This window comes from Urocampus carinirostris, chromosome 6 (genome assembly GCF_059441175.1).
Source record: "Urocampus carinirostris isolate Australia breed hairy pipefish chromosome 6, RoL_Ucar_1.0, whole genome shotgun sequence".
Taxonomy (NCBI): domain Eukaryota; kingdom Metazoa; phylum Chordata; class Actinopteri; order Syngnathiformes; family Syngnathidae; genus Urocampus; species Urocampus carinirostris.
Genome location: NC_142354.1, coordinates 26,152,254 through 26,224,342, shown reverse-complemented (window position 1 = coordinate 26,224,342; position 72,089 = coordinate 26,152,254). Strand labels below are relative to the sequence as shown.

The window sequence follows — 72,089 nt, the reverse complement described above, 5'->3', positions numbered from 1 at the left end:
AGGAAGCATCGTGGAGGTTTCTGAACCAGATGCCTGAGCCACCTTAACTGGGTCCTATCAACTGTACTCCTCTCAACTGCAATCTCTCAGGATGACAGATAGAAATCCTTCTGAGAAAATAAATTTAAATTGCATGTGTTCATAATAAAAGACAGACATAAAGCTTAACTGATTTTGGGACAAAAATACTAGGTTAACATTTCTGTTAAATAACTTATAAAGACCATTGAGCAAAGAAGATGAGAGACGAATATTCCTTAATAGTGTAGACAACAACAAAATTTTCGTTTTAAAAAAAGAAACAATGCTAGTTTATGAAGCGCTCTACACCACAAGGTATACCAACACATTTGAGCAAAAATATATTGTTTCAGTTCTCGAGGACCACAATGAATGTGTTGAGGTTTTAAGTCTGGCCGACCAGGATTTCAATTGAGCTGCTTCATAAAAGCTTGGTATAAAACTGGATGTAAATAAAGTTAACAGTAATCAAGAAGATATAGTGGTTTACATTATAGTTTCTTATAAAAATGGGAAGAAATGCTTTATATTATCTAACACAAGTATGCGTAGAACCATCGTGTAGATTGACAAAATGCGGAATAAATGGCAGAATAGGTTCGGGTGTTGTAAAGCTCCTAATCGTAAAGGTGCCCTGAGCACAACATAGGAAGAGACGTCAACATGTGTCAGGGAAATTATATGTTGTGTTTTTAATGTAATGTCGGCGTGTATGACACCAACCTATGTTCCAAAACAGAAAATATTTGCGTGATGAGTGACATGAGTATACTTTTATTATTGATACAAAGTTATAAGCGAGGTTTCCCGTGCATCACGTTTTATATCTAGATTTTCCCCAAATTTCAGAAACCTCTCAATCGGAGTACTGCATGTAATGGTTTACTGTGGTAGAGGCAACTATGAGAAGGATAGGAAACAAGCACTGTTAAACAAAGTTAGGTTGGTGTTTTTCTTTTCTCCGTCGCTATTATCTGACGTGAGCTTCACTCCCAGATCGCACCTTATGCATCATGCTAGTGAACATACTTTGAGAATAGCACCTTGCACAATAATTATTCATTGCTTATGATTGATGGGATGCAAACAATAAAGACCAAACAGATCATTTCTTTTCCAGGAATACCTCCCCAGAGGTGGCGATCTTAAAAATGTTTTCAAGTTCCAAGTACCAATTTATAAAATAAGGACAACATCATTAATGCATTATTATCGGCAACAACAAGTTGCAGACAGGACCAAGACAGAACGACTGCTTTTAGTTAAGTGAGCCAAAAGCGACAGATAACACCACAAGGATGTTTAATGATGGATTTGATCAGGCCATGAGGTTGCCGCAAGGCTGCAATGGAGACGTGGTCGGGTGGGTTAAGAGTAAGGGGGGTAGGGGTGCATATTAAAGAGTAATGAATCACACACTCAGTCACAGGGTCGCCGGCTATGAATGTGCTCTCTGTTAGTTTTCCTGGAGCCTGGAGTTTACTAACTGATGACGCAGGCCCTACTTGATCAGAGACATGTGTTGCTGCAGAATCGTTGCCAGCAAGAAGTGGAGCGTTGGAAAAGGAGTGGGTGGGGAAGGGGGAGAAATGCATGGCGTCTGGACTCTGCTTTTCCTGTGTCCTTCGGGACGTTGCCTCACATTGCTTTTGATGGGGAAGAAGAGAACTGACAAGGGGGAAGAAAATAAACTCTGCCATTACTTCGCCGGGACAGGAAGCAAGACAAGTGTCAGAATGTCTTGACCGAGCTTTTCTTCACTGACAAAACTCCCCAATTCTTGAGCAGTATGTCAGCAAAAGAGTTGGGCAAGCGAACACGAAAATCTTGCCAAGAAATTTCTTCATCACAGCACATGATATGCGAATATTAGGCCAACAAGTCAGTGACCGAAACACTGCGGAATCAATAGTAGCATGGTCACGGAAACAACGTTTGAACCTCTTACATTTCAGGAAATCTCATTTACGTCACATCGGAATGCACCTGAAAATATTTTCCCAGACAAGGTGCAAGAGGACGTTGATCTGTGGCCACAGGCGTAACATGAGTACTACGAAAGAGGTGCCGCTCATTTCTGCGCACCTGCCACGACATGTCTGCGCATAACAGCATGTAAACATCATCCGGGGGTACGTGGAGGAAGACATTGTCTTCTCTCTTGTCTGGTCCTGCCAGTGTGTCCACAATTTAGGGCTGAGAGGAAGAGGGTTGTTTATCACGTGTCAAGCATTTAGGATTTTTTTCAACACCAAGTGGCCAAAATTGCTTGAAGGCGCTGTAACGGTGGCGCTGGTGGAGGCTCAAGTGTGGTGTCCCTTCCTTTTGTTTTTTCTAAATGTAAATTATTCTCACAGTGTTTGGATTCCATGAGACTCATGCCGTAATATGAAGCATGAACCATGTAATTGCTAATAGAAAAAGCTGAAAACAATAATCAAATTGGCAAATATATTTGGCAATAAAATAATTTGATTGAATTACCATCTGATTTAATCTGGTCTGGTAATGAATAAAACAGTGTTTCACTAAGTGGCATGGACAGAAAATAAAAATCTGCCGGAGAATGTGTGCTTTCTTCAATTATGATTGTTGAGTTTCAATGACGTAGTCATCACAGTTTCAAGGGGGTTTTGAGTACTAGTTCCCATCAAATGTTGGGGTAAAAAAGTTTAATGTTATCAAATTAGCAGGCCATATGATCCCTAGTACTCAACTGTAAGAATTGCATGACAGGCTAAGCAAACACAACCAAGGACTGACCATGTGAAAGAAGAACACTTTTAGCATGTTAGCATTAGCATATTGAATCTACTAATAGCTAGGATACACGCAACTAATGTTACAAGACGCCGCAACACTGTCACTATGTTAGGCTAATGCTAAACTGTACAACAAGGGTGCTCATTATGTCGATTGAGATCTACCCGTGGATCACTGAGGTAATACTAGTAGATCGCGGCAAAGTATTTAGTGCATTGAATTTGTTAAGACATGCTGCAATCTTGCAGTCAAATGCAGCACTTTAGGGTAGACATCAATGTGGCTTAGCACCAGTAGCAAATTGGAGAACTCCAAGTTTTATCGATGTAAAATGTAATTTATTACAGTTGTTTGTTTTTAAGTTTTTCTTATAATGTAATAAGTATTCGAATATAAGGAGTTCAAATGGAATGGAATATTTGCATTAACATTAATATATCGTAAAAGGTATGATTTTGGAGTTTATCAATATGCCTTACAACATGGCTGGGTTGGGCTCAATCACCCCCGCGACCCTACTGAGGATAAGCAGTGCAGATAATGGCTGGATGGATGTAACAAGTTTCCTAGTTTGAGTACAGGGTATTTATTTTTTTCAGATTACTCAAACTGCCCTAAATCAGTACTGTACAGTGATTCTTATTCCTTGGAAGATCATCAATGGACAAAAACGTTGGCATTTAAAAAACACTGACTTGAATTGAGTCATGGTGTTTACTATTCTATTAAATATTGGTATTTTGATTAGCTCTATTTAATTCATTCAAGACACTTTTTTGAATGTCATTTTTTGTGGTAGGTAGACTTGGTCATTTTGTAAGTAGCTCGCATGGTGAAAAAGTATGAGCAGCTTAAGAAATTAAAAACATAAGGAGTAATTTTGGGAGGCCGTATTCATTGAAAACGGGTGTGTGTTTTTCACAATGTTTTTATGGATTAATTATCGTTGTGGGGTAGCAGTCACTAATTCATTAGAACTTGGCTTTCGAAAGCACAAAAATTCAGAGCCAACTGTGATTAAAAAAAAACCTAGATCTGAACCATTGTTGAGCCTTGAGCAACACATTAAGTCTAAACATGTCTTAGGAGTGTAACATCACTAAACTGCTCTATTATTTTTTTATTTTAATGCAACAAGACAACTAAGAAAAAGTGACTATCCACTTAGAGGTTGGTTGGTTGAATCCCTTAACCACACAGTTCGAAGGGGCACCACTTCCTATGGTGTGTCTTGGGCAAGTACAATCTGGTGGCACCCATCCCTCTCTAGGCCAACATATGTTTCCACCCGGTTCAAGTAATATATATGACGGCATTTTTGTTACTGGAGATATTGTCCGGCACACATGCACAGATTATCACAAGTCAGCGTACTTTGTGGAGCATTGGTGTTCTGTGTGGGAGGCCCCGAGTTGCAGCTGGTTATGACGGAAAACACCCGGTTCTCCCACAGAAAAAAACACAGGGCTGTCCCTTTAGTTGTGACACACGGCTGCCATCAGCGCCACTCCCTCAAACCATCACCCCAACCTCTGACAGTTCCCCCCCAAACAAACTCATGAAAGCTCGAATGAAGTCAGCGGCCATGTGTTCATCGGTTTTCCAACTTTCAAACATCTCGCTCTAAACAATAGCCGCATACATACACATGAGAGTAAGCAAGTGTTGGCACCGGCCTGAATTCTCCCAGAGCCGCACATGTTGAAGCCATTATCCTGTTGCTTGTTAAGTCATTGCTCTATAGCTTGTTATTTTCTCAACCAAGAGAAAGCACTTTGTCCACAAAGGAGTGCTGAGAGATTTGCCACCCGATTCTGCCTTAGGAAATGGGAAGTTACACCGAATGTGGAGAATGTGTTGATGCCAGAAACTTTAGGGAGAAGGAGTAAAAAATGAATCCTTCGATTGGCACAAGGAAAATGTCGCTCCTTTGCCAAGACGTCTGCTGGGAGGGTTAATTCTCCGCGTTTGTTCCTGATGACACTGCAGAAAATTTCTGTGCTCCAAAGGGACGTAGGGGATTTGACATAGTCCAGGAGCTTTGACATATTCATGGTGGATCTCAGACATCTGGTTTCCATTTCCCCCCTTTCCCAAGACAGTGATTGCAGGCAGCAAAGCCTTTCAATGAAATTGTCTATCTCACTTCCTGTGTGATGATTTTAGCATAAGTTTGTACACTGCAAAATGTAACGAATCCCCGAACCAGGTATTAACCATAACACTTTCCTCTTTCAGTGTTTTACGTTTTAAAGGGGTGGGGGTGTGCTTGGTGCCCATCCTCCAACCTTGACAACAACTTCAGAGTTTATTAGCAGCCGCTTTCACAACATCCTCCACACGAGGGGAACCTGCGAGTAGCCACACTCTCGCCACCCTGCTAATGGGTGACACATGCCCCTTAGCTGCACCGCTCGCACCTAAGATCAAAGAGGCGGAATAAATGGGAAGTGATTCGGAGATTGTCTTTCACCCCCTCTAGTCCCTGACACCCACGCGACATGTCTGAGTGCGGCCAAATGGCCGACGGGCAGACACCTGTCCTCACTGCATTCGACAGCGGTGGGAAATTTTTTTTCGTTGGCGGGGCCCTCATCATTACAGGCAATGCCTACTCCAGCTGCGGACGCTATGAGATCAGATAGTCCAAATATGTTGCATGACACTGTGAGAGCCAAGAGTGTGAAAACCTGACTGAGTCAGTTCCTTTGCTCTGACCTTGTGGGTGGACACCATAAAAAGAGGACATAGAATTTATGGAAACCTAACAGCATTCGCTGGCCGGATCAAGTTTGTGTCTCTCACCCTCATTAAACGTGTTGGAGCTTCACATCGGCCCTTTGCACATTGGGAAAAGAGGGGACAGTCAACAGGAGGGGGGCGAACCGGGGCAAAGGCAGGAAATCCCAGTGCAACACGAACTATTTTTCTCGGGCGTTCCACCAGAACAGCTCTTTGTGCCATTGCCCACCCCCTTTCTATCAGGCCTCTGTCTCTGATAACCATCCACTGCTGTTCTACAAGGCAACCGAACTGCTGCCGCCTTGTTGCAAACCTCTGTCACACACATATGCAGTCAGTTCACTTGTGGGCCATTACTCAGCAATGCTGGGGTTTGTGGATTGGCGATCAAACGTTTGGGGTTCCCCTAAATCTCAATACAATGTCTCTATGTGGTCAGACCATAGACAGAAAGGCACCTTTGTGCAAATGGACCCCCCCAAACTGCAAAAACACTCAAATGGAAACAAGAAAAGTGGTAGTACTCTAAAAATATTCATCTTTTTTTATCTTGTTGCACAAAACAATGTCTTGCATCTGCTTCACTGACTCATTCGACAAACATTCCGCCGCGTTTATCCGAAAATCTCCTCTGTATCACTTGATAACTGAGGATCCACATGCTCTTCATGTGATTCCAATGAAGAGCTGAATTTTGTACGCCTCGCTCCTTTCACTGTGACAGACATTCCTTTTCATTAAAACGAGACTGCTCGAGGAATGACTAAAACATTTAGGTGAATGGAAACCCGCCAAGGACCAGGAGGGGCAAATATCAACAGATATGACTCTGAAAATGTGTGCTCCTTAATTTCTACGGTAACCAAGAGTAGAGCCTATGTTTGGCCTCAATCTGATTGTTTCATTGGTGAAATCTCAAGGAAATGTCTTACAAATAGCAGGAATTAATCTGAAGTAGAAAGTTACTCTAAAATTGAAGGACAGCCCAATCACAATGCATTACATTGCAAAGATTCTTCTGGGTATTTTGGGTGATCATACATCCTATTTTGCCCTGGAGACTCCTTGTCAACAACAATAAAAGGGAATTCACCTTGTAAATCCCATCATATGTACATCCAATTTTTCACTTTGCATTTTAATTCACACCTGCATCTGGAAACTAGACCATGTGTCAAACTCATGGCCTGGGGAGGCAAAAGTGGCACGCTGCATCATTTTATGTGGTCCTTGAGAACTTAAAATGGCTGAGTGTCTGAGCTTGCTCTGTCCACTCCACGCATCGGCCCGGTATTGCAGTACCTCCGGGAACGGTGCATTCGCAATGATCGCAGCAAGGCTTTAGGGATAGGACCTTAGCTTGGCCTTTTGGCTGAGAGTAAGTGTCCCGGCTCCTAGGCTTTGTAGCGTATTATGAACTGACCGATAACGGATAATGGATAATGAATAACGAAGATAGAACAATAACCCTTAAACCCCCCCCCCAAGAAATTGTTTGACCAAAAACTTCAACTCCAACAATGCCGGTCAACTAGTATAAACTCAAAATGACTGCTCATTTCCATATCAATGGCAATGAGTGGAATTTAGAAATAAAATGTTCCTAAAACATGCAAGAATATTTTGTTATATTTAGTTTAAAACATATTAAATATGTGTGGCATCATTTTCAATGCAACTGTAATGTTGGAGACAAAATAATTAACATATTCTGAGTTACTTTACGTTAGGGAGTAGTTACATTTCGTGTACATACCAATTACATTTAGAAGTTAGATCGGGCCCTTTGAGGGCAGCCATCAAGCTGATTTCGCCCTTGTGAAAATAAGTTGGATACCTCTGCTTTTCCATCTAGGGGAAATATAGTCATACTAGCCAGCAGAGTTGCCACTTGATGGTCAAAGAAAACCATGTCAATCTCTTTTTGTTTTTTTGGGGGGGTTTTAATTGTTCCATTTCTGACTGGCATGAAGTAAACATCAAGATTTAAAATAGATTACAATAGAATAGTGTGGAGTTATCAACACAGCTGGCCATTAGCGAACGTGTCGCTCGAATGACCATTCCCTTTTTGTCTTCACTTATTAAAATCTAAAGGCATGTACACATGATTTGCAGCACCCAGATTGAGGAAAAAATAATAACAAAGATACCGTCTGGCTATGAGTTGTGAACTAATAATGCTGATTTTGATACTTTAACTACAGTATCTTTTTTCAAGAGATATTTGTGAAGCATGTTTACATTGCAAATGGCTCCTTCCATCACTGGGATCAGGCACCTTGCAACAGCTGGCTTGAATTATCCGCTGGCTGGGGGGGAGTTGGCGAGGGGAGGTGTGGAGACTCCTGGCGCCAGGATCGGGCCAGCAGGTCAGGGAGGATGACGATTACCAAAATACTAGCAGGCAACATTCGGCCCCGCGAAGAGGGGGTGTTCCTGGCTAGCGCGGCTCTCGGCTACAGGATGGGCCGGCGGGCAAGCGAGTGGCCGAGCGCCGGGGGCTTTTGTGACTGTGAGAGGGACGCTCCTACTTCCACTTCCTATGCGATAGCCCCTTCCTGTCATTGAGAAACGACTATTTCAATCGCTCTTTGTTCAAATCAGTAACGTTCTCTATGATATACAAGCAGGCGAGGTCCTATTTGAAGCTGGCATGGACTTTTTGAAACACATTGTCACATGGGAATTACTTTATGCATTCAAATCATCAAAACAGCTTTTATTGTGGTTTGTTCACTCATAAAAGACTTCTGGACCACATGTGAATGTGCAAGGCTCAGTAAAACCTCAGAATATTTTAGGCTAGCAGCAGAAGGTGCAGTTTGCCGACACGGAACATTTATGGTGGGATGAGCAGTCTCCAACTTAGTACGCGGAAGGCGGAGTCATTGGGGAAGTTGACAAACAATGTACTAAAGAACAGAAAAATACAAAGCAGGATCACCCAAGGAGAAGCCAGCAATCCAAATTCAAGAGTAAACCGCATGAAAACAAATAAGCAATTGCAGTGCAATGTTCAGATGAGGCCACATGTGTTCAAATATGGCCCGCAAGACAATGGTAAAAGAAGCTCAAGAGAATAATTTTTTGCATCGCGTGAAACAATGGCTTGTAGTTTTAACTATGTCCACTGGGTTTGACCAAAGTCAGTCGCAACTCGCAAAGCACATTTTGTAGCTGTATTTACTCTACCATTTATCAACAAGAGAACATTGAGGAAACCCAACCAATGTTATTTCACCCAAATAAAAGTCACAGACGCGCTCCTGTGGCAAAATGAAAAATACAAAATTTTAAAAATACGCCCTTGGTGTCTTTTCAGAAGTTCACAGCTCCTTTTTATAATATATATGAAATCTAACAGCAAAGTTCCCATTTTCAGGTAGTGATTTTCATAAAAATAACGAGTTTTAAATCATAAAATCAATCCTTTAAATTGGTGTTTGTATGCTATTTTTGTCAGTTTCCAGTCTGCGTGAGCTTCCCCAAGTTAAATAAACTACTAGAAATTAATTCAATTCTTATTTTAATTTTTTTGACAGATGTGTAATTGATGAACTAAAATACATTTAATATTGGTGAAGTAAAAAAAATATTGAGGAAAAAAAACCAACAATAATCATTTTGTCATTTTACAGCCTTAAGTCATAATTTAATTGTGAGCCTCCAAAAAGACATCCAGCCCTTTAGCTAAGGCACACTATTTATGCCATTAATTTACTCGTTTGCTCCCCATGAGCATCATTTTTTTCTATCAAGTGGCCCCTGAGTTAAAATGAGTTTGACACCCCGGGATTAGGCCTGCCGTTCTTACAGGTCGATGACTTTCACATGCTGCAAAACCTATAGAAACACACCTAAAATTGAAGTTTTTTACTTCACTCTCATGACTTGTTTAAGGCCACTAGCTAGATTTTTGAGTAACTATAACAAAACTTCCCACCATTCAAGCTTTTTTACTGTGTATGTTTCCCACAGTCATATCAGTGTTCAGGACCAGAACACTTGTGCCCAAAACAGCTTTGGTAACAACTACGACACATTTAATAACCCACATTTTGTGTTTTCATTGGTGTTGTTATCTGCAATAATATAGAGCAGTGTATTTGAGTAGGAACTTCTCAGTCGGTTGCTTTCAAATTTTGCTGCAGGCCCTTTAAGAATTTCTCTGTTGCTCAACTCCACCCATGACTCCACCTTCAGAATGCACACTGACCACAAAATATGACTGTGGGACATTTTTTTCCTGATTTATGTGTCAATGGGAAGGAAGACACTCGCGCCCCCTGCTAAACCAATGATGTACTACCACGGCCTGATGGTTCTCATTAGGTTTTTGGTGGACCTAAAAGAGACTGTGAAAAAAGTGAGTATGTTGCCCTCTTGTGGTTAGTATGCCATTACCCCTATCGACTAAGCACGAGAAAACCCAAGTTCACGATTTGAAGCTAAGTAAGACCCTTTTCTGTCAGGTTAAGTGGCCAGTCCAAATTTGAATGAACGAGCAAGTTGGCAGTCTCTGTGTGCCCTGTGACTGGCTGGCAACCAGTTCAGTCTGTCACCAGCCCACTGCCCGATAATGGCTAGGATGGGATTCAGCACCCCCACGACCCTAATGAGGATAACCCTACTGCGGAGAAGCGGGGCAGATAATGAATGAATGAATGAATGAATACACACACACACACACACACACACACACACACACAAATATACAAGGTTGGGTAGGGTTACTTTAACTTGATTACTTTCAATTACTTTTAGATTACTCCAATACCAAATATGTTAATAAAAGACAAAATAAACTAAATATGAATAATTATGACTCACAACACGTGGTAAGCTTTCTCTCCTGGCTTTGATCTCTTTGATTGCCGGCAAAACTAACATTAAATGCGACAGAAGCAAAATGAAAATAAATCCTAACATCTTGCCAACATCATTTTTGCCGTTCCATGTATTCCGTTACTCCCCAAGCCTGCACAAAATGCAGTAATTTTATTCATATTTAGTTTTTTTTTGTCTTTTATTAGCATATTTGGTAGTGGAGTAATCCAAAAGTAATTGAAAGTAATCAAGTTAAAGTAACCCTACCCAACCCTGCAAATATATACAGACGAGTGTGTTGAGTTGAACATGTAATTCTTATTAATTTATTTATTTTTCAATGAATTTCTGCAGTACTTTTTGTTCCGTTGAAAATGGATATAATGTTCAATAAAAAGCCTTTTAAAATACAATGGTTGGAGCATTTTATTCACGCACAAGGACTTCATCTCGGTTCAAAATAAAGCAGCTGTAGACTAAAAATACCTGTCTCGGGACAACATTTTATTGTTGTTGAATCTGAAAAAGTGTCAGATTCAAAAAACAAAACATCTGTATGTGTTTTTAAGGGGAGCAAAGCGGTAGTATAATGCGTATAGGTAGTGTTGGTGAGTATGCCCATACGTGCCTAGAGGGATGTGGTTTTAGTCTTATTTATTTGTATTCAAGTATGTAATCAAGAAATTAATCAGATTCACTCTCATTTTAATTGCATTGCTTTGATCAAGTTGTATGATTCCAATTTCCAAGCTTTGTGAACGCACCAAATTTCACAGTATCTACACATTCTTTGCAACTTCTATTCGCATTCTATGTCACAGCAAGACAAAGAACGAATTGAAAAGATAATGCAAATACTGTTCTGACTTGTTTTCTTGTCACTTGCCCCGTGAGGGGGTCGCCGCATGACCTTCGGAAATTGACTTGTACTTAACACTTATAGGCTGTAGGGGGCGGCATTACTCAATATCATTCTGAAGTACAGTACAAGTTGGTGGTTATGAGAAATAATATGTTGCTAGTGGGGAAAATCCCGTAAAGAAGGGGCGAAAAACATATGCATTACACTTCGTAAGTTTAAAACTTCGTAAGGCGACCACGCCATACAACAAGAATGTACTGTAATCTGAAATAATTACAATGTTCTGCTCGTGCAAAAAAGTTGTTAGGTTAACCATAAATTAGGCCCTGCAGGGGTGGAGTTCACATAGTTTTCTGCATGATTGTGTCTTCTCACGTTCCATAAAATGTAAATGGCCCAAAGGTGTGAACGTGAGCGTTTTTACCAAACAGTATGTACCCTGTGGTTTACTATAGGGACCTGTAAACCAATATATTCATGACCCAAAAATAGAATTCTGTCTCTTACCTGAAATGACACATTACAGTAAATCAGGTTAAATATTTTTAAGGTGTGTATTTATGAGGCATTTTATGCAATAAATGTTACAAGTCAGAGACGTGTTCTGCAGGTTAGCTCCTAGACTTTATTGCCACATTTGTGCACACGATAAGACTTGAACCACCGATGTATTTCGACTTAAAAACATTTGCTGCTTTTATTTTCCTGCCTTTGTGTTTCAGCAGTTGCCAAGAATAGCAAGCACATGTGTATAAAGGACACATACAAGACCTTCACACTGAGCAACATGTGAGGTATAACTGCAATTATCTTAAATACGGAGCACCGCCGTTTGTGGATAACCACTTATATGAGAAGAGATTTTGTGTAATGGAAAAATATAATGAAAATAAAATAAAACCAAAAATCACAAGAAACCTATCTTTTGAGCATGTGTAAGATTTACTTTCCAAATTCATCTTGAACTGTAAAAAATGTCCTGGTTTTTTAGATACAGATGTGGCATGGCTACCGTGAAATAATTGGAATTATGAATGTGTTTAAAATTAAATGAAATAAAACAAAAGTTATGTAGGTTCTCCTTCACATAATTCAAAAACACAACTTGACAACTATGCAGGGATAATAAAATACAGGGGTGGGCAAAAATTTTGACCCGTGGCTCCCAATCGGCTCTAAAAATGTGTAGGGGGCCAATCCAAGGATGAAAACAACAGACTTCTATGGGTTATATTTCATTTTATAGTTCTTTCATCTGCTTGGCTATAATAAACTCAGAATGAAAGTAAAATCAGGTCTAGTCATATTTATTTGATTATTGCAAACTACAAACTATTGTCACACCATCCCTTGATCTAAAACCTACATGAGGGCAAGTAAAAACTCAAAAACCTCAACATGAGGAAAATGAAGAAACCTTGAAAAGGGACCGCACATGAGGTACTCCCCCTTTGAGGATGACAAGACTGCAATGGAGGTTGCATTAACAAAGAATTAAACTAAAGAAAAACATATAATGATTAACGTATAATGTAAAATAAAATAAAAAATAAAAAGGATGACCAGCTAAATAATATATTCAAACATATATACAGTACATATTATCGCTAAATGTAATTGATATACATCGAAAAAAAAACAAAAGGCACGATTGGTTCTATGCAAAAGTGCTCGCGGTTGTAAAATTTGTGCATGTCTAAAATGAATCGTGCAGCTGGAAAGTTGTGGGAACGGATGTTTTACTGGCTATCGTGTACTCCCACAATGTTCATGTGGTTTGAGTCTGCTTCCCAACGGGGAAACAAAGATACTGATGGAAATCGTACTTAATTTCAGAAACAAAATATCTTAAATTAAGAAAATATATACTTAAAATGTGCAACGTTTTCTGCTAATGGGCTAAGAATGTATTTTTATTGAATGTACCATATCGAATCGAAATAAGCCACTGAGTCAAACCGAATCTATGAAAAACAATTTTGAACAATTCAGTGTGGTGGAGGGGTTTAAACGCTATGCATATTTATTTAGGGATAGCCTCTTGATATGCAGTATTAGAATTTCAAATGCATTCCTCAATACCAAACACGAAGGCAACGGTACGACTTCTATAACACTTTGGTATGACTCAGTCAGGAATTGAACTCCTGACTGCTCCCGTTTAATGTAGACAGACTACCACCAGACTACCAAGCAGGTCCCTAGACATATTTAAAAATAAATTAATTTGTAGATAATTTGTACAAACTAAAATATACCCAAGAAACGCATTTATGAGACTTGCTAGTCTTTTGCTAAAAGATGAATCCAATTCTTTTTGCCAAAACTCAAACAACTTTACTTGAAGCTATGTGACTGTAAAATTCTTATTGATGTATTGCACTGACACGACGCCTTTTCAACACAACAACATAGAGTGGAGTGCGATCATAGTGCTTGTGTGCAGTGTGCTTAGTCTTGTTAACCCTTTCAGTCAGTTTTATTGGACCGGTGAGGCCGTGAGGCTCTCGCCGGGATCCTGGAGTGCGTCGGATTGTCTGAGGGCCTATGTTTGGATAAGGCGGCATGTCCATTGTCTCTGATGACCCAGCTGGGTGGAGGTATGCCTGCACGCTCCCGAAATAGAAAGACAGCTGAGAGCTGCCATGCATAGCCAGGGCAGGGCTGGCAGCCCTCGCCGGGCCTATGGACTCAGACGACAATGAGAGACGTGACTATTGTCTGGAGCCACTGGCTAATAGCTACTAGTGATTGGAATTACGGCTTTTTTTTGAAGAACTGGCTCATTCGGCTCGGCTCACTAAAAAGAGCCATCTGTTTCGGCTCCCAAAGCAGTTCTTGAGATTTTAAAAAAAAATTATATATTATCAATGATAATCAAGCATTATGAACCAAATGAATCCATTTTGTATTCTGCATGAGTGCATGCAATGTTTTATCATGTATTATAATACACTATACTGTTTCAATAAACAGTGAACTTTCACCTCCTATAAACTCTTAAATTTTTATAAGCAAACAACACGAAGAGGATGCCATTCATATTGACCAGGCAAAAGAGGCCTTAAAGAGAAAAGTAGAGAGATATAGATAAACAGAGAAAAAGAGAGTAGAAAAAAGATGATAATAAAGAGAGTAAGTAAAAGTAAAGGAGAAAGAGAGCAAGAGAGTGAAAGAGAGATAAAGAAAGAAAGATAGAAAAAGACAGAGAGGGGAAAAAGAAAGAGCAGGAGAGAAATAAAATAACAAGAGTAAGAGAAAGAGAGAAAGAGGGAGAAAAAGAGAAAGAGAGTGACAGAAAGAGAGGAGAAAGAGAGAGAGAAAGAAAAAGCATAAAAGAAAAAGAGAACAAGAGAGACAGTAGGTAAAAGAGAAAGAAAGACAGAAAAAGACACAGAGAAAAGCGATAGAAAAGAGATAGAGAGTGAGAAAAGGAACAAAAAAGAGGGAGAAAGCAAGAACGTGAAAGAGAGAGGGTGAGAGAGTCAGTGGGTAAAAGAGAAACAAATACAGAGATAAAGAGATAGAGAAAGAGTGAGGAAGAGAAAGAAAGAGTAAGAGGAGAGAAATAGAAAGAAAAGAAAGAGCAAGAGAGTGAAAAAAGAATGAGAAAAAGTGAGAGAAAAGGAAAAAGGGAAAGAGAGTAAGAGGAGAGAAAGAGAGAGGATGAAAGACAGAGAGAGAATGAGAGAGAGAGAGAGAGAGAGAGAGAGAGAGAGAGAGAGACATTGAGTAAAAGAAAAAGACAGAGAAATAGACAGAAATAAAAAGTGAGAAAGAGAAATAGGGAAAGAAAACGAACATGAGAGAAAGAGAATGAGAGAGAAACATAGAAAGGTGAAAGTGGAGAACGAGAGAGAAAGAGCGTGACTGAAATAAAAAGAAAGAGGGAAAGAGTGAGAGAGAGAAAGACAGAGAGAGAGAGAGAGAGAGAGAGAGAGAGAGAAAGAGATAGCGCTTCCAAGGGAGCTGGCTCATGATTGATGGGAAGACGGCGCTCGTCGTTCACTTCAAAGAGCCAGCTTATAGAGGCGTTTCATTCAGGAAACACACATCCTTCATAGCTATGAGACTGATCAGCTCTTCTGTATCCTTGTGTATGTGTGTGGTAGTGGAATTAGTGAATGCCAGTGGATGTCATGGGGTCCAGTCAGTGTGGAAGAATAATTGGGGCTTTAGGGTACTTGTGCCACGCGCCAGCCCGTCTCCAATGCGATGACCCGATGGCTGGGAGCTGAGCCTACAGCAGGGCTGCAATGCATTGTGGTCATCGGCGAGCCGTTTACAGAAATATCCACCGCCGACGAATGCTTTGATGCGAACACCGCCTCGCCGACCTTTTTATTGTATGGGCTGTTGTGATGTTTGCCGTCTCAGGCGAAGCTTTTTATAAACGCAACATTTAATACAGGAGCAGGGCGAAATATGACCGATTACGATATCATAACACGCTGATAAAAAGCTATTCGAATTTATCAGCGTGGTTCTCCATCGGTTAAACATCAACGATAACAAAATACATAACTTGAGCTACAGTTACCATTGATCAGCAGAATCAAATACGTAAAAATGGTATCAGATTCTGAACAAATAAAAGTCATATGAATTACTTTTGTTTATCTTAATGGTGAACGCTATACAGAAATGCACGTTTTTACAAGGATACTGTGTAATAATTGACCACAAGATGTTGCTGTAGACCGTAGTGCAACCGAAAACAAGTGTTACAAAGTACAAAGATGTGACAAACTACAGAGACTCAAAATGACCTAACAGCACCGTTTTAATTCTCATGTACTTGCACAACCTTGTCAGACTTAGCAGTTAAATGCTGGCAATCATGTAAGCTTCCTCTAAGTGAGCCTCATGTTACGTAACATCAATACATATTTCTTGACCTATGACTATTTTTTTTAAATGTATGCTTATGTGATGGATCAAGTGTTTTTGCTTATTATTCAAATCAATGTTGGGTTGGTCTTCAATGAATCAAGGAAGCGCTAAATGATACAGACGTGGGAGTTCTATTTTCTTTTAATTTGGAAAAAATCGAGCACAGGATGACAATGAAACAACCAAAAGGATTGTTTCCTCTTGTCTTCACACTTATCAAGATACATATTATAACATCTTCTATTGAAGCAATATATCTTAGAACATGTTCAACAAAACTAAGTATCTACGGTAATCATCTCCTATTGGAGCAATAGATCTTAGAACATTAATAACAAAATGTTTTTGTATTATACCTATTTAAACTGCAGATGGATAAAAAGAGATAGAGAGATGGGGAAAAACATAGGGAGAGGGGGAGACAGAGAGAGACTAAAACAAAGAGAGAGACAGAGAGACCGAGACAGACAAAGAGAGAGACAGAGAGACACAGACAGTGAGACAAAGAAACAGAGACAGAGAGAGACAGACACACACATGTTCTAAAGTTTGGGGTTACCCAGACAATTTTGTGTTTTCCATGGAAAAAGTCACACTTTCATTTATCAAATGAGTTGCCAAATGTCTGTGTTCTTTTGCCCATATTAATCTCTGGCTTTTTCTTTGTTGCTATGCCTTAAAGGCCAGTATCTCGGAATGACCTCTGCACCCTAGATGATGACACTGGTGTTATGCGTATACTATTTAACCAAGCTGCTAGTTGAACATCTGTAGTGTCAATTACTTGAACTAGAGACTCTAATGAACTTGTCCTCCTGCTTGGTTGTGCAGCGTGGCGTCCCACTTTTTCTACTCTGGCTAGCGCCTGTTTGTGCTGTTCCCTAAAGGGAGTAGTCCACACCATTGTAGAAGATCTTCAGTTTATTGTCAATTTCTCGCATGGAATGGCTTTCATTTTTAAGAACAAAAATAGACTGTCAGGTTTCACGAGAAAGTTCTCTTTTCTGGCCATGCTCAAAATGTAATCACCTCCGCAATTGTGATGCTCCAGATCAACGAATAGCTCAAAGGAAGGTGAGTTTTATAGCTTCTCTAACCAGCTACACTGTTTTCAGCTGTGCTAACATTATTTCACAAGGTTTTTTTTTTAATTAACCATTAGCCTTCTAACGCAATAAACAAACACAATGTGCTTTTAGAACACTGCAATGCTGGTTGCTGGAAATGGGCCCCTATAGATAGATAGATAGATAGATAGATAGATAGATAGATAGATAGATAGATAGATAGATAGATAGATAGATAGATAGATAGATAGATAGATAGATAGATAGATAGATAGATAGATAGATAGATAGATAGATAGATAGATAGATAGATAGATAGATAGATAGATAGATAGATAGATAGATAGATAGATAGATAGATAGATAGATAGATAGATAGATACTTTATTCATCCCCGAAGGGAAATTCACATTTCCAGCAGCATCCCTGAGCTGAGAACAGTACAATAATAAAGCCAAAAGAATACAATATACAAATACCCAGTGTGACGTGCAAATGCCCACTGTAGCGTGTTATATAGAGTAACTAAATAGTGCTACACAGAATACATATTGCAGTAAGATTCGGTAATATCCAATGTAGGTGGTGTGGTTTAATGTGGGCCTTTACTCTGCCGGGTGGAGTTAAAGAGCCTCATGGCATGAGGAAGAAAAGATCTCTTCAGTCTGTATAACTATGTACATTATTTATTAAAAGAACAAACAATTGCAGCTAAAATAGTCATTTACCACGTCAACAATGGAAGGGGTGTATTTCTGATGAGTTGAATATCATTTTCATTGCTTGCCGTCAAATGTATATCAGAAGCCGTTTCAAAAGGCGGCAGAGCAGTTGCTTTTGCATTTTGGTATTTCACTTGTGATTAACGGCGGCACCTGTGCAAAGGTCCAACACAGAGCCGGGGTTGGGCTGCGTCAAGTACGATTAAGCGCTGATGAAAACGACTGCGGCCGTAATTCCCAATTTCACCCCATCCCGCCGCTTAATCCCTGCCGGCATTCGGAGCGTGGTGATCTAAAACAACTGTCAGCAACCCCGCAGAGCGAGTCCCCGCTGCCCCAAAATTTCGACCCCCCCGCTCGTATATCACCAACATGACAGCCGGTCGGGTCCTGATAAGCACCCGTGAAGTTCGGAGTTAGCGTTTTAGAGGCTGGGCCTACGACTGGACAAGAGTTTAGTTCTTTTTTGCGAGATGGTAATTGAAACCTAAGCAAATGTCCAATCCGGCCACATTAGTCTAAATGATTTTGGAGAACACTAGGGACGTAAGGAGATCTTTGACCCACACGTCAGCTGTTGTTGAAGACGGCAGTTTAGCAGTGCGGAGAGATGTGCTAGGTTGCGTGGCAGTGTAATTGTGACGGTATTTTCATGTTTTATTACTATTTGAATGTGTTTTTAGTAATCAAGAAGATGTTTTTAAAGCTATTTAATTACTGAAGCCATGGCAGGAAATCAACTTTGTTTCGAAGAGAGAAAGTTTGTCCTGAAATGCTATTGGAAGACCGAAAACGCCACTGAAGTGCAACGCTGGTTCACAAGTGAATTCGCAAAACCGCCACCCACGCCATTGCGCGCATCAGAGACAAATTTGAAGCAGATGGAACGGTACAGAATATAAACACTAAACGTTCAGGACGACCACGGACATCTACGTCCCCTGGAAAAGAACTGCAGATGCATTGAAATTGGAAATTGAAAGACAATGTCGTGATATTCCTAATGACATGTTTCGCGACGTTAGCAAATCCCTTGGTGCGCGTTATCAGCGTTGTCTGGACAATAATGGTCATCACTTTGAACATTTGCGAACATGATTCTTCAATTACATTTGTCTCATGTATTCGATGCTATTTCACTTCACTCTATGTTCATAAATAAAGGTTTTCTCGTCATTCTAAGAGTGAGTACATTTTTTTGAGACACCCTGTATATCTATCTCTATATATATATAACATCTATCTATCTATCTAGCTATCTACCCTGGTCATATCCCTCGAGAGGGGTGACCGACAGCAAGATAAAAACACACAAAAAGAAAGCAAATGAAAAAAGGTAGCAAAAAAATACACACAATAACTTTTGGACCATGACCAACCCAAATGCCCAAACACCCAAACAACTTAAGCACCTCCTATATATATATATATATATATATATATATATATATATATATGCATACATAGATGTTTGTGGGTGTGCGACTGTTTACAGGCTTATTTAAAGCCAGCAACTCCAGAGACTTCTGAATTCATCTCCTCCTCGTGTGTTATCAGCATGCCAGCTTTTTCAAGTGCCGTAGCGAGTGACATAGTACATAAAGCAGCCCCGGCTACTCTAAAAAGCCCCCGCTTGTCCCAGAATAGCTCCGGCCAGCACTATCTCACTGATGCCCGGCAATGTTTGAGCCATCACGGCGACACCTTAAAGTCGGCCAGCGCCGAAGATAACGGCCTCTGCAAAAAATGGCCACCGCAAGAAAGCCAATTTGAAAGCGATGCATAAGAACGGACGGAGCTTTTGTTTGTCCGCACGTGACTTCACCTTTCAAATATCGGACGTGAGGAATTCCGGACATTGGCTTTGTCTATTCTGAGGGTCTATATTGCGGTGTTCCTCCCCCGCCCAAAACCACTACGCAACCTTCCCCCTTGCTTTTAAGGTCATATTTGGCCAAGCTTGAGCATGCCAGTGGACAAGATGACACATAAAACAGAAGTTGGGAAATGGAAGTCATTCCCAACCTGATAGTTTGCAACTTTAAAACAAATTACTTTATCAAAGAATTAAGTTTATTCCTCTAAACCATGGGTTTCCAACCTTTTTGAAGCTGAGAGCTACTGTTTGTTTCCAAAGGACTAGTAGTTTAATGTGCATTTCCAAAATAACAACTTTTATTCCTTTGTTGTTACTATTTGTTAAGTCAATCATTGGGAGTAGTGTTAAATAGATTCAGTCAACCACACCCCAAAAAAATCTTACTAGAAAATCACAATGGCCAAGCACCGGTGAGCTATTTTCGGGCCTACTCGCAGGCACCAGGTTTGATACTCTTGCTGTAAACTTTGTAAGACTCCAATAAATTATTATTTTAATATTACATTTATCTGGTAATCATTGTCATCAGATCAATGAAACTGAACAATTGAATTCCTTATTCTAACATACAATAAAGTTCAGAAATATCAATTGTTAAATCTTGATTGTGAAATGTTGTTGATGTATTTCGTTTATTTTTCATTTCAGTTACATTGCACAAAATGAACAAATCACCTGAAAAGAAAAAGGGATGACAGGTTAAACCCGAAGGCCGATGAGAGACCCGTTCCCCAAAAAGCTTCTTTAATCAATTATATAAACAAATAATCATATCTTACATTAGTATAACAATCATTTGTTGAAGTGCTTACTCATTCGCCATAGAGTGCGTAAAATTTGTACTAAATCATTTTCAACGGTAAAACAAAAACAAACAAAAAATGTGCTCCCCCTGCCTAAACCCTTTAAATAAGTGTGTAATAATAATATTACCACAATTACTAGTAGTATTAACAATGATAGAAAAATAACATTTCCTGTGACCCCAAAATGACTTTTTTTACACTTCCAATTTGTCAATGATTTAAAAAAACATACAATTTACTAAATGATAACTGGAGATTTTGCTTCTAAATGTACTTTTTTTGACTCAAGAAAAAGTCCACTCCAAAATGTATCTGAACGTTTAGATCATTAGAAAATTTCATCACCACCCTAAATAAGTGCAGAGAACAATGAAAAATATACATCTTACGACTTATTTGAGAACTCTTATTCCTGCTGAATAATTGCTCTACTTCTCTTTAGACTATTGTTACAATGCCCCGTTTTTTTCATTGCCTTGTTTTCAGAACATAGGCCAGTCTTTAGGCACGATGTTAAAATATGTTTGCCAAAGTATGCTGACAGTGTTTTCCTTTTCTTTTATAATTTACCCTTTTTTTGAGTTTTTAACAGTTTTCCATAACAAAAAATATAAATAAATAAATAAAAAAGGGCACTTAGTTTTCCATCCATTATCTGCACCGCTTATCCACAGTAGCGTCGCGGGTGTACTGGAGCCCATCGCAGCTATCTTCGGGCAGTAGGCAGGGGACACCCTGAACTGGTTGCCAGCCATTCACAGGGCACACAGCTACAATTTGGAGCGGCCAATTAACCTGACTCGCATGTTTTTGGGAAAGAAACCAGAGTTCCCGTAGGAAACCCACACAGGCACGGGGAGAACATGCAAACTCCACACAGGGAGGCTGCAGTAGCTGGACTTGAACCCTGAACCTCCGCACTGTGGGGTTGCGTACTAACCACCCAGCCACGCTAAATTATTTGCATAATTTCTTCTGGTTTTAAACTTTTTTTTTCATCACATCTCACATTTTAAAGCTCCTTAATTATGCGAACTCCAAAATCATTCAAAGCTAACAAGAATATGCATTGTTTCAGTAAGAATTAAAATGCTTTTTTTACTTTGTGTGAACAATTATTTTTGAGAAATAAAACACAATAATATTAAAATTTCAAGTAAAATATTAAACAACCATATTAATTGCAGGGAAAAAGTCATTTTTATTTCCTAGTTAGTTTGCCAAGACCGTGTGCCACACCATCACGCCCCTCTATTTATAAAAACTTTATTTATAGTAACTTGTATAATGCTGCACAGCACACCAAATAATCCCCAGAGGTTAAGAAAGGCCAATCAAAAGCTAACATCACAGTTGACCTTTCATAATGCAAAAATGAAATCTCTCAATTCTAACATTGGACTCGCTTGTGTTGCTTTTTTAATGCTAAATTCAAAAAGTGAATGGGGGCAATTTTAGTGTAGCCCTTTCCTGCCAAACGTCAAAAATGGTCAAAATGAAGAAATGAAGCATTCTCTCCCCGGTGGTCCCGATAAGCAAGCAACCAAAATAGCCAAAAACGCAGCTTTCCTTTTGTGTCAATTGAGACAGGTGCCGAGCACCAATGGGATCCGGAGGAGGCGGCATATGTTAATGAGGGACAAATGTCCGCAGGCCGTGACCTTGGCAACAAGCTATAAAGCAGCCGGGGCACTTCTCGCCCTGCTGTTGTTTCCTCGTCTGCGACTTGCCAAGTCACCGGACCTTTCTTTGCATCCTAGGTGGGTTGCAATTTTTTTTTTTTTTCTGCAACCCGTGGCCTCTTCAACTCAATTCACTTTTTTGTATTTTAATTTACTCTCCTCATCTCCAATTTCTGTCATCTCTTACAGCCTTGTTGTTAATCTTAGAAGAACAAGCAACAAAGCTTAACGTCATTCGTTGTGTTTTGTTCAGAGGGACCACGCACGTTGGCGGTTGAGCGGGCTTAGTGAAGCAGAACCATGTCCCGTTACGACTTGAAAGAGTTCGGGGAGGCGGCGCCCTTTTTACGCAAATCAGATTTGGAGCAGCTCTCCATGCAAACGGTTGCCTTTGACGGTAGGCCTGCCAACAACGTGTGACACGTTTCTGGTTCTTGGATAATTCTAAATCAATTATTTTGTAGAGAAGGTATTCAGATCCCATGTATGAAACATGAGATGCATTTTTAAATGTTTACAAAGATGTTTTAAATGAACTCAGAGGTTTTGCAAATTTTCGTTGCTGTTGTATTATTTATATGCCCATATTTAACCCTCGTGATTAGAAATAACTTTATTTTGATAATGGAATGTCCATGCCTTTGCGGTCTTTTATTTTCATTTTGTTACTTTCAACCACTCAAAATGTTGAGGGGGACCTTAGCTATGCTTTTCTTTTTATGCCTTCCGTAGTGTTTTTTTCTATGCCTTTCTTTGATAACACATCAAAGCCATCAAAAAGACAAAATATGTAAGAACCCCTCCAAAAGGTTAAATTACTCAATCCAATTGTTACTTTAGAAATCACAGAATACAACTGAGAAATGTGTTCCGAATGCATTTTGCCAGCCACTGAAAAAACATGTTTTTATAAATTTGTATCAACCTAAGGCCCAAAAAAAACGTATTAATAAATACCTATTGTATTGAAACACCATTTCTTTGAAACATATTCAAATAACAAAAATGTTGGCTGATTTAGGTCAGTTTAAATTGTGTGAATTTTAACCTAACATTCATAAGATGTAAAAAATCATTTTCATACTTTGTGCGTAACAGTACCACTAATCTCTGAATTATTTATTTTTTGTTAATTATCTATATTATACCTCAATTAGCAGCACGACAGTGCAGTGGTTAGCACGTTTGCGGCAGAGTTCTGAGGTCCTGAGATCGAACCTTCCTGTGTGGAGTTTGCATGTTCTCCCTGTGCTTGCGTGGGTTTCCTCCGCCCACATTTCAAAAACATGCGCTTCAGGTTAATTGGCCTGTCCAAATTGTCCCTGAGTGTGAATGAGCAAGTGAGTTGTCTGTGTCTATGTGTCCTTCGACTGGCTGGCAACCAGTTCAGGGTGTCCCCTGCCCACTGCCCGGAGATAGCTGTGATGGGCTCCAACACCGCCGCGACCCTACTAAGGATAAGCGGTGCAGATAAGGAATGAATGGATACCTCAATTATTTATCAGTTATTTGAAAATATATTGTTTTCCAATCGGTGTTGTTTTGGTTAATTCCAGACATCGCGGCTGATGGAATATGAGCTTGCTCTGTCCACTCCACGCATCGGCCCGGTATTGCAGTACCTCCGGGAACGGTGCATTCGCAATGATCGCAGCAAGGCTTTAGGGCTAGGACCTTAGCTTGGCCTTTTGGCTGAGAGTAAGTGTCCCGGCTCCTAGGCTTTGTAGCGTATTATGAACTGACCGATAACGGATAATGGATAATGAATAACGAAGATAGATCAATAACCCTTAAAAACCCCCCATCTTAAGAAATGCATCCTTGTTTATATGTAAAAAAAAATATGTATGTAATTTATTTCCACCCGACAGTGACAGAATAAAGAAAATTAATGTCTATAATATTAATCAAGACAAAGACAAGAGTGGGATCATTGATGTGTACTTCCATTTCATTATTTAGTCCATTTTACATTTTCAGACATTAAAATTCTAAAATTATTTATTACCTATCTCTGTAATTGAAGTTTGCTTGACTATTGTAACTCACAGAGAAGTTGAATAATTAGTTTGTTTTTTATATAGAAAAAAAACATTATACTGGAAATATTTAACGAGCCCGTTTTGTGTCTAGGCAAGAAGCGAGCATGGATCCCCGACGAAAAAGAGGCATACATCGAGATCGAGATCAAAGAGCACAGCGGTGACAAAGTCACTGTTCAGACAAAAGGTGGAAAGGTGAGTCAAAAGCCCAAAATGTTATTTTTTTCTTCCTAACCAGGCCTAAAAATGACCTTTTCATCACCTGATAGACTCTTACTGTGAAAGAGGGCGACATCCAGCAGATGAACCCCCCCAAGTACGACATGATCGAGGACATGGCTATGTTGACCCATCTCAACGAAGCCTCCGTGCTCTATAACTTGCGCCGACGCTACGCGGCCTGGATGATCTACGTAAGTGGGTTAGAGGAATGTTTATCAACTGGTGGGTCAGACCCAAAAGTGGGTCATGCATCGGTTTTAAGTGGGTCGGGGGCCTTTGCCTTGGCAAAATAATGTTAAGAAAAGAAAAGAGATTCAATTACACTCCTTAAAAGTAGTAGGTGATAATGCCCTGGAAATGCAATCCGCCATTTTACACCACCGAAAAAAATGATAACGTATGTTTACAAATGTTGAGCATGGCCAAACGCAGATACAGCTGAGAATATAGGACATGTGGATTTTATCATATAGAAGACAAATCTACAGAAGTGAAGCATTGTGGATTTCATGAAAACTGCAGCTAATTGAGCGTTACAGGGAGAGTGTGTATTACTTGACCACTCGAGTGCTACAGAGTACAAAGAAGAATACAAATTACAGAAAATCAAAGTGACCAAACAGCAAAACTAAATTATTCTAATTTCTTTGCCTATACTTTTACAATGTACCCTTAGCAGCAAGATGACCGACCATTATGGTGAGGCTCATGTTAAGTCAAATTAATTCAAATTTCTGGACCTGCAAGTAATGCATGTTTATGTGAAGGTTTGTGTATTTTTGTTTATTATTTGGAGTATGAATTAGGTTTGTTTTACGACTAGGAGGTGGAAAATAATACACACTGTCCTTTTAATAATAATAAAAGTTGCACCATTAACTCTTGTTCTAAAAAGCTACATTTTCGGGAGTTATTTTTAAAATCGAATCAAATGTATTTGTAAAGCACTTTTCAGGCAATACATTGCTACTCAAAGTGCTGTATAAAACTGTGTATAGAAGACAATAAAACAAAAAAACTCCCTCATTTATCCCCTCCCAACAACCCAAAACACAGACATACACAGTGGTTAAAATACAATGAAAATAAAACAAATAGTATTAAAAATAAAACACATTTACGGTAAGGCACAAACTAACCAAATGAGGAATGGGATGAGAGGGAGGCATATCCACACTGATTATGACAACAACAACAAAAAACTACAGAGCTAATATCTCCCAACATATTAAAATACGCTTTTGTGTTAAACTTTTTTTTAAACTGCTGTAGAAGGGACTATAATTTATCAAAGACACAACAAGAGATACTTACAATTTTTGTAGCATTGACTCCAATTGTAAATCCTAAATTGTGATTCGTTGATGTGTGTTATTTTGGAAAAAAAAAATCAAAAATATTTTATATGTACTACATGTATTTTTGTATTTTATTCCAAACTAATTTTAATACATAATGTGTTTTACCACTAGGAGTCGTTAAAAATGCACTCTGACTCTTTAAAGGGAATATTTTTACTTCAAGTTGTTTTGGTTTTGCTGGGTAGGTTTTTTTTTTTTTAAGGTGAATATCCCATCTCTGGTTTAAACTGTTAATCTTTTCATGACTTAGAGGTGGGGTGATTTCTTTTCTTAATTTAGGTCGCAGCTTCTAATTAGGGTTGGATGGTGGGTCCTCCTGAACTACACCAGTTGAGAACCACTGGACTAGAATGCAGCTCGGGCATTTCACCACTTGTCTGAATAATTAGTGTTGACCCCTGTTTGACTTTCAGACCTATTCGGGCCTCTTCTGCGTGACGGTGAACCCTTACAAATGGTTGCCGGTCTACACAGCCCCCGTGGTCGCCGCCTACAAAGGAAAGCGGCGGTCCGAGGCGCCTCCGCACATCTATTCCATCGCTGATAACGCCTACAATGCCATGTTGCAAAGTAAGAGAATGGCTCACCCACGTACACTCACTGAGAAAGAAATATAACATAAGTGAGCCAAATGTACTAGTATGTATACCGGTTTGAGTAAAATCTGGGGTCGCGCTGACATTACCTCATATTTGAGTGCACAGCTTTGTGAAAAGTTTAGACCATATACAGTATTTATTTATGCAATAGTGTAACACGGATCCCTATTTTATAATTAAAACCATGACCTATGTATTTATTTATTGTCTTTTGAAGTCATATTCATCATCAGATACACCAGAGTTGTCTTCTTCGTTTTTCCTGTTTGCGTTTTTTTATATCTTTCAAGACGACTATCTGTTTTCCCCATTATCTAACATTCGTCTCTGGAACCGTGGAAAAAATTTGTGTGATAATGAGATGAAATCTAATGCCTTTTCATGACACCTATATCACTGGTTAGGATTCAGCACTCTCACCGCTGCGACGCAGGTGTGATTCCCGTTGCATTAAATCTTGCAATCGCGGTCAGCAATATTTAAGACTAAATAATCCTTGCACAAATACGCTAATTTAATACTGTAAAACATTGTGTATAACTCGCACCCAAAGTTTGAGGTTTTTATAGGTTTGAAAAATACGCGCCTTATACATGAATAAATATGGTATGTCCTCGTCAAGGCCCTCAGGCTAAATAAGGCCCCTAAGAATGTTTTCTTTGGCCTTTGAGATGATCTTGATTTATTTATCATACACAAGGAATTGTTGCGTATTAGTTACTTCAACTTGCACTTTATTTTATTGTAGATAGGTGAATGATAGAAAACTGCTTTTATTTTTTTAAGGGATTTTACCCCACGTTTGCTAAAATATAGGTTAGTTATGGTGCCTGAATAAAACCGGCTTCATTATATAATGAATTGGGAATTTTTGCACCAAGGAGATTTGTCTTTTGTGCGCGTTTAAAATGAAAGATTACTCACAAACCCATAAGAAATGATTGCTTTATTCGTCTGATCATATTGCAATATATATATATATAGATGTGTGGCATAAAACAAGTTGAACAGTAAATACTTGAATCACTCAACTCGATTTTCATTATAAATAATTTGATTAAAAGAGAATAATTACGTATTTATTTATTCTGGTTTTATTCTTTAATATACTTGTAATTTTTGCCATTTATTTTTTAGATTTTCCCCTAACTGTATAAAATATAAATAAAATCTTGAAGAAAAATATATTTACTATTTGTCAGCCCACACGAGACGGTGTTATCTTTACAAATATTTGACCATTGTTGGGTTGGATCAAAACATTTGGGCCTGCTTTCAGTGATTTGCTTCTACTTTGGGAAATCATAATAATGTTTTTCCTTTTTTTGACACGGTATGGTCAAAACAGTTTACTCAATTATCATGATTTATTTTGATAGTATGACACTAAATAATAAATCTCAAAGAGATGGAACACAAAAGTAAAGTTTGCAAATATTTCTTTTTCAGATAGGGAGAATCAGTCCATGCTTATCACGTAAGTATTTCTCATTCGTTTTTTTTTTAATGTAAACTGTTCAGATTATTAATCCCTGAATTGACAACATTTTTTTACAAAAAATAATTAAAATAGAAACATATTTTCAATGAAAGATTTTTCCCTTTTTTTCCCTTTTGAAAAAGTTTTCCTTGCTTCACTTTGACTGGTTTTCTGCCGTCTGTTCACGTGTCATTTTTCGCACTCCTAGCGGAGAATCCGGTGCTGGCAAAACTGTCAACACGAAACGTGTCATTCAGTATTTTGCCATTGTGGCAGCTCTTGGGGATACATCTGCTAAGAAAGCAGTAAGGCAAATGTGGCAACTGTACTTTTTTCTTTTCTCCTCCCTTTTTCAATCCTTTTTATTTTTGGGCTGAATTTGGTTTTGACTTTTTTTTTGTATATTTTTACCCATACCAGGAATCCTTACTTGTATTTCCATACATTTGCATTCCCCAGAATGTCAGAAGTCATCATGTCTTTCCCCGTGTTTGCTTTGCAGCCCCTTTTGCAATGCTGCTTTTATTGAATTTTGGATGATTTTTCCTCTCCTTTTTTTCATCCAAGTATCTTCTTGAATTTTTGACTTTTATGTTGTTTCATTTTTCATTTCCCTCCCATTCTTCATCATTGTAAAACATGGACGCTTTTTTTCCCTTTTTGATTTTCAATCTTTTTTTTACCATTGCTTTTAACAACCAGCTTCAATTCAATCACGATGTTCCCCGTAGTGAAAGTCTTACCAAGTGATGACAAGATGTTAATCTAAAACATTGTTTTTGGCTTTTCTACCTACAGCAAGGCCCTGCCACAAAGACAGGGGTGAGTTTTTTTTTTTTTTTTAAACTACAATACATGGCAGTTTCTGATTGACCACAAAACGGCTCTTTTTCTCAGGGGACTCTCGAGGATCAAATCATCGAGGCCAACCCTGCCATGGAGGCCTTTGGGAATGCCAAAACATTGAGGAATGACAATTCATCTCGTTTTGTAAGTTTTCTTCAAAACACACTGGCTCCGGGAATTTACATTCATATTCTGTTCTTTTTAAATTATGTATTATGCATTTCATGGAAAAATAGAGCTCCTCTTACCCCACAGGGAAAGTTCATCAGGATCCATTTTGGCCCTACTGGCAAACTGGCTTCTTCTGACATTGATATATGTAAGTTGGCCTACCAACCTTAAGCAGATTGAGCTATGTTTATCGTTTCCATTTGTTTGTTTGCGTACCCCTAGGCGTGGGCCAAATATTTTTGGGTGTTTTAATGACTAACATAGCTGTTGTCATCACTTATGAATGCTCGGAGTTGAGTAAACAATCCACTTTTTTACATTTAATAGCTTCCGATAACCTTTTTCTAAATATAAGTTGTAATTAAGTAGAGGAAAGAGCTAAGTAATGCACATAGGGAAAAAAACTTGCCAGTTGGTCATAGTTAGACAAAGGACAGCATGAGTAGCCCATAGGTCTATTCTTAAATAGCTCACTAGTGATAAGACACTGTGACTCACTAAGAAGTTGAGGTGCAGCGAACGCAATTCTTAGCCGATTAACAATCCCAGGTCTTTTAAAAAGTCAAACATGCCCATCTAAATTTTTGACATTCCAGAATTTTTCAAATAACCTCCACTTCTTGCTCCCACAATACAAAATAATGTCTTGTTTGTTTTTCCTATTTTAGTGATATTGTCAACGTTGCAATATCCAAGAAAAATCCATAAATATTTGCAGAGTAACAAAGTACTTCAGAGCTTTTTTGTTATCTCATGGCATCTCTTCTTCAGACCTTCTGGAAAAATCGCGAGTGATTTTCCAGCAACCGGGCGAAAGGAGCTACCACATTTACTACCAGATCATGTCACAGAAGAAACCCGAACTATTAGGTGGGAACTTTATTGCTGCCTATATAGGTTTTACTACTTCGACGTAAAAATGTAAAAGGTAGTCGTTTCAAACCTCTTCTATTGCAGACATGCTGCTGGTGTCCTCCAACCCGTACGACTATCACTTCTGCTCCCAGGGGGTGACAACTGTGGAGAACTTGGATGACGGACAGGAGCTGATGGCCACCGATGTAAGCGATCAGATCTTGTTGTCGAGCTTCATCAAATAACCAAGCTGCTTTCTCAGCACGCCATGGACATCCTTGGATTCCTGCCGGACGAGAAGTACGGTTGCTACAAAATTGTAGGAGCCATCATGCACTTCGGCAACATGAAGTTCAAGCAAAAGCAGCGCGAGGAGCAGGCGGAGGCCGACGGCACTGAAAGTAAGAAGCTGCCATGGTAACAGAATATGGCACAAAAAACAGTTGGTCATTTCTAACACATCCTTCTTTTGTAAAGGTGCCGACAAGGCCTCATATCTGATGGGAGTCAGTTCAGCTGACCTCATCAAAGGCCTCCTCCACCCAAGGGTGAAAGTGGGGAACGAGTATGTGGTCAAGGGACAGAATGTGGAACAGGTAACACTAAATAATGTAACGTGGTTTATGGAATGAAAACTAGGGTTGGAATCGTTTAATCGGAATTCTGTTTTGTTTTATGATTTTTCTTCTCAAATTTATTTCAATATTTTTGTTTTCTTGATCTATTTTCTATAATAACTGTTATGTTATTTTTAAAAATATTTGTTGTATAAGTATTATTCTTTCAGTAGCTATGTGGAATATGGGGACAGGAAATTGTGAAAAAGGTCATGTAAAAATACAATTGCCAAATGTCGTCTAATCTTCTTTTGCCTGTATGGACATGCAGTAATAACAAAATAATAGAATAGTCATTATTGTCATTGCCGTAATGTACAATGCTGGCAAGATTAGACATGGCACTCAATGAGAAACACATAATAAGACTTAAAACGAAAAATATGATTACTTAAAGAACATAAAAAAATATCACATAGGCGATATTCATACTTTCACAGACTGCACTAAGCATTAGTTACTCAAAATGTCTTAAAATATTCTCCAAATGTAATCCAAAATTGAATAAATTCTTATTATCTTTAATTTCCACAATATTTAAAAATAAAAACAAATAATGACTAACATTGTTATACCAATTTGTAATACCTCATTACATTTTCTATATTTGACTTTTTGTGAATTTAAATACTGTATGATTAGTATTAAATGTTAAAGTTGTGGCAAATCTTTTTTGTAGATTTATTTACTGTAAAATCAACCCTTTAAAGAAATCATCAAAGTAAGTCCATCTACTTGATTAGAAATGCTCTCCTACAAATACCTCTGTCATATGATAAATATTAAATAATATTGTTTGGAAATATAAGATGTCTCAGGAAATGTATGCCCACTTTCACTTGAGATTTAATTTTGGAGTAAGGATGGCAGATAATGGGCTTACTCTTGTGCAAAAAACATTGTCTAAAACAGTTTGGAAATTTGAAAATAAAGCTGATATGTAAAGACATGTTAGGGCATCTGTGTGTGAAACTCTTTGCACTTCAGCTTTATTTTCACATTTCCAGAATGCTTTCAGAACATTTTTTTCCTGTACGAACGTAAGCCCGATATCCGCCATTCTCTTTCCAAAATAAAACCTGAAATAGAACAAAAATGTACTGGCTTTTTTCATGTTAGAGCGTGTATACCTTTTTTGGGAAACCCAGTATATATTTTACCATTTCAGTTATTAAATGTTTAAGAAAATTGTATATTATAGGGTTCCCCAAAAAATTTTCTGACTATCACAATGTTTTCATTAGTTTAAATATAAAAGGCACTAGCGAAACTGCACACACACAAGAAACTGGAGCTACCGTATGTGCATAGATGACAGCTGCATATACAATATTTGCGCATGTGTTGTAGGTTAACTATGCCGTCGGTGCTTTGGCCAAAGCGACATACGACCGCATGTTCAAGTGGCTGGTGGGCCGGATTAACAAGACCCTCTACACATCACTGCCCCGCCAGTTCTTTATAGGAGTGCTGGACATCGCCGGATTTGAAATATTTGAGGTAAGCGGACTTATTATGCATTCAAACTCTTGTTTGTAAATAACCACCGACCTCAGGGATGCTTCCAGGCAACGAACAATGCTTTCAATGCTTTTAACCCGGCGGTCTCTCTTTGTAGCTCAACAGCTTCGAGCAGCTGTGCATCAACTTTACCAATGAGAAACTGCAACAGTTTTTCAACCACCACATGTTCATCCTGGAGCAGGAGGAATATAAGCGGGAAGGCATCGAATGGACCTTTATCGACTTCGGCCTGGATCTCCAGGCGTGCATTGATCTCATTGAGAAGGTAGCAAAGTCAAATTCTGTACATTTTTTAGCTCCACAAGAGTAAAACCTTGCTGTCCTGCAGCCTCTCGGCATCATGTCCATCCTCGAAGAGGAGTGCATGTTTCCCAAAGCGTCGGACAGCAGCTTTAAAGCCAAGATGTTTGATAATCACATCGGCAAGTCTCCAAATTTCCAAAAGCCGCGCCCGGACAAGAAGCGCAAGTACGAAGCACACTTTGAGCTTGTTCACTATGCCGGAGTGGTGAGTACTGCCTTCTATATTTTGCTTACTTATTGGGTAGTCATAATAATTTCATGTTTGCTGCGTTCGACAGGTGCCGTATAATATCATTGGCTGGCTGGACAAAAACAAGGACCCGCTGAATGAGACAGTGGTGGGCGTTTTCCAGAAATCCTCTAACAAGCTGCTTGCTTGCCTGTACGAGAACTACGTCGGGTCTGACTCGACAGTTAGAGGTAATGTTCCGCGTGTAATATAGCCAGAGAAGAAAAGAGATCAACAGGCTAATGTAAGCCCGACTGCAGATCCCAAGCCCGGGGCCAAAGAGAAGAGGAAAAAGGCTGCTTCCTTCCAGACCGTGTCTCAGTTGCACAAGGTGAGCCCGATGCGTATCAAGCGTTTAATTCTGGATGCGGAGTGGGTTGGAGAAACTCTGGGACGGAGGCAGTTAAGACTTGCAGTGATGTTTAGGGCAATGATCACATGAACATCACTTTAAGTCTGTGCTGGCTTCTCCCTCTTTTCAACATCTACAAAAGAGGGACAAAAAAGTACAGGTGCAAGTAGATGATATACATTTTTCTTGCTGCTTCTTTTGTAATAGGATAAAATGGCAAAGCGGGGTTCCTTGTGCATATGTATTAAAAATATCAATTGCACAATTCATACTTTAGAATTCAATTATTGAATAATTCAATTCAACACTACAATATTAGTCAATCCACCTCATTATGTCTGCAATAAAAATTGATTACTCTGTAGGGTGATTAACTTACAACTGTATTTGATTCACTTTGACTCAAAATGTACAGCAAAGCTTAATAGAACCCATTCACGCAAAATACTTTTGGGGTTTTTTCCCTCCATACACGGCAATTCAAGTTCTTAACTAAAATCAACACCCCATTGTAAAAAAATCGAAGGAAATCGACCATCATCACTTTACAGACCTTTTCATAAATATATAATTGTAAGTATCATTATTGCTTATATTAAATTTCTAGCAAAATTCCACAATGTAATTTCACGCAAACGCAAAAATTCTCTACATTTTGATCACCAACTAGTCAGCAACTATTCATCCAGAGCCCAAAAAGACATAACAGCACATAAACTAAATGGCCATGATTTAATTTTTTCCCTCTTATGTGATCCAAAATTTCCAAAGGAGGTACTAAAAAGGAGTAGGTAAAAGTAAAAAAACCTATAGCCAAGCTATAAATTCCCCTACTTGAAGCTGTTTTTTTTAAATTATGAATTATCACTGATTTCAGTTTCCTCTGCTCCCTTTATTTTCTCTAGGAAAATCTCAATAAGCTGATGACTAACCTCCGCAGTACTCAACCTCACTTTGTGCGCTGCATCATCCCCAATGAGACAAAGACTCCCGGTATTTAAAACCTCAGGTCAAACGTGTCGCGCACAGCCACAAATTGTGGGTCAAACTAAAGTTTTTTTTGTGCAGGTGTCATCGACTCATTTATGGTGCTACATCAGCTCCGTTGCAACGGGGTACTGGAGGGCATTAGGATTTGCAGAAAGGGATTTCCTAATCGCATCCTCTATGCAGAGTTCAAGCAGCGGTGAGTTAAAGCAGACCTTGAGAACAAGGAGTTCGACTACCTTTCTGTAAATTTTTAAATAAAAAAACTAATCTTAACATTTACACAAAGCAAAACGCCATAACAACCAACTTGCCTAGCTATGTAGACAAAATACTCAAAGTAAAACAACAACAAAAAATTCAACAATTAAAAATCCAGAAGATATATATATCACTTTTCCTTATTTTTTTCCTCTGTGTGTATCCAGCTACCGGATCCTGAACCCACAAGCCATCCCAGATGACAAGTTTGTGGATAGCAGGAAAGGTGCAGAGAAGCTTCTGGCTTCTTTGGAAGTCGACCACAACCAATATCGATTCGGACACACAAAGGTTTCATTCCCTGTTTTGAGGGATGCTGTGATGTCATTTTCGACATATTCATAATACAGTTGTGTTACTCTGCTTTACAGGTGTTCTTTAAGGCAGGCCTGCTGGGTCATCTGGAGGAAATGAGAGACGAGCGTTTAGCCAAAATTCTGACGCTGCTGCAGGCGGTGGCAAGAGGTCATCTGATGAGGGAACAGCTAAGGCTGATGAATCGAAAGAGGTAAACCTAGAACTCCTATTGCAACAGTAAAGGTATTCTCATAGTTTTTTTTTTCAACTAGGCACAGAACGTGTAGTGTTCCTCCCCACATTATTCAAGTATGTTGCAAAATATTCCACAGGCCGGGGTACTTGAGAAATTTAGTCCCAAATTTGACCCATCTGGCTAGTTTGCTGAAGAGCTGTATCATTGAGGTTACACAACACTTTCAAAATGGCATAGCCAATTAAGAAAAAAATGTGAGGCGAGCTCTGAAACAGACAGCGATTGTAGTGAACGGCGGTTGCATACCGCTCATTTTGGCTTGGAGGTAGGCAATTGTGGCTTTTCATTTGTTTTTCACGCGTGTGTCGAGGTTGGTATAAGTTTATCCAGCTAGCTTCCTGCTAGCGTCTTGGCAGCCAACGGCTTTTCTGTTTAGTTTGCTCATGGTTGCCGCTTATTGGCTTCCCATTGTGCGTTGTTTGGCCGGCTAGTCTGCCGTTAGAGTCAGTTTTGCCGTTTATATTGGTTTATTGCCTTAGCCATTGCCCCAGTTTGCTATTGGTTCCCGGCTAGCCTGGATGCTCACCATGTGTTTTTTGATTAGCTAGTCTGGCTTTAGCGCCTGTTTTGCTGTGTTCCTTCGTTTATTTATTTAGCCGTTGCTGCTTTTCGTTGTTGGTAAGCGTGGCTGCTCACTGCATGTTTTTTAGAACCCAGCTTAATGTTTTTCTGCCAAGGCTACAAACGCCTATCATTGACCGTTAACCCCAGTCAACGGCTTTTTATTTTTGCCAGTTAGCCATTTTTGCTGCTCGCCCTTTCTTTGCCAGCTGCAACACAACACCTAGGCATTCTCCAAAAAAACGACCAAAACTTCGCTTAAAACACTCGTAATGATTTGACTAATTAACACGTAAAACAATATGGCGACTAGCTTGCTAGAGTGCTAGTGTTCCTCCGATGACTTCACATCTCAGGAAGACAAAGACAAGACACGTTGTCTTCAAAATTGATTGTTTAGGAAAATAATTTAAATATGCAGCTGAAATATACAGTATAAGATTTTTTGCAAAAAACATTTACTATTTCCTCACATTTTGCATGTTTAGAAATTTAGGATTACCTTTACCCCTAAAGCATTGTTGCCAGAGTAAGCGAGGCGTGTGGGTACCCTTGTACAGTTGCCTGCCCCGCAAGTGTGGCATTTCTGTTAATAAACTTCAACGCGCCCGCCCTCAAGTCTGCATCCATTCTCTCCATTAGCGCTCCGTAAAACAAACAATGCTGACAGCGCCCTCAGAGCCACATGGCGACATGTGTCAAGTGGCAGCTGCTCCAGGCAAAAAGGGGGCCTCCCTAAAAATACAACCCCCTTCTTGGATGCCCAATGGCCCCTGGCCCCTTTTGTCCGCGGCGCCTGTGCTTCCAAGCAAGTGCATTGATAGGATGTGTGGCGGGTGACGAGAGGATTAAAGCCTGCCGCCTAACAGAAGGTTTCGGTTGCTAAAAAAACACGGAGCTCACCTTTGAGGGGCGCCCGGCGTGGAGTTATGGCAAGAATGCGATGGGTTCCTCCCTGCCCACCCTCATTCAGTCACGCTGGTCGTGCGCACACCCACTAAAAATTCACCCTCTAAACACTGACGGCAAGTCCTTGAGCGGCAGGTTGTGGCTCCATATTTAGGCCTGTAAGAAGCCATCCCGCAGAGACTAAATCAATCCGCTAACACAGTCGGGTCACTCGTGAAACATCAAAGGCGGCACTGGGCGTATCAGTTCACACTATCACATCCCCACCCTCGTGTGTGATTAGTGCAACTGAGCATCAAGGGCAAGTCACTAAATAAAGAAAAGCATACCTCTAGAATTACACTATGGAACCTGCTTCGTTTGACTACTCAATCAAAGACCGAATGTGACATCATTAGTCACATTTCAATGCAAAATAAAATATCCTTTATCCAAAACGTTCAATTAAACTATGAAAAATTATCCCAAAACATGATCACAAGTGTAGATTGAATTGAAATTAAACAAAGTTACCGTATAAGTGCAATCTTTTAGTTCTCGCACAATAAAATAAGGAAAAATGTATCTTAAAAAAACTTAATGTCAAAGTCAGAGAATATTTTGGCTGTTTTGTTTTAATCTCATCTTTTGAGCAAAACCATTTCAAACTAACTTTAATTATAAGCACATTTTGAAAAGAGGCTAACTAATTTACACACATATCCAAGTGAAACATTGTGAAATTGTGGATTGGCACTCGCCCATACTATTTACAATATTTTCAGACAATATGTTATTGACAGTACAACAACTAAAGTTTAGAAGGATATAATTTACTACCATACCTTATTACTATATTTGAACTAAACTCACTTGTCCCACATAATTGCTACCAGTCAGAATTTTATCCCCAAATCCATCTGCTTTTTGGAGACAGCATTGTGCCTGGTAGAGTGTAGTAGGACATTATAGGATAGCTACTTTTAGCTATTTAGATAACTTCAGTAGATTAAAAATGCAACAATATAAATACAATATAAATAAAAATGAAAACACATTTTAAATAGGTTTGAACATAACAACGACAGCTGAGGTATTTAATTCCACATGTTATATTTTGGTTGCAGGGAAGCCCTAATGATTATCCAGTGGAACATCCGAGCCTTCAACACTGTAAAGCACTGGCCTTGGATGAAGCTCTTCTTCAAGATCAAGCCCCTTCTAAAGAGCGCTGCCACCGAGAAAGAGCTAGCCACTCTGAAGGAGGAGATGGTGCAGCTCAAGGACGCAATGGAGAAAACCGACGTCAAGCGCAAAGAGCTGGAGGAAAAGCAGGTCAGCCTGATCCAAGAGAAGAACGACCTCTCGCTGCAGCTGCAGGCGGTACGTGTACTTATTCCTAACCGATTCACACATTACTCTTTTATACCAGGAATGTCATTGGATCTTTTTTCCCCTCATTCTCACCGACAGGAGCAAGACAATCTTGCAGATGCCGAGGAACGCTGCGACCAGCTCATCAAAACAAAAATCCAGCTGGAAGCCAGAGCCAAAGAAATGCAAGAGAGGCTAGAAGATGAAGAAGAGACAAACGTTAATCTTATGGCTAAAAAACGAAAGTTGGAGGACGAATCCGGCGAGCTCAAGAAAGACATTGATGACTTGGAGCTGACATTGGCAAAAGTAGAGAAGGAGAAACACGCCCTTGAAAACAAGGTGAATGATTTGCGGAATAAAGGACCCCAACACAATTAAACGTAAGCAACATCCGTCTGTGATGGTAGTTCACCCTAAAAAAATGTTTGTTGTAGGTAAAAAATCTTGTTGAGGAGATGTCAGCTTTGGACGAAACCATACTGAAGCTGACCAAGGAGAAGAAGGCTCTCCAAGAGGCCCACCAGCAAACTCTGGATGATCTTCAGGCGGAAGAAGACAAGGTCAACACTCTGACCAAAGCCAAATCAAAGCTTGAGCAACAAGTAGATGATGTAAGTCGTGTGCAACAGCAAAACATTTGAGAACCCACACATTAGAAACATTAAGTATATTTGGTAACAGTAATCTTTGTGTAAACTAGCTTGAGGGCTCCTTAGAGCAAGAAAAGAAGCTACGTCTGGATCTGGAACGGAACAAACGCAAACTGGAAGGAGACCTTAAACTTTCTTTAGAGTCTGTTATGGATCTTGAGAACGACAAACAGCAGATGGAAGAACGCCTCAAGAAGTAAGAATGGCTGAAATTTTCACAAGATATGTTGCCTCAAAACGTATCACGAGCTTGTGTTTTAAGATGATTTTGTTGTCAACCAGGAAAGACTTTGAAATGAACGAGATGAGCTCCAAAATAGAAGATGAGCAGTTGTTGGTCAGCCAGCTCCAAAAGAAAATCAAGGAGCTTCTGGTAAGCATCACCCAAGGGTCAATTTGAGTTTTTCTAGTGCGCAAAAAAGCCATAGGTCGACCCCGTTTGTCCAGGCCCGCAATGAGGAGCTTGAGGAAGAGCTAGAGGCTGACAGAGCCTGTCGAGCTAAAGTGGAAAAGCAGCGCGGCGATGTGGCCCGTGAACTAGAGGAGCTAAGCGAGCGCTTAGAAGAGGCCGGCGGAGCAACCTCTGTCCAGGTCGAGATAAACAAGAAGAGGGAAGCAGATTTCCTGAAGCTGCGGCGCGACCTGGAGGAATCCATGCTTCACCATGAGGCTACAACTGCCAACTTAAGGAAGAAGCACGCCGACACCATCGCCGAGCTGAGCGAGCAGATCGACAGCCTGCAGCGGGTCAAGCAGAAGCTGGAGAAAGAAAGGAGCGAGGCCAAGATGGAGGTCGACGACCTGGCCTCCACTGTAGAGCAACTCTCCAAGGGCAAGGTCAGTAGAAACAGAACAAAAGATTACTATTTAGAAAGGAACAGCATTGATCATCTCTCGCCTGCAGGCAACTGTGGAAAAGACATGTCGACTGTACGAAGATCAGCTCAGCGAAGCCAAAGCCAAAGCTGAGGAACTTCAGAGGCAGCTCAATGACAGCACCGCCCTTAAGGCCCGAGCCCAGGCTGAGAGTGGTAAGTAATGTTTGTTCTTATCACAAAATGTGGGCAAGTACAATCTATTCACTTTCAACTCTTTAGGAAGTTGACCTTCTCTAAATTCTTAATCCAGTTAGCAAACCACTTGGACATACATTTTTTGTGTCAGATGACTTGCAAAGACTAAAAGACTTAAGCAATATCAAATATCCAGAAAAAGACTGGAAGACTTATGTGATTAGGGAGCAAACTCTGATCTTTGTCAAACTCTAAAACGTCTTCCTAACTTGTCAAGTCAAGTATTGGTAACATGCTCCTGTTCCCACACAGCCGAGCAGGGCAGGAAACTGGAGGAACGAGACTCCATGGTCTCCCAGCTTCAACGCGCAAAGATGTCCTATGGTCAAAACGTTGAAGATCTCAAGAAGCAGCTAGATGAAGAGACTAAAGTCAGTTCCTGATTCTCATAAGTTTGTTGACTTGGTAGATCCTCTCAAACATCATTCATTCTCTCCAGGCAAAGAACGCCTTGGCACACGCTGTTCAATCAGCTCGTCATGACTGCGATCTCCTGAGAGAGCAGTATGACGAGGACCAGGAGGCCAAGGCAGAGATGCAGAGGGCATTGTCCAAAGCCAATGCTGAGGTGGCTCAGTGGAGGACTAAGTACGAAACTGACGCCATACAAAAGACGGAAGAACTGGAGGAAGCTAAGTGAGTGAACAATTGAAAAAAATCATAAAAATCACAGATTTTACCAAAGCGGGTGTCATACTTTTTGGTACCAGGAAGAAACTGGTGACACGACTTCAAGACGCTGAGGAGACAATGGAGGCCACCAATGCCAAGTGCTCTTCTCTAGAGAAGACAAAGCATAGACTCCAGACAGAGATCGAAGACCTGATGATCGACTTGGAGCGTTCCAATGCGGCAGCTGCTGCCCTGGACAAGAAGCAACGCAATTTTGACAAGGTAAAGCCAATACATTTAAAGCAGCTCAATTTGCTTAAAACTAAACTTAATTTCTCCACCAGGTGTTAGCCGAGTGGAAACAAAAGCATGAAGAGTGTCAAACTGACCTGGAAGCATCTCAGAAAGAGTCCCGTTGCCTGAGCACTGAGCTCTTCAAACTGAAAAATTCCTACGAGGAGACCCTTGATCATCTGGAGACTGTCAAGCGGGAGAATAAAAACCTGCAGGGTAAGCAAGAAAGGGCACAGTGACTCTTTAGTTATTTGATACATAACTCGAATCTTGATTTTTCTTCTTCTCTGCCGATTAGAGGAGATATCCGACTTGACCGATCAAATCAGTCAGGGAGCTAAGACCATCCAGGAGTTAGAGAAAATCAAGAAAGGTCTCGACATGGAAAAAAGCGAAATTCAAGCTGCACTGGAAGAAGCAGAAGTAAATATGTGTTGGGCTAACATTAAGACAGAAATAGTTTACAAATTAAGATGACATTACATGAATACATTTGTGTTTCAGGGTGCACTTGAGCACGAAGAAAGCAAAACCTTGAGGATCCAGCTGGAGCTTAACCAAATCAAAGCCGATATTGACAGAAAGCTGGCAGAGAAAGACGAAGAAATTGACAACCTCCGGTTAGTTTTCCTTTCCTTTGTTTCCAAATCCTACATCATTAATTGACCGAGACATAGTGATTAACAAAATATGGGCATTCTTTTCTACTGCTGCACTTGAAAATGTGTAAGGTGACAGCTATTCTGAAACATGCTCTTTTCACCTACCTTTAGCCGGAACCACCAGAGAGCACTGGAGTCCATGCAGGCTACCTTGGATGCGGAGGCCAGGTCCCGCTGCGAAGCAGTGCGTCTCAAAAAGAAAATGGAGGGAGACCTGAATGAGATGGAGGTGCAGTTGAACCATGCCAACAGGCAGGCTGCTGAGTCCCAGAGACTCTTGAGAACCGTCCAGATTCAGCTTAAGGTGATTTTTGACAGACGATATCGATTGATACAAATTCAGAAACTTTCAAAGTTCTTTTTAAAATGGCCCGAAGATAAAGTTGGAGGACTTGAGTCACATGACTGGATAGACTAGCTTGATAGGCAGCCGTTTTAAGACCTGCTTAGCCAACTTTGATTTTAATATACTCAACATGAAAGGGCAAGACTTGCTTGTTTGAATTTGACACAGTTCCCGGTATTTGTATGTAGTGTTCCCTCACGTTTTGCTGATGATATGTTACAAGATCCTCAGGTTTTTTTTATCTTCATTCTTGTTTATGACCAATAAAACACTGTTTGGCAAATTAAAGTACAATGAACTCTCATTTATTGAGAGGGATATGTTTCAAAAATAACTCTGGATTAGGTGGGATCAGATAAGTACAACCTTTTTTTTTTTTTTACAATATATTATACAATTTAAAAAATCTATTATACTTTATAACAAGGGCTGTTTCAGCATGGGTGGAAGAGCTGTGTCCTCACCAAAATCAAGCAATCATTGCTATATTCCCACCAAGATTATGTGGTCACTTAAAGAAAGTCCCCACCAATGATCTATGCCCTTTTATAATTTATTGATATGAAATGCTCAAGATCATATTATTTTTTTCATACGTACTGAACTATAAAAAAATGTCGTCGTCGATGTGGTTGACTGTTTTTCCAATAAAAATGCAGAACACAATGCAATTTAGTGAAAGAGTGAGCCGTGAAAAGTGGACCGCGTTATTGTGAGGGTTAACTGTAAAACGTCTAATTCTAATGTATACTTTGCACAGCATCCAGCATCACTGTTCAGACTACTCAATAAACGAAATCAGTAATTATATCATTTTTCTGTCACTAAAATTAAACATCCAAAAACAAAGATGATATAAACGACTCGCATGCAGGTTAAATTAACTAGAGCTTTGTTAGCATATTAGCTGGAACTGCCAAGTTAACTGCACAAACTGAGACAACACCGTACTTGAGAACAATAAACTAAAACCTTACATTACAGGGGAATAAACTCACATTTTCGGTTATCCATCGACTGAAAACTTCATAAAATAGACTCAATAAGGAACTTTGTGTTTTTTTTTTTGCTCAAGTGAGAAAGTATCAACCTTGAGAAACGGGCAGGTTCTTTCATTCTCGAATGCGTTCAAAGACTGCCGATGGTGTAGGAAATCTCGAATTTTGATAACTGGGGCTGGCCATTTAAATCGGTTCGATTTTGATTCTATAAAATGCAGTTTACGCCTACGCCTTCACGACAGTCTGAGTAATTGAGCCGGTTTGATCACGACTGACAATTTATTTTCACAAATTCCACGTTGTTGACTTTACATTTGTTGCGTATAAAAACGGTTACTTTTTTGTGTACATTTAAAAATATTTTCATTTATGTTTCCTGTGGTTTTCATTTAATATGTTTTACATAACAAATGTAAAGTTTATTCTTCTAAGGTTTCTTCATTTTCCTCATGTTGAGGTTTTTGAGTTTTTCCTTCCCCTCATGTAGGTTTTAGATCAGGGGATGGTATAATAAAAGTCTATGGTTTGCAATAATCTGTGGTCTGTGCAGCCCTTAGAGACTCTTTGTGATTAAGAGCTACACAAATAAGCATTACTATTACATAGTTTGTTGTTGCAGAGAATTGTCTATATTTTTAATCAAAATGTAGTTTTTGTTTTCGGAGATTCTGAGTTGTTTGAAGTTGACATTAAAGTTTTTTAGTATAATTAGGTTTAGAGTTACACAACACAGCAGCGTCTTGTGGTAGAGTGAAAAAAATAAATGCTACAATAATTTAGTAGTATGGTTTTCAATAATTCATTTTGTGCATAATGTTCCATTATTAATGGTAATACAGTCCACTAATTAAGGTGACTGTCAAAAAGCATTTCTCGTTTTCTGATTCGCCCCATCTTGTTTCTTGTTTTTTCACTTTTCCCTCTTTTTATTTTTTTATTTTTCTTCGTTTGTTTATATTTCGTTTAATTTCCCCCTTTTTTCAAGTCATTACTAGTCTGAATCAATCCAACCCACAATAATTATTTTATGGCTATAAAACATTAATTTGCAACCAAAGCTGTGATACATAGAAAAGCATCAATAATAAACTCATAAAATAGAAATTTTAGGAATTTAGCCACACTTAACTCACCCAAAATTATTTTTATTTTAACACAGAATCCACCCTCCTCTCCTTTCTCAAGAACTTTTCGATTACTCTGTTGTACAGATTATGAGTGCGTTACAGTTCAATCATAAAGTTCTTTTCGATCGCCATCTTTTAAGGGCTGAAAATGTCCGTTCCTCAAAGGCAGTGGAGGCGCTGAATATACTGCATTTGCTTGTGCAAATGGTTTTAGTGAATTAGCGCCCTCTATATTTGCGAAAGTGGTAAAGTTTCTCTAGACCTTCCAAAATCCAAATTTGGACCTTTTCGAAATTTGATTGGCTGAACCCACAGCGATATCACAGCAATGTGGGTCTGCGGGGCTGCCTGCACATGGAAGATTGCAGGCCTAGGGGCAGATTACTGAGCCTAGCAACAAGTAATCTTAAAATATGATTGATTAAACGTAGATGTAAATGGTCTGCATTTATATAGCGCCTCTGTTTTTTTCATATTTTCGTCCTATGGTCTGCATATGTATAGCGCTTTTCAAGTCAATGAAGACATCCCAAAGCGCTTTACAAATGCTTGGATATGAAAGCACACGTGTTGGAAGCAGCGAATCGGGAGAAACCATGAAAGGAAGCAGACAATTTGGAATTACTGTCTATGTTTACCATTATTTGTGGCTTTACTTGGGCAAAGCACAAAAAACAGCATCAGTCATTAATTAACAAGTATTGATTTATATCTATCTATCCTGGTCATATCCCTCAAGAGGGGTGAGCGGCAGCAAGACAAACACATACACAAAAACAAAATAAAAATAAAAATGGGAAAAAGTAGCAAAAAACACGCACAAAAGTTTTTTTTTTACCATGGCCAACCCAAATGCCCAAACACCCAAACAAGTAAAGCACCTCTGCACCCACGTTGGTCATGCTTTCGTCCATCCAGATAAAATGGGACACAAGAAAGCGGCCATGTCACTCGGGTCAGGGTGACACCACACACTCTTCTGTTCAACAGCAGGGCCAAACAAGTATTGATAGACTAAATAAAACTAACATCACATGATTTCAGCAGAGAAGGCCTTGCAGGCCCTCACTGCCCATCACGGCTATACACCAATGTAGAATGAGGCCTACCTGAATCTCATAAGAAATAATAATAATAAAATAAAAATAAAACAATACTAATCAATTGAAATCAAATGAAATAGAGACTCACTTGTGGCACACTTTTCCTACCAGGACGTCCAAGTGGAGCTGGACGACACCCATCACAAGAACGAGGAGCTGAAGGAGCAAGTGGCCATGACCGAGCGGCGCAACAATTTGCTGGCCGCCGAAGTGGAGGAGCTCAGGTCTCTACTGGAACAGAACGATCGGGCCCGCAAACTAGCTGAAAACGAGCTGATTGAAGCCAGCGAGAGAGTCAGCCTGCTGCACTCGCAGGTATTTTGGGGTACCAAATTTCAAAACCCTTTAGGCACTTAACAGTGAGGAGAAGATGAAACGATATAAAGAAGATATTTATTCCTCTTATAGAGGCTTCCGAGGGTCGGGTGACTTTTTAAACGGCTGCCATATTGGATTACAAGCAAAGAAATAAATACAAATCTGTCTGCGTACTTAACAAATTTGGACAGGGTTTCGAAGACTAAAAAACGGGAAAAATATAACACAACCCGATACAATTTCTCATTTGGTTGCTGCTATTTAAAAAGACATCTCAGAATTTGTTTTCATTGTAAATATTCCATTCAATCTTTCTTCCTTTGAAATAGCACCAACAATACAATACGCATTTATGACTAAACATGCAGACATCTACTTGTACAATTGATATTTCTAGTCCATAAAAGTAAATGTTTTGCAACACTCCGAATTAAAGCAACTTAATTAATGATGTCCCTTTTCAAGCAGATATCATCATATCCATTGAAAAATTCCAAATGTTTTTTTTCTTTATGAAATTTGATAAATATCGTGATGGATTAAATAATTACCTGATTAAAAAAAGCAGGTCAAGAAAAATCCAGCTAGCTAATTGAATATTGGGGACACCGGGGGTAGCACCAAATCAACGCATTATTAATATCGTAGTTTTTTTTTTTTTTTTTTTTTTTACAATTTTATACATATTACCATCACATTTCTAACATTTGATGGGCCGGATTTAGAAACCTGATGGGACACATATGGCCTGCAGGCTTTAGTTTGCCCCATCCTGGTCTATATAGTTGCCCTGAACAGCTTAGAAAGGCTGAAAGTTAATTGATTACATTCAGTGCCAGGAATCAAAAGTTCAAAAGATTCTTCAAGAAGTTTCATTTAGCTTCATTTATCTGTAACCAGGAATTCCCTACATTTAGGGCAAGCTATGATTATTAATGCATTGTTTAAGCACTGTCTACATTTCCTAATCTAGAACACAGGACTGATTAACCAAAAGAAGAAACTGGAAAGTGATCTCAGCGCGCTCTCGAATGAGGTGGACGATGCCGTGCAAGAGTGCCGCAATGCGGAGGAGAAGGCCAAAAAGGCCATCACTGATGTAAGCTGAGCAAAATAGAGAAGCTGGAACCTCAAGTTCTTTTATAAATAGTCATGGCGTTTTCGTATTGCAGGCGGCAATGATGGCTGAGGAGCTGAAGAAAGAGCAAGACACCAGCGCCCATCTGGAGCGAATGAAGAAAAACATGGACCAGACCATCAAAGACCTCCAGATGCGTCTGGACGAGGCGGAGCAGCTCGCTCTCAAGGGCGGCAAGAAGCAGGTCCAGAAACTGGAGGCCAGGGTGAGTGGGCCCGAGTGCTGCCGATCAATTTAAATTTTTAGGCACAATACTCAGCATAAAATCCATACGAGGAGTTCCATACAAGTTTGTATTTGTTAATAGGTCAAAGAACTTGAAAGTGAAATGGAGATGGAGCAAAAGAAGTTCCAAGAGCAACAAAAAACTGTTCGAAAATATGAGCGAAGAACGAAAGAGCTGAGCTATCAGGTAAACGTCAACAATGTATTTATTGTAATTTCCATTCCTTGTGTAAAATGAAACATTTATTACCTTTTGTGATTGATTTTTGTGGGAAAGGCGGAGGAAGACAAGAAGAGTCTCCTACGTCTGCAGGACCTCGTTGACAAACTGCAGGTCAAATTGAAGAGTTACAAGAGGGTGGCCGAGGAAGCGGTGAGTTGACATTTTGGAGCTAAAGAGTTGAAGATAACTTAGTTTTTAATCTGTATTTACATTCGGAGTTAACCTCACTTCAACATGCAGATGTATTCCGACCATGTTCAGCATCACAACCAAATACCGCCTCACCATGTTCGTCAACTAGTGTGCTGCAGGAAATGTCCCAATTTTATCTTTGCAAAAAAGAAAGCACGCCATTGTAGAGTATCTCTGCTTCCTTCCAAATATCCGCCGAGTGACAAACATTCATCTATATCAGTAAGCGGCAGCAAATTACTATTATTTTTCATTTTTATATCCTAAATCTACTCATGGGGTTGTAGAGGGAAATATTAAAATTCTGTTTGATAATGTAACTTTTTTTCTGACCTTTTCTATTTCCTTTTTCTTTTAAGTACTAAGTATAACAAATATTTGTTACGCTAGCAGATAGTTTTTGCTCATTTTAATGATCATCTTTGTTTATGTTTTTCTAGAAAAACTAGACAAGCATAGATAAAAACTTGAAAAATAAGTTAAAAACATATGCTTTAATCTTGAACTTTAACAATTATTAAATAAAATGAATAACCTGCATTAGCGCCAAAAATGATATGAAAATCTTTGTCCTGTCAATTTTTATCATTAAAAAAAAGTGTATATATTTATATGTATATATATATATATATATATATATATATATATGTATATGCACACACAGAGTTGCCATATATTAAAAATCATATTTCAGAATGGATACAAACAGTTTTGATGAATCTGGCAGCAAACTCAAATCATTGATTGAAGAAGGATGAATATCACTGTGAGCTTTATGCACACAAGTTACCTGATGAAAAAAAAATGTGTTGATGAAATGTCGGTATTTGTGTTTTTGCAGGAGGAACAGGCCAACACCAACTTGTCCAAATACAGGAAGTTGCAGCACGAACTGGATGACGCCGAAGAGAGGGCCGACGTGGCTGAAACGCAAGTCAACAAACTACGCGTCCGCACACGTGACCATGGAGGAAAGGTTGGTTAGAAAAGTCAAAATTGCTTTCACTCGAATTTCAACTCATCTTTGAATTGACTTCTTTCAGTTTCCTGAGTGATGATCGTTTGCTGACGTCACACAACACGGACAAGAAGCTGCAACAGCTCGGGGAAACCGTGTACCAGCAATGAATAAAGGCCTTTTAAACCTTTAAAAATGTCTGTCAATTCATTTAAAAATTCCATGAAGGGGTGTCTAGAGCCACAAGGTAGCCCGTGGCCCGGCTTTGATAAGGGCTCACCAGTGATGGATCATTGTGATTTTCTAGGAAATTTGATTTCTATCTGGCATGATTTCAAGTGAATGAATGAGCCCATTTTAAACCCAATGCGGTTGTCAACCTAGTAATAACTTAGTAACAACATAGTTATAACAGGTGTTATTTTAGAAATGCTTATCAGTAACAAAAAAAGCTCTCAGCCTCAAAAAGGGTTTCTAACCTATGAGCAACAAAATGTTTTTGTTTTCATTGTCCAGGTTTTAGGACTTCCTGTTGTGGTTCAAAAAAACATGCTATCTATCCATCCATCCATCTATCTATCTATCTACCTTGGTCATATCCCTCAAGAGGCGTGACCGACAGCAAGACAAAAATACAATAACAAAAAAGAAAAAAAAAACAACACACACAATTTTTTTTGGACCATGGCCAACCCAATCACCCAAACACCCAAACAAGTTAGACACCTCGGCACCTAAGTTGGTCATGCTTTCGTCCCTCCAGATGAAATGGGACACCAGAAAGCGGCCATGTCACTCGGGTCAGGGTGACACAACACACTCTTTTGTTCAACAGCAGGGCCCGACAGCTTTCACTGGTTTACCCCTGCCGCATCATACAAGTGCCCAGCCCATCCTTAAGAACGCGTCCACAATCCCACTATCCTTTCACAACAGATTTCCATGTATCTACCCTGGTCATATTCCTCAAGAGGGGTGACAGACAGCAAGACAAACACAAACAAAGACAAAGAAAATAAAAAAGGGAAAAATTAACAAAAAACACAAACAAAAATGTTTGGACCATGGCCAACCCAAATGCCCAAACAAGTTAACCTCCGCACCCAAGTTGGTCATGCTTTCGTCTCTCCAGATGAAACGGGACACAAGAAAGCGGCCATGTCACTCGGGTCAGGGTGACACCACACACTCTTCTGTTCAACAGCAGGGCCTAACAGCTTTCACTGGTTTACCCCTTCTGCATCATATAGGTGCTCTGCCCATTCCATAGAACGCGTCTAAACATCCCACTATAATTTTATAACACCGCTCCACTCATTTCTAACACCAACAAGAGCTCTTGCTTCCACAGTATTTAGACCTCTTTCCTGCAGTGCACTCATAACACCATCCATCTACGTCAATCGCGACCTTCCTCTTGGTCTCTTTCCATTTACTCCTGCTCTGTAGATCCTCTTCAACATTTGCCCTTCAGCCATCCTCTTCATGTGTCCAAGCCAACCGAGTACTCTCTTATCCACACACTTACTCAGTTCCACTCCTGCTGCAGTTCTGTCTCCCACAATTTTATTTCTCAATTTATTCAATCTTGTCACTCCTAACATACTCCTCAAACACTTCATCACAAAAACATTGAATTTCCTTCTCAAATCTGCATTCAGGCTGAAAGTCTCTGCACAATACATCACAGTCGGCACAATCACACTCTCATACAGTCCCCTCTTAACATACATACTCATATTCTTGTTGCTCATCACTCTCCTCAGAACACCCAAAACCTTGCTTCCTTGATTCACTTTGCGCAATACCTCACACTCCATTCCACCAACTGCTGCCACATCACAACTCAAGAAACGTGCTAACATCAAAAATTGTATGGTGTGGCACAATGATTGGGATTACTGTGGTACCCTCTATTTATGAATTTGATTTGTTCTACATGCTTGCTAACCGTAAAACTTAAGTAGACACGCATCTTGAATGTAAATGCAGTAATCCGTTCCAAGCACCACAAAAGTATATATTTTTTTAATAAGTCATAAAATAACACAAATACATGTTAAAATTAGAAAACCGCACATTAAACGTAAAACTAGATGCAATTAATGTAAAAAAACAGGAAAAAAGGAAATAATAAAAATATTAAATCTACCTTTTAACTGGCCTCTTTACTGATCCTCAGCAGTGTTTGTCTTGTGTTTCTTGAAAAACTGATCCAATGATGCGTTTTTGGCGGCTTTTGACCATCCGCCGGAAACACTCAAGGCAGATGTCATCATAATCTGCAATAGCCCGACCTTTCAACACCTTTTCGGGATGATTCCTTTCCACAAATTCTAAGACTTCATAGAATTTTGCCAAAACGTCTTTAACTTCGGCTAACGGAATGACTGTGTTCTCCTCTTTGTCTTTAAACCCCACCTGCATGACGGTGTGTGTTTTCATATCTTTCTATTATCTCTTGCTTCGCTTCGATGGCCAGAAATGTTATTTTCCTCTTCTTTTCTCCTTGTCCACATTGCTGCATGTCTTTCATGAGGTCCATTGTGAATGATTGCCCTTTGTACCGCAACCATACAGTAAAGTGTTTACGCGCGAAGGCGACACGAAGAGCATGCCTGGATTAAAGCATATACACCAATTGCCACGTACAACTCTGGGAGCTGCAAATGTTAGCGCGTACTCTACTGTAGTGGTTACATTGTATCCCAAAACGCCTGTGTTACTAGTGGCAATATTTTCTCGTTTAGGTACATTGCAACCTGAAACTTTCGTATGTGGAGACATTTGTAAGTATTTATATCAGGGGTGTCAAATATATGTCCCACAGGCCGGCTCAGGCCCACCAACAAGTTTAACCTGGCCCATTTGACATTACTGAAAGTAGCACTAGAGAAAAATGAGCCACAATGACTTAGTTTTATATATGTCCACTGGATGACGCTAAATCCAAATGTTACTCCAAAACACCAACACAGTTGCTGTGTATGCTGACAACCATTTATCAACCAGAGAACATTTGAGGAAACACCCATGCCGACTTTGACTTGAACTAGAAGTCACGGACGTGCTGTTTAAGATTCAAAGCCGTACAGCTAGGGCAGTTTTTATGCCATTAATTACTGCCATGAGAGTGCATTTTCTACCACGTTGCCGCTAAGATGAGTTTGACAACCCTCATTTAAATTATACACGCTCAGCCACATTTAAAGTAAACTGGAAATTTGACGTATATACTGTAGTCATCAATGGCAGTGGGAAAAAAAGGACATGCATAGTTGTTTGAACAGGAAACTATTTTTTGTGTGTTTTGGCATCAGGAAATCATTATAAAAGTGTCATCTCACATTCACAAAAATTTGCCGACTTGTGAGATTCCCTAGATAAAATTGCACAGTGCATGATTACCCTTTTGAGAAGGCCATCACGAGATTTGTACTTATGTGTGTGTGTGTGTGCATGATTGGAATCCATCCACAAGCCCAAAACACATTTTTTGGCTGGAACGCCTAAAACACATGTGTCAAACTCAGGGCCCCTGATGTCCAAAAATAAATGGGACAAGAGTGATTCGACCAAACATTACATTTCCCACAATGCATGTCAACTATGATACCTGCGATATGGCAGTGTTTCCATATCAACGCCAATGAGTGGTATTAAAAATTATTCCAAAAATGTACAAGATCTTGTATTTACTTTACAACATTAAATGTGTAGCGACATCTTTTTAGTTTAGCTGTGAGACTCGCGAGTAAAACAATTAGTGAATTAATTTTTTCCACATGAATGAATGGTTACAATTATTTTACATACTGTTCAATTACATTTAGTAACATTTATCAATCATGTTGGGCGCTTTAAGGACAGACGTTACCCTAGCGCTTCTCAATTATTTTGTCGCGCCACACCCCCTTGGAAGAAGAAATCCTCCTGATCTATTTTTTTAAATCATCACATAATATAGGAGGAGACAAAACAAAGATTGTTCGATATTGACTGTAACTTGTCACCTCCGTCCATTCCAAATCTTCGTCATCTTGCACGTCTCTGCTGAAGAAAAACTCAAGCGGCTTAGCAGCATGATTGGGTTATAAAATCTTTAAGTGACAGTTTAATTATTTAGCTTTGTGCTGTCCGCTGGAAACATTTTTAGAGTAGCAAGCACATTGGTCTTTGCCTGTCTCTCTCCAAGGCCACAGTGAAATTCTACGGAAGGATACTTTAACCGGTCTCTCTTCGCCCATCTCCACATGTGTAAAATATTTTTTTTCATGGGGTCCCACGAGTGCCTTGCACACTTCACGTCTACACTAAATACGCAATGATTATACTCTGTGCTTAACGCGCTGCGTCGAGGCTAAATGTAAACAATACACTGCCACTGAGAACGCTACTGCCCCTGGAGTAGTGGAGGTGCAATTGCACTTTATTCTGGGAGTTAAAAAAAAAAAAAAGAGGTCAAACGCACCTGCGCCTCCCCTGACGAGGCTTGTGCCCCTGTGACAGAGCCCCACTCCCCCCCAGGGAGGCCCACCCCACTATTTGAGAACCATTGCATTCCACGGATGTGGCCCTTTGTGAAAATGAGTTTCACACCTCTGGCTTAAAATAAAAACCAACCCGAACTAGATTATTCTCCTTGAAAAGCATATTTAACAATCAACCAACAATACAAATTTTGTTACAGAAAAAAACATGTTTAATCAACGAAAAGGTGTTATATTTAAAAGTAAAATCATGTGCATGTGTGCAACGCTTTCTACATTTCATCCAGAGCTAAAAGCCATTGGTTTCAACACAACAAATAAACAAAACAAACCGAAAAGAGTCCCCCATTCCAATTTTTGGAATTTTGAACCGAACAAAGGATTTTAAATGAAGGCAAACTAAACGTGCTGGTCAAGTCAGAAAGCACCAATCAACAGCCGTCAACTCTGAAAACAGAGAGGAAATGACGATGCCGTCCACTGAGAAGACTTCCCGTCAAGCTGTGAAGCCATAGATGTGTAATGAAGGGTAGGCAAAAATTCTGCAGGAGGGGGAGGGATATTTAGGGAGGGAAAGCACCCATTTGATTCACATCTGGGCGACTTAGTGACGAGTCTTCTCTTTCTTTCTCATAACATTCTGTAAAGATTATATAAAAAAGCTCTATATTGTCCCGGCTAAAGCGAACAATCAACGCAGGTGTGATTTCCGAGGGTCTGTAAACTGCCATAGGGCAGGGCCTGCTTCCTTTATAAGACTGCAGCCGGAGTTTCAACCTCAAGCCAACCTGGCTCGGCAGATTCCGCACCCCGTTACCTGCCCTCCCCGAACGGCCCCGGCCTGAGCGTTCTGTGCCCTGCAGCCGCTTGTAGTCAATCCTCCAGCAGATCTCTGTCCAGGTCTATAAAGGTCTCGTCGATGTAGCTGGCAATGGCACACAGAGAAGTCCTGTCTGAGCCCAGTAAGACCGAAACTGTCTCCTTCCAGTAGCTGAAGGGGATGCATGAGCTCTGAGGAGACAAAATGACAGCAGAGAAAGGTTAGCCCGTTTCCTCTTGGCAGCCGAAAAGGAAACTGAGCTCCAAAGCACTTGGCAAGTTAACACTTCTAGTCTTATACACAGCGAGACCCCCAACATCAAACATCACATTTAAAGAACTGGAAAAATTAATTTGGAAATAGGAATTATCTATTTCTGGGTCTGACTATTGTTAGCATAAATGTCATAGTGTTTATATTAGGATGAAATGAGTAGATCCAAATATTTAGTAGCATATACTAAGGATAAAAGATTTTATAAATAAACCGTGACAGCATTTCTATTTGGGATCTGAATGAAGAAGTTTCCCTGAAATAAATCTGATTCCTGCCCAACAACAATACAGTCCTCTTCAAAAACAAGGAATATTTTGCAGTTTTAAGTATCTTATTAACTAGCTTTTCTGGTAAAATAATACATTCGCTCAAAGGAGCTGAATGGAATTTGAAATTTTTTAACTCGTTGTCATCTTCTGGCTAGTGTCCCCATTGCAGCCTCATCAGCTCATTCATGATGCGCAAGCACATACGAGTATTTCTTAGACGAACTCTAATAAACTAATTATTTTTTATCTTTTTGAGGGTTTATGATGGCATTAAGAATGTCCTAGATGCTGGCCTACCCTTACTTTCACCATTTTCACGTCACACTATTAAAAAAAAAAAATGCTTAGAAGAGTGCGACGTCAATCGCACTGCAGGGCTTTTTGAACTCAACTGAGCATAGTTGATACAAATAAAAATATTTTACTTTCAAAATCTCATATAAACCTAAAAGAACGCAACCCACCTTTACATATTGTTCTTTATTATTTATATTTTGTTATTATCACTAATAATATAAAACTCATCTTATTCTACTTTTTGTAACTGTTCTCCCTATGAAACAAGACATATAAAATGAAGAAAATTATCTGATGTGGCAAATCATTTGTTTCAATTTTTTTCAATTTTACAAAAAATACATTTATTAAAAACATCCAATGAAACATCTAAACAAATCAAAGCAATTTATATATTTTTATAATATTCAATATAAAAATATTTATTTTATTTATATATGTCCACTGGATGATGCTATTTATTTGAAATTTATTATTTATTTAGAAAAAAATAGAGCGAGTACAATTCAAAAATCAATTGGTCACCATTTAAAAAAAAATAATAATAATAATTTAAAAAGTAAAACAAGAAATATGTTCCAAAAGCGGAATTTGCTAGCAAAACATAACCATTTTAATTGATAGAAAAAGTAAGGGTATGCCAAATCGGTATAAATCAAGTTTTACTTATATTATGTTACAAACAGTGCTCGGAATTTTACAAAAAAAATTGTGATTAAAAAAAAAACTATCAGGATTATCAATTCAGACTTGAGTCAAAAAATAAGTCAAAATGATTTAGCTAAGAATTCTACATTTCATTACAAAAGGGGATTGAAATTTGGTCGCTACCATTATTCTTTATGCTAACTTTTGAATACAGATCATAAAAACAACAGAAGAGAATTGTCCATAAAGATACTGGGTCACCAAATCTTCCACCCCCCCCCAAAAAAAAAGATTAAACGATTTTTGCTGAGCTTTGATGCCACATTTAGGAGTGCATAAAAAATTGTGAGAACCTGTTGCGGGAGAAGCAAAATAAATAAATAAAAAACCTTGACTCCACCTTGTAAAACAGTTGGCGCACTGCAAAGCAGCTGACGCCAACTGGTGTTACGTTCCATTTGGCAAGTGTTCAACACTTGCTCCCCTTTTAGCTAGCCTTTGGTCTCTGATAACTGCTGCCGCCAACATCTGGCTTAAAATATGCCACCCTCTTTTAACTGATACTGACAGACTTTTTGGATCCACTCTGTTGGCAAAACAATGATGCTGTCAAGTGGTTAAGAAACTACTGTTTACGCTTAAGGTAGGAGCGAGAGATTTGTGCCGGATCATACTACAACAGACTAGGTATTAGCGTTTTCTTAGCATCCTAAGTGCCAATAAAGCACAGTAGGAATTTTGCAGAAAAATAAGCTTTGGTTTGTGATGCTTGTAGCTAATGGTAGCAATCGTCTCAACGTTAGCTACATTATCATCAATACTTTAGCTTTGGGGTCGGCGACAAGCAGCTCTGGAATCGCATGCCACTCCGGAGCAATTTTTCCCAAAATGTTCTATAATGGAAAATTATATGGTTTCTGTAGGAGAAAAAAACATACCACAAACATTCTTAACATTTTCTGATGAATATAAATATCCATCCATCCAGCCATTATCTGTACCGCTTATCCTCAGTAGGGTCGCAGGGGTGCTGGAGCCCACCCCAGCCATCTCCGGGCAGTGGGCAGGGGACACCCTGAACTGGTTGCCAGCCAGTCGCAGGGCACACAGGGACAGACAATTCACCCGCTCATTCACACCTAGGGACAATTTGGACCGGCTAATTCACCTGACATGCATGTTTATGGAATGTGGGAGGAGACCGGAGTGCCCAGAAGAAACCCACGCAAGCACGGGGAGAACATGCAAACTCCGCACAAGAAGGTTGGTAGCTGGATTTGAACCTATGACCTCAGAACTGAGCCGCACACGCGCTAACCACTGTGCCGCACTAATTTATATATATATATATATATATATATATATATACACATACATACAAGTACCGGTATGTGTTACATTCCTCTTAAGGCTTATTTAAAAGCCGTTAACTATTTGGGTCCCCTGCTTTAGCTAGTTGCGAATGTTAGCAATTATATGAATACTAACCACAATCTTATAAACGCTTTAGCTCCAACCACTTAGAGCCCTTATAGCAACTGTGAGTCTGTAGTTCAAAAGTGGGCAAAAAATGGCCCGGGGACCACATGTGTCCCGTCAGGCTTTTTTATTCGCGCCGCCAAACGAAAATGTCAAAAATATAAATGATAGGTTAAAATGCTAAAAAAAAAAAGAATGAAAATATTTTATTTGGTCCCACTCTTGTTCTCAGGGTCCCCATTATTCAAATAGCTTGTTTTATTTTTGCTAGTCATTTATTTTCATACATTATTTTTAATAATCAAGATATTCATCAAACTTAATAAAAAAAAAGAACTTCAGTTTTTCAAAGCATATCAGATGTAGTGCTTAGAAAAGGGACATTTTTCATTACTCATCAACAACTAGCAGCATCATATTTTTTGCATATTAGCTGCAACCATTTAGAGCCTTCCTATCAATTAAGAATCTATAATTGCCAATTCTAGCAGCTGCGCCAACTATTTAGGGCTACTGCACACAACAAGCATTGCTACTCAATAATGGGAGTGACTGCATCAACAACTCTAGTCACATTTTTAATTATTTGCAAGTTAGCTGAACCATTTACAGCCCTCTTATCCTATCTATTAAGAGTCTCGAATCACTAGTGCTAGCCGCTGTATCAACAACACTAGGGACATTATCATTATTAGCACGTTAGCTGAAACTATTTAAAGCAGGAGGTTGTGTTGATAACAGCTTTGAATGACAGCTAATAAAATTAGAAACCTGGTTTAGCTTAAAGGAGTTGAAATAATGTTGAAACCTGTGTTAGGATTGATAAAGGAACTTTGGTATAAATGTCACCTAGCTGAATCAGTCACAGCCCATTTTAGGTTTTAATGAAGCTAACATTTACACCTCTGCTAGCAGGTGTCAACTTTGGTTCTTTTTTTGTATGCAGTGTTAGTCGGCCTATGTTGAAGGTTAGAGGAAGGCAATTGGACTTACATTCTCCAAACAGGTGCTGTCTTTGTCCTTGTTGAGGTAGTGACACTGCCAAAAGCGCAGGAGGTTGCGGAAGTTATTGAGCAGACAGCCGGGATACTTTTCGGCGTACTCCTTCTCGCGCAGGGCGTTAAGGTAGAAGGGCAATTTGGCCTTTCGGCGGGCCAACATAAGGATGACCAAACTAGTGTTCAGACAGCTGACGTTCTCCTGAGCAAAGAAGCTGGACATGTTAGTGTCTTAAAGCAGGAATGGAGGAAAAATTGGAAAAAGATTTGTTGTTTCAGACCTGTGTGAGCGTCTGCACATTGATGATGTTTACTAGTCGGAAAAGAAAGGCCAATCGGTTCTCCATTTTGGCCATATAGGACAGCAAGCAGCACTCAGACAGCATCTCCACCACTAGGACGAAAAAGGACAGTGAGGACAAATATTGTAAACATTGGAAGACTAAAGGTATTTATACTGAACTTGTGAACTAGCACCAATAACCAGGAAAACCAAAGCTCCTTCATAATAGGCCAGCTGTATCGAGTTAAAATTGAGATCATGCTCTTTAAACTAATTTGCGGCATCGAGACATGGTCTCTACAGGCACTGTTCAGTGTATATAAGTGAAGATTTTATAATATATTTCCATTATGTCATGGTTATTGTGGAAAAGCACAGCACCCCTTCATGGCATAACTTCTGTTTGGCAAAAGTACAGCTATTCCTCAATGTATTGGGTTTACTCTTTGTGGTTTTGCTACTTTGGAAATTTTCTGCGTAAATTGTGTTCTTCATTCTGATTAGCTAAACAGTCACCCAAACACTTTCTGCCTGTGTGTCATTAACCTTTCTGTCTAAGGCTAGGTTCACACTCCAAAGAAGTCATGTTTTTTGGCACAGACACGCCCTGTATCTGGTCTGTAAGTCTGTCTGATCAGAAAATTATTGCACACCAGACCCACGTCACTTTCATATGTGGTCTTAAATACGACACATATCTTATCTTTTGGAATGCGACTTCTGTCTTAAAAGCCAAGGCGCATTAATGCGACATGCACATAATCGATAGGTGGCAGATGTCACTATTCTGTCTCCGACCAGGCGGGAGGAAGCGGAGAATTCAACAATTACAGCGGGAAAAAAAAAGTCGTTTCATGATTTTGCACTCATGGAAGATGAACACTTGTTTATTCTGTATCTCATAGAACAGCCAACATCCCATCACATACAACTGGATTCCTAACATGCTGCTCAACGTCACTGATGTGGGGGGGTTCGGAACTCCGCTGTTAACATTCATGAGTACTTAAGCAAACATGGGAGCATTGCGTGTGACGTCACGCACCCTCTTCTGCGCATGTGGACCAGTTGTCGACCTTCTCTAAAAGCCATCATGTCATCAAAAAGCTCTGGACCCACTAAAGTACCAACAGGCAGAAAATGTTGCTTTCTATCGACTACAAAGTTGGAATTCTTGACACACTAAAGAAAGGTAAAAACGGTTTTCCATTACTTTCAAATGATGGGAAAATTATCATGTGAAGTAAAATGGATAGTTTTGAAAAAGATTTAAGAAAAAATTCCATATGAACTTTATTTTGCTGAATTTAGTTAGATACAATAATGTATGTTCATATTTTTAGTATTGATGCATTAATTAAGATTTTATATACTTTTATACACTATATATTAAAATGTAATCAAAGAACGTTTTAGTTTTATATTTGATATACAGTACATACTATGTAGAACATCTAATGGTTTGTTTTTCCTTGACAGGGCCAATATCGATAATTGGTAGACCAAGGCCATTGCAAATATTTAGAAAAAGTTTAACTTCAAATGTATTTAAGCATGAAATAAAAATATAATATATAACATAACAGTCTTACGGTAAATACTAGAATAAATGACTTACTAAATTTTTGGGGGGATAAAACAAGTTAATTGCTTTCAAAATAACTACATAATTTATTGGTCACTTGTTTTTAATTCTCTGTCCATACATAAATGAATGTTGCCTCTCATGAAGTGCGGTATAAAAAAACATTTTAAAACAAAACATTTTCGCATTCCAACTGACCTATTATATCCTCGGTTTCGTTCTGAAATCGGTCTAAGGACAGAACAATACACCGCACCAGCATGTTGGAGTCCACCAAAGAACTGTTTATCTGTGTCAAGAAAGTTTGGAACTGCACAAGAAAAACGACAACCTGGTCAGAAATCATATTGTTCACATAAGACCCTGAAACTATACCTTCTCCGGCGTGTTGACATATTTATTGAACCTTTTAAAAGCGTCAACATTAAACTTCATGAGCTCTCCGAGCAGATCAAAGTAGCTCTGCAAAACGTCTCTGGAAGTGCAACCGCTGTCGATGATGCAGAACAGGATGTGCTACAGCAGAAAGAAAAATTGGATTTTAGCAGTTGTTGTAGTGGTAGCCTTTTGAAACTATATACACAGCAAATAAAATGAGATATTCTTGAATATATAATTATCATTTTAAGTGTATTCAAGCTAAGCTTTTATTAAAATTCTGTTACCTTAACCTCTCAGCACAAAAGTGCGCTGCTTTAAAAAAATATTAAGCAAATTTAATAAACCATAACTATTGATAACATTAAAACAGTTTTCTTTTTATGGATTGTTTTAACCGTGGTGTCTTAACTCTGGCTCAAACATTTTTCAGCAGGCAGCATCATGAACAAAACTCGAAAAATGATACTTGTTCCTAAAATAAATGTTCTATCTTTAGTAAACCTTTTTAACTCATTCACTGGCAGCCTGGTAAAAGAAAAGCATCATTGATGTGCATGGGAATGATTGAGTATGAATGTATGAACATACTAATGAATCATTAACAATTAGTAATGGTTTTTTAATCTATTATTGCTGTAAAATTTTAAGTTGGTTTACGGTTTAAAACAATAATATAAAACCCATGGATATTAAGAGTGCATGGTCAATTACGGAAAGAAACAAAAATCAAAGTGGCCCTTGGTGTTTTACCCCCATAATCCATCCATCATCTGCACAGCTTATCCTCAGTAGGATGAAGGCCATCACCCATCCCGGCTAACGTCAGGCAGTGGGCAGGTGACTCACTGAACTGGTTGCCAGCCAGGCGCAGGGCACACAGAGAGACATCTCACTCACTCATCAACACCTAGGGACTGGACCGGCCAATTCAGCTGACATGCATGTTTTGGGGAATTCTGGAGGAAACCCATGACAGCACGGGAAGACATGCAATCCCCGCATTGTTAGGCTGGTAGCGGGGTTTGAATCCATTACATCAGAACTGTGGTGTGCTGTTGACATTTTTAAAATAGACCCTCAGACCAGAAGTTCAATCACATTGGGAGCCATATTGGTTTATTACAAGGGTCGCCAAACTTTTTGAAGCAGAGAGCTACTTTTTTTGTAAAACTGATAGCTCAAAGAGCTACCAGTTTGATACTACTGTTAAAATAACATGTTATCACTATGTTGCAACTATTTTATTACAAAGTTGCAATAATTAAAGGTTAAATAGACCCAGTCAACCACTAAGAATCAGACAAATTAAAAGTCAAATTTCATAGAAAATCCCAATGAGGCATGATATATTTTCAGAACCTGTACACAGGCTATTTGAATCTGCTTCTGTTGTTGTGCCTTTGTCCCAGTTTAAGAATATGTAGATTTTTTTAAATGCATTTTACTGAAATGGTGCGGTTATATTCACTGCATTTTGATTGTGTGTTTTAGTTTTACGCTGTTTAAGAATTAAGAAGGGTTTTGATGCTAATCTTGACCTTCACCATATTACAAGAAGAGTTAAACCACTGATAAAATTGTGTACCAAACACGCACGGAGAGCAGAACTCATTTTTCTGATTGACCCTAGGACACCTCCGTTTTCACAGTTATGTTTCATTAAACACTTGCTTGAAGTTCTGGGGATTACGCTGCTAAACAAGTATTTGAAAAACTGCTACACATAGAAAAAAGGTTATTAGCCTTGAATTCCTATTAATATTTTTCATTAAAACTATTGACGCAAGTGTTTTTATGTTGCTGCAAAAAGTCACAATTTGGATGACAATCACGCCTAGCTAGATGTCAAGTTCAATTACCTCCAACAATCCTCTCTTCAAGAGAAACATTTGGTCTGCGTAAGAAGTGGCTCCTCTCAGAAAACTTTCCACCGCCCTTGCCTGCCAAAACCTATTCCGCCAAATCACAAAGACGTCAATTTATATATTAAAAGACAAATAAACAAGCATTTAGTTCAAATTCAGCCTGACCTGAAGGATGAGTCTGGAGGTTCTCTCTTCATGACGGCAAGGAGGCGTGTGAGGAGGCCCTTTTTGCCATCGCACACGAGGCTCCGGTCCGTGTTGACCAGCGCTTCCACTTCGGGGATATTGGCCTTCATGGAGATGGCGCTCAGCTCGTTCAGCTCCTGGCTATTCAGTAGGAGGTACTTGTTCCTGAGGAACAGGTAGAATTCTAAGAGAGCCCCAAATCTAAACGATAAACCCAGGCAATCCAAAGCGAAGGATTACTTACTCGTGGTGGTCACTAAAACTTTGAAGGAGCCTTAAAAACTGGATCTTGAAAGAAATTTCCTGCAGAGTAATAAAATGCAATTATTGATAAAACCCAGTAAAACATTTTTTTTTTCAGCTTATACTAGGCTTTGTTAGTGACAAACACTATTTACGTGTGACTATGATAAAATTGATTGACAAAGTGCACTTTAAGCAAAACACCAAAATGTATTATTTAAAGTTCTTCAAAGACCGATTCATCATCAGATGCACCAAAGAGTCGTTTCCTTCGTCATGCTATTTGGGTTCATTTATATCTTTCTAGACGATTTTCTGTTTCCTCCATTCACTAACATTGGTCTCTGGTACCCTGAATTTACTGCTAGCTGCTCGATTTCTGTGACTTCCAGCAAGATCGTCACTTTTGAGCTTGAAAGAAGCGTCATAATAAGAACATTTCCTCTTTTTGCAGCCCAAATTGCCATCTAACAGGTACAAATATATTGTTAAAAGTATGAAGAAGACTGGAATGAAACTCTATAATATCTTGGTGGAAAACAGCAAAGCTTGACCCATATTAATAAAAATAAAGAGACGCCCCGTTTTAGCGCATCAGGCATCGAGAATCACCATATTTTATATAAAGCACCTATGCAGGTTATTTGGATATAAGTACTAAAATACTGTAAATGTCCTGTGGGTTGAGAGAAGTGGTTGCATTCAATGTTTTGCGATTGTGGTCAGCGATGTTATTGACTGATCAATCATTGCGCAAATACGACCGTAAAACCTCGTGTATCTTTTAGGTTTAAAAAAAGTGATTCGTACACGAATATATATAGTAATTTCTGAAGTCCTTACAGGGCTACAATCGCAGTTCTCGTTCTGGCCGTGCACCACATAGTTTGAGAGCGTGTATTTTCTCCAGATGAGCTTGTCAAACAGATTGTTGAGACCCGGGATGAGACGAAACTCAGCCAGCATCTTGTGGACCTGTAACAAGACAAAAAGTCAGCAGGACATCTTTTTGCTCGCCTGCGTGACACAAAAACATGTTACCTGATTCCTCTGTCGTCCCATGAGGAGCACAAAAAGCACATAGAGCACCTCCACTTTGTACATGATCTCGTGGACGATTTTCATAGATGGGGGTAGACGATTTCTCAGGGGGCTGGTGGCCATGGAGCTCTCTTCAGATGACTCTGAAATTGCGAAAGATGCATGTTAACTAGTAACGAGGAGTGCAGAAGAATTATTACGGGCCAATAATTAGCAGAGATGACCCAAAACTGACATACATATATGGATATGATTAAAAAAAGAAACTGGATATTTCGGCACTTGGAGACATGCTAATCTGAGCTGAAACTACTTCTCAGAGAAGTGTTCATCAGTACTACATGAAAGTTGTAAATTTAAATGAAATTAAATAAGACTTATATTTTACGTTTCTATTTGTTTTGAGCCTGCAAGACCGAAGTATAAAAAAATCGTTTCAACCACTTAGATGGTGTTATAGGAGGCCTTGGGAGATGAAAATGAAATGTTTGCAAAAAAATATATTGTTTTTTTTCAGGTTATGAGAACATTATTAAACTATACATGATAAATATAGTCCACGGTAACAAAGTGTTGTTGCTCAGCCAAAGTTCTGCACCTGTGGGCCAGACTTATGTATAAATTCCCCCCACAGAATAATGTTGAATGTGAACAATAGAACCCAATGACTATGTTGATGAGAGGGAAGTCTACCGCTTTTTGAAAAAAATAAAACAAAATAAATAAATACAATTGTTTTTTACAACACTAGGTTTGAAAGGGTTAAATATCTTTACCCGTTGACACAAAAAACTTTAATTATAAGGACTATTGTTATCTGAAATAATAAATATAGTACAAATAAATACTGGAAAACATTTAAAATAAAGCAAAAAAAAAATACAATAATCACAGTTTCCTGCCAACGATTAAGAAGCAACATTATCTAACTTCACAAGAATAAAACAAGTTAAAATTTAGTATAATGAGGAAGGTGGTTAAAATATAGTTACCAAAACCTTTTTAAATAGAGTAATATTAAAAAAATATTAAATTAACTACAATTCTGCCATTTTATTCATTCAACCGAAATCGACCCTTCTCTAGTTGTGAGACAAATAAATCTAACAGAAATATTAACTGATAAGTTTGCTCATTTTAAAGGTGGGGTGCCGGATTTGAAAACGTTACCATCTGCTGCCATTTCTTGGCTTTAAATCATGAGTGCAGCCTTATGCAGCCTGTACACGTTTTGCGTGAAAGTACAGGCATTTCTTAAACGTGCTCGAATAAACTCTTCTATTTCCATCCTTTTGGGGGTTTGGCTTTTAATCTTTACTAAAAGAACGCATATCTTTCTTTCACCATTTTTATTCTTCACTGACAAATACAAATAAAATTGTAAAAACCTGCAGCATGACGTCTCTCTACTCACTGACCACTGCTGCTGAAACTTACAAACCAAGCTCCGAACAGGGTTACTATATAACTAATGTACACGTCAGAAATGCTAGACGTATTAGCATCAATCGCAAAATCTGTACTATGCTAAATCTTGCCTGTGCTGCTTTGTTCTGCCTCCTCCGTCGCCATCTGCATGAGTGCGTCTAGCACCAGAGCGTTGTCCAACCATGTGTACCATTCCTCCAGCTCCTGCAAGAAGTTTGCCCCTGTGGCCTCCGACACCTTCCTTGTGGCCAGCTTGCACAGACGCTCGATGAACCCGGGGATGTTCAGCAGGGTGACTGTCGCAAAAGGAGACCCTGCATCACCCTCAACAAACCAATAAAATGTACTCTCTGTGGACGGCTTACCTTGATTGACTTCCGCACGAGACGGGCTCGAGTTCCGTTTCTGCTGAGCGTTTTTTGCCAGCAGGGTGTGCTTGTCGTCGTTGCCCAAGTCTGGCTCGGAGATGGTGACAGACAAGATGCGGCAGAAGTTGGCCAGCTGTTGTTGGTCAAAGCTCTGAACCAGCCCTGACAGGTTAGGGATCGTTTCTAAATGGATCATCTCCTAAAAAGGGAAAAAGAACAAAATGTAAGGGGAGACAGCCTGTATACATGGAAATATAAAATCTAAAATATATATATATATATATATATATATATATATATATACTAAGGAGTTATATTTAGTAAGACTAAGTTTTTTCTCATTCACCATCACAGTTTTTCTTTTTCAAAATCACCGAAATATTACGTATTGCTGAGCTGAGCATCAACATGTGTAGAGTTAGGTACGCAGTTCTCTTGCCTCATGGCAGAGGGTAATAGTGAGACAAAGGATTCTAATTTGGGGCACATCTGAACTCAAAACAATAAAATTAGTGATGGTATTAAACAAGCCAACAGCAAATCAAGCCACTGAGGATTAGAAGAAGCACCCCCCCAAAAGTAGTCTGTTGTGAGTTTTTCATGAATAAGGTGCAATGGACTATAAGTAAGGCGCATGGAATTAAAACCACAGTAAGATCTAAAGTTACGAAAACATTAATAAATACATTTAGATACAAATACTTTATACAACATAAATTGACATTATGACATCAGTTTTCCCCACTCAACTGAATTTTAGCAACAAAAAACATGTTAACCACCTTACAAACACTTTCTTTCTCAGTTACACTATGCAGTATTATTTTTAAACATAACAAACACGAGTACATAGATAGATAGATAGATACTTTATTCATCCCCGTAGGGAAATTCACACTTCATAATCATAATCGATCCATTATCTGCACCGCTTATCTTTAGTAGGGTTGCGGGGGTGCTGGAGCCCATCCCAGCTATCTTTGGGCAGTGGGCAGGGGACACCCTGAACTGGTTACCAGCCAGTTGCAGGGCACACAGAGACAACTCACTTGCTCATTCACACCTAGGGACAATTTGGCCCAGACAATTAACATAACGTGCATGTTTTTGGAACGTGGGAGGAAACTGGAGTGCCCGGAAGAAACCCACGCGAGCATGGGGAGAAGATGCAAACTCCACACAGGAAGGTTCGATCTCATGACCTCAGAACTTTGTCGCACACGTGCTAACCACTGTGCCTCCTAGCTGCCCCAGAGAACATAATATCTTTACAAAATGTTACCATTAAAAAAGTTCGTTAGTGATCACAATAAAGAGTGCGTACACCTTTTTCATGGCCAAATTCAAGCACTTTTCAAGCACTTTAAAGGCCAAATTTTCAAATTCAATTTTTCTTTAAAGGAAGAAATCCAGGGCCCATCAAAAGAACACTTTTTTCGTTGACTTTGATGACTAAAATAAAGTAGCTATTTTGCTGCTAGCACATACTGTGTAGTATTAGATGTTGTTCCTATCTATGATCTACAATCTTCGTTTCATAAGCTGCTATAACTGACACCAATCCTGCCATTCAGCCTCAACAACGTATGCCCAGCTTGGCTATGTCCCACTCATTTACAGAAGGGGTCTGTAGGTATTGGGGAGTAATTGAGTTCAGTACAAAAATAAAAATAAATTACAATATGCTAAAAAAAGAAAAATAAGCCAAATTGGGACTCATTTTAATCATGATTTCTCCAAAGCAGAGTTCATTCAGGCGTTCAATCTGTGAAAGTGCTGATCCTTTGGCTTTTGTTTTACTTATTTTACAACAGCTGCATACAGGCACTGTTCTGCAGTCTCATTTAATTGTCATTATGCATTTCCAATTTTATCCAACATATCTTCTCGTATATAAAGGCGCATAAGATTATAAAGCGCACTTTCAAATTTCTAGCCAATTTGGGGTTTTAATTTGCGTCTTTCAATCAGGAAAATACGGTATTTTTTCTTGATGCCTTGACCTTTGAAGGATTACCTATCATTGATGATTTTATTCAAAAGGAGCAGTGCATAAACTTCATTTATAAGTTAAGGCCAGGCAATGAAACCTATTTTCTATACTACAGTTTATCAATTACTTTCTTGCTCTGCAAATCGAATGATGAATAAGATTCATTTGTGAATCTGACTGTGCCTCAGACAGAAACCTCACCGCAAGTAATTAAATGTAACATATGCCTATGGAAGACAGTGGTACTACCTTCTTAACTCCTAGTATGTCTTCGATCAGAGTTGCAGTCTGTAGGAAGGTCTTCTTGTTTGTCATCAGAGTGAAAAGGAACAAAACAAATTCATCCCTGGCGGCCAAACTCTTTGTCACGCTGTCCGTCTGAGAAACAAGAAGTATGCCACCAGGACTTCCGTGAAAGTTAAGAAATGACAAATTGAAATACTTACACAGATGCAACAATTATAGAGGACGCTAAGGCAATCTTTCACCAAATCATCATTCACTGTTATAAAAAAGAATAATGCAAGTTAGCAAATTAAAGTGACAAATCAATCAATTTTATAACGTGCATTCTTACTTTTGGGCTTTTTCTTCTGCATCGTTAATGTGGGTCTCATCAAGAGCTCTACAAGCAGCTACATGAAGAGAAAAAAAATTACATTCATGGCATTTTTTTCATCATTTTGCACTCCAAAGTTTAAATAAAATGAGTAAACCTTACATGGACTCCACCAAATAGGTCGAAAGTGTGCGTGTTGGTGGGGAAGGTAGATTCCTGAGCGGTCTTTCTGTCTTCTGTGACAAAAGACATGGCCTCCATGGACAGCTGGGATGACAAGACCTGGAGACAGACAAAAACATACTTTTGAAATAGTTTGGCAAATAAATTAGTTGGATTTAATTGTAGTTAGATTGTTCGCATAAGCAAATCTATATATATTTCAAGTGTTTTAGATTGCTAATGACATTTGATATGATAAAATGTACGAAATAAGAATAATGCCAGAGCCTGCGTCTGAAATGTCAACAGATATACAATTTGAAACTTGTCTCCCTCCCCCAATTAAGATCGTTGAGGCTCATTTTGACCTTCGCTATTTTCACAAATAATGGTTTCAAAACGAGGTCCAAGCAGTTATTTACAGCCAAAACGAGTTTTTTCTGGGTGTGACACCTTAACCTTAACTGTAGTAAAAAAAAGTGCCTTTTAAACACTGGAGAGTACTGATTTCGACTTCAGCGTTGATTTGGTTTCACGTGCAGTACAGTAGGTTTCGCTTGCGCAATTTTGAACGATATGTAGAAAATATCCATGGAATCAATTTAGTCTCTGAGCTATAAGTACCCAAGAAAAGAGCCATATTTGTTATACTTTAAATTACTTAATCCCAAGCGATTAAACCTTCACAGTCTTATCCTGAAGTTACTCAGACAGCAGCGGGTTAGAGACAGACTGTACATAGAACTCCCAACGTAAAGCATTTTCGATAACACGGAAATCTGGATTTTCCAACTGACACATTGCTTTAAGTGGTCAGAGATCAATTAAGTCGGGAAAAATGTAAAATTATTTTACGACACAGCGTTCCATACGTTTGTTGGTTTACTTATCATACAGTTATTAGCTCTATCAAGTAGATGAGACAGGAAAAAGTAAGAAATTTGAGAGTTAAATTTAAGACCTTTTTAATGCCTTAATCAGCAGTTATCAAATTTAAGACTTTTTTTAGGACCTTGGGGAACCGTGTAAAACTAATAAATACAATGATTAAAAGCTTTATAGTGTTTCAAAAATGAAAAGATAATGATGGAGGAAAAAAAACGAATTGCAAAAATCGAGAAAGCAAAACCTTTTTAATGATTGTAGATCAGACCAAAGATTGTGATCGGTGCACCCCATCCTATGTCCTAATGTTCTATATAAAAGCAAACCAGACAAGTACCGCACCAACACATCAAGTGAAAAATGCCTATGTAATTAGTCCATAACATCAATTATAAATGCAAGACAAGTTTCTTCACATCTTTATCTCGCACTGCAGTCACATGCATTCTTTGATTATAAATAAATAAGCTCTATCAAATCCGATTGATATGCTCCCCATACATGAATTTCAGTGCAGCGTGGTTACCTTAATTAGGCCATGGGCATGTGAAAGGTCACTGTTGGGATGACTGCTCTCGTAGAGCTTCTGGAGCAAAGCTGGGATGCCTTGCCACTTGGCCCGCTTGTCTCTCTCCTGAAGGAGGAGCCCTGGAAGCTGCACATGACAAAAAGAAGCCAAGCTCTGTTATAAATTCTGCAACATTGCCATTAACACTCCAATCAGTTTTGCTTCATTTAATGGCACAGCTATAAAGTGGTGCCTACGTTTTCGAATGCCTCTAACCCCAACAAAAATTTCAGGGAGAAATTTGCCTTCGCTTTTGACCTCATTTCGAAATTCAAAAGAAAAGTGTGGGTACAAGCGGCAAGGATAATGTTGGAAATTATGTAAAGTGATTGCTTTTAAAGTCGTTCACTGCTGTTTACTAAAGTTTAAGCAGAGAACTAGTATCTGTAATAATATAATTATTATTCTGTTTATCATACGTTGTGTCAGGAAGAGTGCACACACAAGGCTGGAGTAAAACTTGACAGCTGTTAATTAAGTGCCCAAAAAGTAAAAGGGTTTCTTGTTATCATTCTGGATAAATCGGTTTACAGATCCCTTAACCGCATGGGTTGTCGGAGCACCAATGAGGATGTAACTCTGGACGGCCTTCTCCACGGTTTTCGGTCCCTGGCCTGTTCTTAGGTCGTGGCAAAGATGGCACCAGCCCATTACTTAATGTTGTCGGCCCAGTTCTTTTTTGGTCTTCCTCTCCCCATGCCCCCTTGGACTGTGCCCTGGTGAATTATCTTAGTTCTGATGATCTTGTGACGTGACCATACTACTGAAGTTTTCGTCCAAATTCACTGCTTTGTTCTTGTCCCTCCAGATGTATTTAAGTGTGGCTGTGATTTGAGCCAACCTGGCCATGATTTCTGGTTCTGACCCCTCTTCTGTTATGACAGCTTCAAGATGTTTTATTTTGGTGACATGTTCAAGCTCTTTGTCATTGATGATGATGTTGGGTGAAACCTTGGGGATTGTTGGACATTACTTTTGGTTAGTTCTGTGCTGATTTCCATTCCATACTGGGTTGATGCTTTGTCCAGGCGATTGACCAGATCATTAAGTTCCCGTTTGTCTCCTGCTAATCCGGCAACATCATCAGCAGAACAGAGGTAAGTGATGTTGTGTGCCCCTACACTGACCTTACCTTCATTTTGCGCCAGATTTGTGCATGGTCCTCTCCAGGAAGATGTTGAATAAAGTTGGAGCGAGAATGCAGCCTCGTCTCTCACTGACTGGGGTCCGAAACCACACTCCAATGGTATAATTGTAAGTACCGCATGGATGGCATTGGCATCTGGATAAATACTTGCAATGTTTCCAATAGCATATAAAAAAAAACTGGCAGAGCGTCAAGGTTCAATTGGTCCCCGCTAGGGTTTTGTAAACTTGGGCGGAACGACAGCTGGGTGGTTAGCAAGCAGCCCCAAGATGCATAAGTTCAGGGCTCAATTCCAGCTACCGCATCCTCCCCATGTGGAGTTTCTATGTTCTCCCTTTGCCTGCATGGGTTTCCTCCGGGCACTTCGGTTTCCTCCTACATTCCAAAGACAAGCATGTCAGGTTGATTGGCTGGTCAAAATTGTCCCTAGGTGTGAACGAGCGAGTGAGTCGTCCGTCTCTGTGTGACTTCGGACTGGTTGGCAACCAGTTCAGGGTGTCCCCTCACTACTGCCTAAAAGATAGCTGGGATGGGCTCCAGCACCCCGCGACCCTACTGAGGTTAAGCGGTGCAGATAATTGATGGATGGATGGACATCAGTCAAACGCATGTCGCGTCACCATTGTTCAAACTTCAGGGCTTGTTCCTGAGTGCTCCAAATATGCATACGTGTGAACAAAACGTGTACTGATTAATGAGTTATTATTTTTTATGGGAGAAATATATTCAGAACAAACCAGACCAGGATTCAAACAGAACAATGGGGGAATTCTAGCAAAATAGCGGGGATGGTGACGTAGCCATCATCCAGTCAGCCCAATTTAACGACATTTAAACAAAATTCCATAAAGTCCTGGAATATGTGGAAAGGAATCACAGGGAAAAAGTGTTGACAGTTTGGGCTATCGCTATGTCTGCCTCGCGCATTTCCGACAGCTTATTAAAAGCAGACGTCATTGGATACGTTTTTCAAGGAACGTGAGCTAAAATGGTGAATTAATATTCTTAGTATTTCCTTTACTCTTTGTTTTAGTACATCGGGGCGGCAGTAGCTCAGGAGTCTTGGGATCAAGGGATCCCAGTTCGAATCCCGGCTCGTCCGTGGTACATGTCGAAGTGTCCTTGGGTAAGACACTGAACCCCTAATAGCCCCAATAAGCAGGTTAGCGCCTTACATGGCTGCAAGGCCGCTATTGGGAAATGTGGAGCACATTTGGGAAGTCATTGACTTGAAAGGCTCTATATAAATGCAGATCATATCATTTCATTGCGTGACTCGTTTTTGATAATTGTGCAGTAATATAATTTTAACATGTATTTGTTTCATGTTCCGATGGTCCTCTAGGTTTAATGTAAAAAATGTACTCTACTTTTACGGGGCTTGGAACGGATTAGTACAATTACATTCAAAATGCGTCGCTGTTTACAACGTTTGCGAGTTACAAAGCTACTCCCAGAACGAATTAACTTCGCAACTACAAGTACCAATGTATCGGAGATCAACAGAATGTTTTAATAAAGTTGTCTTTAAATTAAATTCCAAGTATAGCCAACTCTTGACTTGAGTTTCCGGAGTGTTGTTCGACTGAACTACAATAATAAGTAAACAAACATATTTTAGCATGTTAAATGAATGACTATTCACGAGCTTGTTTATTTCAAACTAGTCAAAACAACTGTTGTAAGCGTTCCCTTTTATGGAAACCGATTTTACAGTGGCGAATGGACATTACGTAATCGCCTGAGCCGTTCGGCTGGCTACGCTAGTTAGCTTACCCTCCTAGCCAGCGACTATCGTATGCAAGAAAGGAAACAAAAATAGGTGTTCTTCTTGTCCTTTTAACTGCAGTGAATTCACAAAACAGAAACATTTGAAACGCTGCAAAGTGTTAAAATGTCACCCGCACACTCCTTGTTGCTCATGCTAAGCTAACTTGTGCTAACAACAAAAGATTACGCCAACATTGGAGCACCCATTAGCAAGAAAGCGAGCTGCACGTGCTGCGTTGTTTTCAGAAATGCAAAAAAAAATATGTTGCAACATGTTGCTATTTAAAAACCAATTATTCACTCATTCAAGCGTCGTGAATCTCGTCTGCCCGAATGCGTGTTGCTTTTCAGGCATCACTCCAGAACGCAAATCCCAGGTTCAAGGCGACCAACTTTCCTCGTCCTCTCAGTCGGAAAGTAACACGGCTCCGCTTACCTGTGTTCCGCGACTGAAGGTCTGTCCCGTGATTTTACTCTCCGTGAACTTGTAAACAATATTACTTTTGCATTTTCTTTGTTTTGCTCCCGTACAGTGGGTCTCGGACCCCTTGAGCGTCGCCATTATTTCTTGTTCCTGAAGTGAGCTGTCCAGGCAGGAAGTGGATGAGAGCGCTGATAAACCTGAATGAGCGATTAGACGCCACCTGTTGGCCAAAAGGAGAACAACGCAATGGATATATTTTGAGCGTTTCTTCATTTAAAATTGTTCGAAACTCCTAGAAATAAAGAATGCCATAAAATTAGTGCCCTAGTTGGACGGCTGGGTGTCTTTTCGAAGCTCACGATTAAATTATGATTCAGGAATATAAGAGTTGATTATAAGACGATTATTGAGACTTTTTTCACCCTCAATTTTTTTCCATCACTAAGATTTATTCCTTTCTTTTGCAATTGTGCATTTCTAAAAAAAGATAGAAAAGACGTTTTTAAA

General features: G+C 39.3%; 2 protein-coding genes and 1 pseudogene across 3 annotated transcripts; 2 read left to right on the top strand and 1 right to left on the bottom strand.

The window, feature by feature from the left end:
- The first annotated feature begins 22,204 nt into the window (after nucleotides 1-22,204).
- Nucleotides 22,205-45,789, top strand: LOC148364394 (myosin-6-like; annotated as a pseudogene). The gene is made up of 37 exons (XR_015850751.1): nucleotides 22,205-22,345; nucleotides 22,521-22,664; nucleotides 24,401-24,504; nucleotides 24,579-24,722; nucleotides 26,306-26,462; nucleotides 27,941-27,968; nucleotides 28,180-28,288; nucleotides 28,866-28,961; nucleotides 29,073-29,136; nucleotides 29,760-29,858; nucleotides 29,946-30,049; nucleotides 30,106-30,244; nucleotides 30,321-30,439; nucleotides 31,811-31,960; nucleotides 32,079-32,249; nucleotides 32,313-32,492; nucleotides 32,566-32,847; nucleotides 33,774-33,861; nucleotides 33,937-34,054; nucleotides 34,284-34,407; nucleotides 34,488-34,624; nucleotides 37,246-37,501; nucleotides 37,592-37,834; nucleotides 37,930-38,106; nucleotides 38,196-38,341; nucleotides 38,428-38,518; nucleotides 38,593-38,982; nucleotides 39,050-39,176; nucleotides 39,471-39,589; nucleotides 39,658-39,854; nucleotides 39,929-40,112; nucleotides 40,175-40,340; nucleotides 40,423-40,547; nucleotides 40,629-40,744; nucleotides 40,898-41,090; nucleotides 44,475-44,678; nucleotides 45,655-45,789. The product of XR_015850751.1 is annotated as a myosin-6-like (transcript).
- Nucleotides 45,790-45,853: 64 nt separating this feature from the next.
- On the top strand, nucleotides 45,854-47,593 carry LOC148364393 (uncharacterized). Its single transcript, XM_088338483.1, has 5 exons — nucleotides 45,854-46,024; nucleotides 46,127-46,231; nucleotides 46,322-46,417; nucleotides 47,301-47,435; nucleotides 47,503-47,593. The coding sequence occupies exons 1-5, from the start codon at nucleotides 45,860-45,862 to the stop codon at nucleotides 47,512-47,514; spliced, it is 513 nt and encodes a 170-aa protein (XP_088194609.1). The 5' UTR covers nucleotides 45,854-45,859; the 3' UTR covers nucleotides 47,515-47,593.
- Nucleotides 47,594-52,096: 4,503 nt separating this feature from the next.
- trpc4apa (transient receptor potential cation channel, subfamily C, member 4 associated protein a) lies at nucleotides 52,097-71,763 on the bottom strand. Its single transcript, XM_088338479.1, has 18 exons — nucleotides 71,595-71,763; nucleotides 68,200-68,328; nucleotides 66,789-66,908; nucleotides 66,645-66,702; nucleotides 66,514-66,569; nucleotides 66,317-66,445; nucleotides 64,072-64,273; nucleotides 63,817-64,002; nucleotides 62,279-62,421; nucleotides 62,081-62,212; nucleotides 61,239-61,297; nucleotides 60,974-61,159; nucleotides 60,803-60,893; nucleotides 58,938-59,078; nucleotides 58,761-58,872; nucleotides 56,976-57,088; nucleotides 56,690-56,896; nucleotides 52,097-52,918 (listed from the first exon to the last, which is right to left on the bottom strand). Exons 1-18 carry the CDS (start codon nucleotides 71,718-71,720, stop codon nucleotides 52,781-52,783), a joined length of 2,328 nt encoding a protein of 775 aa, XP_088194605.1. The 5' UTR covers nucleotides 71,721-71,763; the 3' UTR covers nucleotides 52,097-52,780.
- Nucleotides 71,764-72,089: the final 326 nt, after the last annotated feature.

Bases quoted from the DNA above. Each gene is read 5' to 3' on its own strand.
- trpc4apa (XM_088338479.1), bottom strand. From the start codon at position 71,720: ATGGCGACGCTCAAGGGGTCCGAGACCCACTGTACGGGAGCAAAACAA. The intron at 66,909-68,199 runs GTAACCACGCTG...GTCTGTCTCCAG, and splicing joins ATGCCCATGGCCTAATTAAG to GTCTTGTCATCCCAGCTGTC. The intron at 66,703-66,788 runs GTAAGGTTTACT...CTCTTCATGTAG, and splicing joins ACCTATTTGGTGGAGTCCAT to CTGCTTGTAGAGCTCTTGAT.
- LOC148364393 (XM_088338483.1), top strand. From the start codon at position 45,860: ATGATGGCTGAGGAGCTGAAGAAAGAGCAAGACACCAGCGCCCATCTG. The intron at 46,025-46,126 runs GTGAGTGGGCCC...ATTTGTTAATAG, and splicing joins TCCAGAAACTGGAGGCCAGG to GTCAAAGAACTTGAAAGTGA. The intron at 46,232-46,321 runs GTAAACGTCAAC...TTTGTGGGAAAG, and splicing joins CGAAAGAGCTGAGCTATCAG to GCGGAGGAAGACAAGAAGAG.